Source organism: Ictidomys tridecemlineatus, chromosome 5, assembly GCF_052094955.1.
Source record: "Ictidomys tridecemlineatus isolate mIctTri1 chromosome 5, mIctTri1.hap1, whole genome shotgun sequence".
NCBI lineage: Eukaryota > Metazoa > Chordata > Mammalia > Rodentia > Sciuridae > Ictidomys > Ictidomys tridecemlineatus.
Window position 1 is genome coordinate 169366662 of NC_135481.1, and position 72089 is coordinate 169438750.

General features: G+C 37.8%; 1 protein-coding gene and 1 non-coding gene across 3 annotated transcripts; both read right to left on the bottom strand.

Annotated features, from left to right (window-relative positions):
* Window positions 1-3599: 3599 nt before the first annotated feature.
* Window positions 3600-3678, bottom strand: Trnaa-ugc (transfer RNA alanine (anticodon UGC)). The gene has a single exon. It is a non-coding gene; the product is annotated as a tRNA-Ala (tRNA).
* Window positions 3679-9662: 5984 nt separating this feature from the next.
* Window positions 9663-53804, bottom strand: Bmp2 (bone morphogenetic protein 2). Of its 2 annotated transcripts, XM_078051430.1 has the most exons (4): window positions 53294-53804; window positions 51698-52047; window positions 42977-43767; window positions 9663-10251 (listed from the first exon to the last, which is right to left on the bottom strand). In XM_078051430.1, the coding sequence occupies exons 2-4, from the start codon at window positions 52038-52040 to the stop codon at window positions 10246-10248; spliced, it is 1140 nt and encodes a 379-aa protein (XP_077907556.1). In that variant the 5' UTR covers window positions 52041-52047; window positions 53294-53804; the 3' UTR covers window positions 9663-10245. The 2 variants fall into 2 exon arrangements, with proteins under 2 accessions (XP_077907556.1, XP_005320546.1); XM_005320489.4 differs by lacking the exon at window positions 9663-10251 and having other exon boundaries at window positions 41671-43767.
* Window positions 53805-72089: the final 18285 nt, after the last annotated feature.

A 72089-nucleotide genomic window follows, 5' to 3' on the forward strand; every position in this document is an offset into this window, starting at 1 on the left:
TGAGAAATTCTTACCCGAAGAACCCAGGGACCTTTAAATCTTTAAAACTTGCCTTGAGCCAAAATAAGAGTACGCATTTTTACTATTCAGATTCAGAGCATTTTTACTATTCAGATTCAGAGTGTTAAAGTCACTAAGACAGGTGGTCACCAGCTGGGAAGCATGAGCTCAGCCAGGTGACCTCTGAAAGCCCCCTTTGGAGTAAGAATGTGTGACAATTGTAGTTATGGACCGGGAATGGTCTCCCCTGGCCCCTGCATGAGACTCAGTCCTGATCAGATACATGGCTCTGTGCCTTCCTTCCTTCTCCTCCCACAAGAATTTAGGTTGGGAAAGGATTACATGCAGTTCTCCCCCCACTGGGAGGGAATAACAGACTCTTTCAGGGGTGTCAGTCAACATTGGCTGATCTCTGACTGTTTGTGGATTCCTAGGGGTGGGGATATGAAGGTAATAAAAAATAAATAAAAGAAACCAGTACCTGAAGAGCCTTACAATTGCTTAGGAAAACATAGTACATGACCTAGCCTAACATCTTCAAAGGACAGGGCACTTGGGTTGATTTTTACTCAACAACTGCGACACTATTTCAACATTGACCAAGAAGTTCCAGACAAGGCTGACATGTGCATATATACACATATACATCCACACACTAATATTATATATGCCAATATGGTATTTTAAAAGTATTTTTACTTTTATAACATGTATTTTTAAATGTGGTTTGCCTGCTTGTTTGTTGCGCGGTTTAGCCTTAGAAAATATTTTTGTTACCTTTTACACAACTTTAATGAGATCTAACTTGCATACATAATTGGCCCTTTTGAAGTAGTTCAAGGAGTTCTAGTACATTTATAGAATTATCAAACAGTTACCATGATTTTGATCACTCTCCCCAAATTTCTTATGCCCAGTTGTAGTCAGTCTCTACCCGAGACTGACCTGCTTTTGTGACATTACAGATATTGATTTATTGGGCATTTCATATAAAACAAATTATATCATGTATATGTATATATTTATATAATATGCATACATACATATATATAATATTTATACACATATATATGATCAAAATGTGGCGGCACTCCAAGTGTTTATATGTATGTGTATGTATGTACACATATATAACTCTATAAAGTATATTAGTATGAATACTATGTATAGTATATATTATATAGAATATTATAATTATATCAACATAATTATAGGTATTGATACATATAATATAAAATATATATTTATAATGTCATTAATATAAGTAATATTTGTGTATATATTATGTGTTGTAATACATTATGAATAACATATTATATGATATCATAATATATGCATACATACACATACTTTTTTCGCCTCTGATTTCCTACATTTAGCCTGCTTTTTTAAGTTCATCGATGTATAACATGTATCAGTAGTTCATTTTATTGTTACATAATATTCCCTTGTGAAAGTACCCCATCATTTAAAAATCTATTCTACAGTTGATGTCCCTTGGATGGTTTCTCCTCAGGGTCTGTTTTGCATATAATGATGCTATAAACGTCTTTGGGAGTAGAAAGACCTAAAACTATATAACTCTCAGAAGAAAACACAGGGCAGAATTTCATGGCATTGAATTTGGCAGTGATTTCCTGGATATGGCACCAAATGCACAGACAACCAAAGGAAAAAATCAGACAAACTGGACATCATGAAAAATTTTAAGAATTGTTATCCAGAAATACTCATCAACAAAAAAAGAAGGAAACCACAGAGTAGGAGAAAAATGTTTGCATGTCATGTATCAGATAATATCCAAAATATATAGAGAAGTCCTAAAACTCAATAACAAAAGACAACCCAGTTAAAAAAAAAATAATAAGCCAAAGGGCTGGGTGCAGGGGTGCATGCCTATAATCCCAGCTTTTGGGAAGGCTGAGACAGGAGGATGGAAAGTTGAAAGCCAGTCTCAGCAATGGCAAGGCGCTGAGAAATTCAGTGAGACCCTCTCTCTAAATAAAATACAAAAATAGGACTGGGGATGTGGCTCAGTGATTGAGTGACCCTGAGTTCAATCCCAGGTATTAAAAAAAAAAAAAAATGGCCAAAGGACTTAAATAGATATTTCCCCAAAGGGGAAATGCAAATAGCCAATAAGCACAAGAAAACATGCTCAACATTACTAATAACTGGGGAAATGTAAATATAAATAAAATAATGCACCACCTATACCCATTAGGATGACTACTATCAACAAATAAGTAAACAGGAAATAACAAGTGCTGTAGAGAATATAGAGAAATAAAAAAACCTGTGCACTCCTGGTGATGATGTAAAATGCTACAACTGCCATGGAAAGTAGAATGGAGTTCCTTATTTAGAATACAATTACTATATGATATAGAAATTCTGCTCCTGGGCATACACAAAACAACAAGCAAACAAACAGAAATCAAAAAGCAGGACCACAAAGATATTTTTATACCCAACTTCATAGCAACATATTTCTTTTTTTTCTTTTGGTCCTGGGGGATCAAACCCAGGGCCTTGTGCATGCAAGGTAAGCACTCTACCAACTGAGCTATATGCCCAGTCCCATAGCAATATATTTCACAATGACTAAAATGTATCAGCATGGAGGAATGGGTAAGTGCATTTCCATATTCAAATTACCTTGTCTTTTTTTTTCATAAGAAACAATTTTATATTTCTAAACCATTAAATGTAATTACTCTTTAAAATTTTATTTATCATTATTATTATTGGTACATTATAATTATGTGTAATAACAAGGTTTGTTATGTATTTCTACATGCACACAATATAACAATATAATTGGGTCAGTTTTTTCCCCTTAGTACCTCCTCTCACCCTGGCCTCCTTCCCTGGGGTTCTCTTCTTTCTACTCTACTAGAATCCCTTCTATTTTTTATTCTTTTTCTTCATTTTTTTTTCTCTTTAGCTTTCACCTATGAGATTTTGATAGGGATTGTGTTAAATCTATAGATTAATTTGGAGAGACCCGCTTTTTAAATGAATCTTCTAATACATGATGCTTCTTACAATTCTTTCATCAATATTTTAATAATCTTAGTATATGAATTGTGAACGTCTTAATTTTTTTCCTAAGACAATTCTTTTCTAAGAGGAGACTCTTTTACTCTTTATAACTATTTTCCTAACTCATGTTCTGTTTGTTCACTAATAATTTACAGATACATGATTTACTTTGGTATAGTGACCTGGTATCCTACCACGTTATCCGTCTTGCTTCTTGGTCCTTGTTTGTTTGTTTGGGGATGCTGCACAACAGATCATTTACCTTTGAAGAAATACAGTTTTACTTCTTCCTTTTCAATCCGGTGTCTTTAATTTTATTTATTCATTTGTTCCTTCACTTGTCCATCTCACCTTACTGCCCTCACTATACCCTCTAGCACACTGGGGCATAGAAGGAAAGGCAGAACTTGCTTTGCTCCTAATATTAGGGAACAGCCTAATGTTTCCCAATTAAGTATGACTTTAACTACAGGCTTTGATTTTCTGTATGTATTCCTAGACACCCCAACTCATTTCATATTTGTATGGTCAGAGTTCTGGATTTTGCCAATATATATATACACTGGGGATCGAACCCAGGGCCTTGTGCATGCAAGGCAAACCCTCTACCAACTGAGCTATATCCTCAAATATATATTGCCAAATATATACTTATATTCCCAAATATTTTTTTCTGTCTATTGATACGATCATTTTTTATCCTTTATTCTATTTAGATGGCATATTATATTAGTTCCAAGTATTATATCAACCTTGTTTCCTAGGACAAATACCACTTGCTCATAACTTAAATTTTTTATGAGCTAGATATGGTTTGCCAATGTTTCAGAACATTCAATCTGTGTTTTCAAGGAATATTATTTTTTGTTTTGTTTTATTTTTGTTTTTGTTTTTTATAGATCTCTTTTCTTGTAATATGTTTGTTTGGCTTTAGTATCAGAGCAATATTGGCCTTACAGAATGAGTTGAAAAGTGTTCCCACCTCTATTTTCTGGAAGAATTTGTGAAGAATTAGACTTAATTTTTCCTTACATGTTTTGTAAACTTCACCAACGAAGGAGTCTGGGCCTGGGATTTTCTACGTAGAAAGAGTTTTAGTTACTAAATCAATCTCTACCTATAAAATTCTAATACTAATTGCTTTGTGAATTAGTTTTGGTAATTTCTGTCTTTCTAAGATTCGCTCATTTCATTTAACTTGTCCTATTTGTTGAGCTAATTTTTTTTTTCAACCAAGGATTGAACACAGGGCACTCAACTACTGAGCCACATCCCCAGCCCTTTTCACATTTTACTTTGAGACAGGGTCTCACTGGACCTCACTAAGTTGCTGAAGCCAGCTTTGAACTTGAGAAATGTCTGCTTTAGCCTCTGGATCTGCTGGGGTTACAGGTATTGACCACCATGCCTGCTACTAATGTTCTTGATAATATTTTCTTGTAAACCTTTTAATTTCTTCAAGGTAAGCTCTGGTATTCTCCCTTTCATTCCTGATTTAGGTAAGTTGTGTCTTTCCTTTTTTTTTTTTTTTTTTGGTTAGTCTAGTTAAATATTCATCAATTTTGTTAATTTTTCATTCACTTTATTTTCTAAGTTTCGTACAATATTTTTTGACCCAAGAATTATTTTTAAATATGTTAATTCCAAAATTATTTTCCAAATTTGCTTCTGTGTTGATTTCTAATTTATGTTGTGTAAGAAAAGATCATAATCATAATCGGTATGATTTAGTCCTCTTAAAGATACTAAGTCTTGTTTTATGGCCTAATAGATGTTCAACCCTGGAGGATGTTTCATGTGTTTTAGTCTCAGGTGAAGTATTCTGCAGATAGCTGTTAGTTCCAGTTGATTGATAGAGTTATTTAAATTTGCTGTAGTTTTGTTGATTTTCTGTCATAATAGAACAAACACCACATTACAAATGATTGAGGGTGGAGTGTCAACATTTCCAGTTATTATTGTTGAGCAGTTATTTTCTTCTTTAAAGTTCTTCCAGTTTTTTGTTCACTCATTTATAGATCTGTTGTTAGATGTGGGGGTACATTCATCAGTGTAATATCTTCCTGATGAATTGGCTCTTTTATATTACAAAATACCCTTCCCTGTTTCTATCAGCCTGGTTTTTTTGAAATCATCATATTTATTTTTTTCTGAGAAATATGAGACCTATCCAAATTCTCCTAAGTTCTTGTTTGTGTGGTATATCATTTCAATTATTTTGTCTTTTCAACTTCAAACTATTTTAGATTTGAATCAAAAGTGTGTCTCCTATTTGTAGCATATAGTTGAAACTTGAATTTTTATCCAGTCTGATAAGATGTGCCTTTTATTGGAATGTTTAATCTACTCATACTGTGAAATTATTGATATGATTTGATGTACATATGCCATTTTTTTTATTTCTGCCTCTTTTATTCCTTTCTCCTTCCTTTATTACTTTGTTCTGTAGTAAATGTTTAATTTCTTTCTTGCTTTCATATATATGTTGGTGTTTCCTAAGTGGTTTGTTCAGGATTTGCAAAACAGATCTTAACTCACTATAATCTACCTCAAATTAGTACTAAATTAGTTCTTACAGAATACAGAGACTTATTACAAGATAATCCTGTTTCTTCCTCCCTCCTTTATGTTCATATTTTCATATATATTACATATTTATATGCTATAAGCATAATAGTGCAGTTCTATAAGTATTGCTTTATGCAATCTTATGTTTTAAATAGTTACGAGGAGAAAAGAGAAAAAAATATACAAGTCTGTATTTACCTGCATATTTATCTTTTATAATGCTTCTTTTCTCTTCATGTGGATTCTAGTTACTATTTAGTAGAGTTTCTTTTCAGCCTGAAGGATTTCCTTCAGTATTTATTGTAAGACAGCTTGGATAGCAACAAATGTACTTATTTTCTGTTTATCTGGGAATGTCTTTATTTCACCTTCAATTTGAAGGATCATTTTTAATGGATTTAGAATTCTTAGTTGACAGCCATATAGTCTTTCAGGATTTTGAATATGTCAGACCTGTGCTTTCTGGTCCCCTTGGTTTTGAATGAGAAGTCAACTGTTAATCATGTTGTTGTTGTCATGAACATGATGAGTCACTTTTCTCTTGTTTTGTTTTTTTTCAGGATTTTTCTTTGTCTTTTGATGGTAGCAGTTTGACAATGATGTGTCTAGGTGTGGCTTTATTTGTATCTATGCTACTTGGAGTCACTGAGTTTATTGGATCTACAGTTTTTTCATCAAATTTGGAAATTATTTAGCCATTATTTCTTCATATTTTTACCTGAGATAGTTTCTCTCTCTTCTCCTGAGACTTCCAACATGCATTCATCAGTAGGATTGATAGTATCCAATTGATAAGATTTATAGTAATCAATAGGATTGATTGACTCTCCCAGAGAGGATCTCTGAGTCTCTTCTCACTTTTGTTTTTCTTTTTTATATTCTTCAGCTTGAGTGTTTCTGTTGATGTCTTCAAGAATACTGATTCTTCTGTGATTTCTGCTGTTAAGTGACTATAGAGATTCCTAACCCTAGCTATTTAACTTTTCTTTTTTTATTAGTTGTTCAAAACATTACAAAGCTCTTGACATATCATATTTCATACATTTGATTCAAGTGGGTTATGAACTCCCATTTTTACCCCGTATACAGATTGCAGAATCACATTGGATCGGTTACACATTCACATTTATACATACTGCCATACTAGTGTCTGTTGTATTTTGCTGTCTTTCCTATCCCCTACTATCCCCCCTTCTCTCTCCTCCCCTCCCATCTTCTCTCTCTATCCCATCTACTGTAATTCATTTCTCTCTCTTGTTGAAGTATTGACACTTAGTTATTTTAATGTTTACCTCCTTATTAACACTCTGCTTGATAAGTTGTTGTTTTTGTATTGTTCTCTAATTCCTTAAAAGTTTTATTTAATTGTTTGAACACTGTATTAGTAGCTATTTTGAAGGGTTTGCTGATTCCAACAACTGAATCCTTCAGTAGATATTCAGTTGGTATTGACATAACTTTTTTCCTGAACATAGGTCTGTCGTACTTTCTTTTTTCTTCATATGTCTCACTTGTTGTTGTTGTTGAAAACTGGATATTTTGGATAATATATTGTGGTATCTCAGGATTTCTGTTTTTTTGTGGAGACTATTGTTATTGCTGTTTTATTATTTGTTGAATAATTTCTCTGAACTAATTCTGTGAAATCTTTCTTCCCCACAGTATATACATTACCAAGTCTTTGCTCAGATTTTTATTGTTGTTGCTGCATTCATTTGTTGAGCCTGGCTTCATAGAGATTGCCCTAGAATAGTTTAGTGACCAATTTATGATTGGCCAGAGGTTGTATTCTAAAACCTTGAGCAAGTAATGCTTTTAATATTTGATAATGCATCTGTGTAGGGACTGAAAAATGCATTTAAAGTTCAGGTAATTTACAAAACTGACTTGGCTTTTACTTTTTAGTGTGTAAAACCTCTCAACCAGAGATCAGACAGGAGCACGTACGTAGGTTCTTTTCCTGAGGCATACATAGCCTTGCATGTACACACAGCCTTTCTGATGACCAGAGATATCCTGGATCTTATCGTGGCCCACGATGAATGCCTCCTTCCTTGGCTCTCTCCCAGTTAACTTTCTTCCCTTAACAGGATCACAGCTGTAGGCTGGTTGTCATGTTGGTCTTTCTTGTTTGTTTTCCACAGATCGTGTTGTTTTCAGTAACACTTAGGGATGAGATATTTCATCTCTGTTCCAAACCAAGTCATCTCCCTCCAGCAGGAAAGTTGCTGGTTGTCTCAACTTGTTATTTATTAGAACATCTTCACCAACACAATGGGTCATATGGATGGGGTGAACAGAAGCATCCTCGGGCTAAAACACACTATATTTCCACAATTCTTATCCAAGGTTCAGTAGGTTTTTTTTTTAAAAAAAAAAAAAAAGCTTTGGTGGGTTTAAGAGTTGACATTTCTTTTGGTGTAGAAGATTTACTATGCCCCTCACCTCTTCTATCTAGAAGTCCTGACTCCAAAATAAAATTGCATACCTTTGAAATTTCCGCAAAGGCACTTTTAGGAAAATATATCTAGATAATAACAACTTAGTCCAAAATAAAATAAAAATCAACAATGAATTTCAATTCAGTGGTATGCACAGGATATAATCAAATACGCACACACACCCCATATACAAACACATGATTTCTCTATGCATATGTGTGCATATATATATGTATATATATATCCAGATTTACATATATACCATGTACATTGTATACATATATGTATATACATATACATATAAATGTGTGTATATATATATATATGTGTGTGTGTGTGTACATGATATATAAATATGGTAATCAGATAACTGGGTTCTGATTCTGATACTGCTGCACTTGAAGTGCACACCACAGTGCACTAGGTGAACCTCACATCCCTCAGCTGTCAGAATAGCTACAATTAAATCCCCAATAGGATTTTTATGCAACTAATATCTGCACTTCAGATTAAAATTGCAACATAGCTGAGAGATGCTTAAAGGATCACAGTCGCATTAAAAGTGTAAACAAGTCTGCTACACGAAGACACCTAGTTCCACCACCTTGGCAAAACCTTCTGATGAAGGTGGACTTGGTTCAGCACACTCAGTGAGAATAGGAAAGTGTGCCTGGACCCAAGTACTCATAGCCCTTTTGATGTTCTCTCAACACCAAAACTCTCAAACACTGGCTTGCTTGAGAATGCAATTAACAACCAGATAATCAAGGTCTAAACACCACTGATGAATATTGTTTTTCTGTGTAAGGGCAAAGTTTCAAATCTCTCCTTGCCACTTCATAACTGTGAGCAAGAATCCTTAATGGCTCCACAAGATCCTGATCTGAAAAATACAACAAAATAATTTCTTCTTTGGACAGCAAAGAGAATTAAGACAGATTAAACATGTCAAGCACATAGCACAGAAGTGCTCCATTAGAAAATCTTTGCCACCTGTACCTCGGATAGAACATTAATCTCCAGGTGATACAAAGAACTCAAAAAACTTAACACCAAAAAAACAAATAACTCAATCAATAAATTGGCAAAGGAACTGAACAGGCTCTTCATAAAAGAAGAAATACAAATGGTCAAAATTATATGAAAACATGTTCAAAATCTCTACCAATTAGAGAAATGTAAATTAAACTACACTGAAATTTCATCTTACTTTAGTCAGAATGGCAATTATGAAGAATACAAGTAGCAGTAGATGTTGGTGAGGATGTGGGAAAATGGTACTCTCATACATTGCTGGTGGGACTGCAAATTGGTTGCAACCACTATGGAAAGCAGTATGGGGATACCTTAGAAAATTTGGAATGAAATCACCATTTGACCCAGTTATCCCACTCCTTGGCTTATACCCAAAGGACTGAAAATCAGCTTAGTACAGTGACACAGCCATATCAATGTTTATAGAAGTTCAACTCAGAATAGCCAACGTATGGAAACAATCTAGGTGTCTTTCAGTGGCTGAATGCATAAAGAAACTGTGGTATATATACACAATGGAAAATTACTCAGCCATAACAAACAATGGAAATTATGGAATTTGCAGATAAATGGATGGAACTGGAGAATATCATGCTGAGTGAAATAAGTCAATCCCCAAAAAACAAAGGCAAAATGTTCTGATATGTGGATGCTAACTCACAACAAGGGAGGGTGAGGAGGGAAAACATGGAAGTCCATTGGATTAGACAAAAGGGAACAAAGGGAAGGGTAGGTGGAGGGGAATGAGAAAGACACTAGAATTAATCGGACATTACTAGCCTCATATTTGAATACATGCCAGGGTAACTCCACATCATGTACAACCCCAAGAATATAGAATAAGTTATTTTCTATGTATGTATAATTTGTCAAAATACATCCTACTGTCATGTATAACTAAAAAGAACAAATTTTAAAAAGTGATTCATCGAAGGCATTATAATGGCAGTTATGATCATCATATATCTCCAGTGGGGGTCCTCCGTGATGGCACTGGAAAGAGACTGCTGAATGAAGTCGGGACTCCAAGTGAGATCTCTCTCTCCTCTTTATTAAGTTGATGCTAGGAGAAGTCATACAAGATAGCCAGTCTTTGAGTAAGGATGTCGCTCAGTGGTACAGTTGCCTAGCATACTCAGGCCCTGGGGTTCCATACTCAGCACTGAAAAAATAAAAGAAAAGGAATTTTAGTATCCATGTGACCTCATGACCACATCACGTGGAATTGGGGAAACCCAATAGGATGAGGTGGGAGGGGCCACTGAGCAGAAGGCCACAGAGGACCATTGTTTGGCTTGGGGTGGTGGAAGAAGCAAGGTGAGAATACATGGGGGTGAGGGTGACAAGATACTAGTTGGGATCAGAGATTGATTCTTCCTGAGTTGCCGCGCCTAGATCCAATTTAAATGATCCTAGGGTGTCTCCCTTCCCTTTCACAACAACCCAAAGCATCAGTGTTTCAATGACTCACCCCTTCCTCTTCTCTATCAGCCAAACACACAGGAATATTCCTCTTGTCTTGCCTTCCGACTGGGTCCCAAACTGAGAGATTTTCCAGAACTGTGTCTCATTTATCCTGCGTGCCAGGCAGCACCAGGCTGACATGTAGTCTTAGCTGCCACTTTCACCTGCCCTGGTGTATTTGGTTTTTTGCCATATGGGTCTTCCTACCCAGGATCCTACCCAACATCCTGTCTGTTAGGACTCTGTTGCTCCTGTAACTGACAGAGTCCAGGAACAGCATGAAATCAGATGCGGTTCAACCCGCATTCTGCTCTTGCCTGGCCCGTGCTCTCTGTAATCATCAGACTGCAGGGGTTTTAGGAATCCTCTAGGCAGCCCAGTAGACTAAGGGAGAAGGGATTACTCCTTCCTCTGACATTTTCTCTAGGAAAACGAACTTCCTTTACCAGAATCTCCTTGAGAACATACCTATTCCTGAGCCAACTCCTATAACCAGAGGGATGCCATAAACTGGCAAGCTGTATCCTGGGTTCTTAAAATGACCTCTGGCACACTTCTTAGAATTTTATGTTCCTGTGGATCTTCTGGGATTTTTGGTAAAACACAGATCCTAATAAAGGAGATGTGGGTTATAGTGTGTGTGTGTATGTGTGTGTGTGTGTGTGTGTGTGTGTGTGTGTATTGACTTTTTAAAGAATTCTGGAAAGTTGCTGCATATTCAGCTAGCATATAATCCATTACCTCTTTCTAGGTGCAGCTATCAAACATTTAGCCTTTTCAATATTATTTAAAATACCCACTTTATTCTGAAAGCTAAAAATCAATGTGAAGTGACATCTACACTTTGAAACTAGAAAAGTTATGAAATCGTCTTCCCTTGAGACTATTAGTATGAGATCAGCATAATAGTGCTTCTGAGTCATCAGTATTTAGATGTGAACCAGGTGCACACAGTTTTGCAATTAGAAGTATCATATACAAAGATCATTGAATATTTGAGCATAGAATTAGAAAGCATTACCCTTTGCAAACCTTTTTTTGCATGCTTTCTCATAAGGAGCAAGATTGAGAAGTATCTGCAAAGAAAATGAAAATGACATAAATACCATCCAAGGTGAAATGGAGATACAGAAGTGAATATTGGAGGAAGATGCTCTTGCTGATACAATATCCTCCAATTCATTAGAAAATACAAAGCAAGGGATTTAGAATTAAAGGACTTCCAAAATTCTAAGTTCTTTCCTGAAATATTTGTATATCTTTCTAAGTGCTTCTTACTGGTTTTGCTGCCGTCTGCTATAGTTCTGAATTCTGAGAAGGGCGGGAATAAATTTGGATAGGGACTTTGAGAACAAAGAAATGGTGGTGTAGGGAGTAGATGTAGAAGTTTCCATATGTTGATGTAGAATGACAGATCTAGAAAGAAACAGTTATTAAAAAAAAAAACATTCAAGGAATTAGGGGTATAGCTTAGTGGTAGAGTGTCTGACCAACTTGTGCAAGGCTTAGGGTTTGATCCCCACCATTACAAAAAACAAACAAAAACCAAGAACAACAACAAAAAGACTTGTGAACCTTGGAGCTTACCAACCCTCAAACCTTAATGAAGCAGGATTTCTGGAATTAAAAGGTACAGTCATCCTCCTCCCCAGTCAGTAGTCAATGCTAATGTGAATCTGCAAGGACCCATAATCTCACTTACAGAATGAGGAGTAGGACTCCTCACCTGTAGGAGAACCAGTCAGTTCCAATGAAAGGGCTAATCTCCTAACCCCATTTCCTCATGGAATACATTTCCTTATATAGAGGAAATGTATTTATTCCTACTGGCCTGACTTCTGGAGGTGACAGTTAGCCTCGTAGAAATGACAGCAAACCAGCAGCTGAGATTTCGTAGTTGTCCCTAAATGCCCTCCCACTAATATCATAGGACTGAAGATTCCTCTATGGACAGGTAATTTAGGTGTGACACACTTTTTTTTATGGCAGAAATATTTAAGACAAAGAAAAAGAAAGCAAGAGATAGATTTGTCCCTTCTCCAAGCAGAAGATAGCCTATGTCTCAGACAAAGGCAATGCCAGCAAACAAGGCTCTTGCTGTCCTTGGCAATGCAAGTCAGAAAAGAGCTGCTGTCACCACCTGGATCAACTTTGAAAGCATCAGCTGAGCCTATTCTGCAACTGAGAGAGGTAGCATCCCCCCCCCAAAAAAATATCACTGCAGTCTGCAGTGAGAATGGTTAAAAGGGCCTAGAGGTTGCTGCTTTCAAAGAGAAATTGTTCCTGTGTTGAGAGCTCTATGGGAAGAACAGTAAGCAAGACGAAAGACAGAAGGTCTTCAGTAGATGCCTAAACAGTAGGTACCTAGGGTGGAACTGGAAATGTGTGGGTAAATCCAGGATGGTTAGAACTCTAGATTCTTCCATGAAGCAAAGAGAACTTACCTTTGGAATGTGGACACCCGTACCTCATTCTGCTCCACCCTCCACCTTCTGCTGTCCTCCATATATTTTAAAGAGCTCATTCAGCTTTGCCCCTCCCCCCTGCCTATAACACTTGCCACACAATACCTAGATGAATCAAGATGGCCAAACAGAAGGAGCAAACTGATAAACCAGTTCACTTGTCACCACTGGGTCTTTCCCATCTTGCACCTGTTAAACTTGGCAAGTTTGAAAGAGTAGCATAAATAATTGCAACTAACATAGGGAAAGAGAGTCTGTGGATACACTATTAGGAATACACAGGAGTTAGGAAAATTTGCCTGGGGAAGTCAATTCCCTCTGCTGATCGTTGCCTTGGTAATATTGGGAACTGTTAAAGAACTCTAGAAAATGGGTTTTAAAGGATTGGCCTAACATCTTAACATTTAAAAAAAATACTCAACAAACTATATAGTTCACAGGACTAAAGATGTCCTGATGAAAGATGTATACCCTGCAAAATGATGAAACATTTTTCTCATCCTTCCCATTTCGTTCAATCTGTGAACGCGATTACTAAATCTGAACCCTGACACTCAGTTTCAGGAAACAGTGTAAATAATTAAAGTCATTCATGTAACAAATAAGGTATAATTAACAAGATCATATAATCAATTTGTGGAAATTAACATTTCCAAATTAATAATAAAATCCCCTGAAAATCCTAGTTTAGTGACTTTAGCTGATTTTTCTTTCTAAGTCTAAATGTTGTTCTTTCAGTCTTCTTTTTGGTAACTATTCCTCCTTCTCCTTGACTTCTCAGTTTTTTTTTTTTAATAAACATAGAAGAAAGAAAAGAAAAATAATAATCATTTAAAATTCCAAGGTTTTACTTGAAGCCAAGGCTGCATTTCTAGGTAACTTTGATCAGGTAAATTGCTCCTAAGTGTCTCAATTATTCCTTCCAGAAAACTTAAGTTATGTATTACTTTTTGATCTGAAGAGTTTAAATTCATTTAAAGACTGAATAAACCCATCAGCTTGGATTTCTTTTTCCAGGAAGATGCTAGTAGCCACATTTACCCCTCCTAGTCCTATTAAGCAGAACTAGAAACCTGGGGTAATAGAGATGGGTAGATCATAGATAGATAGATAGATAGATAGATAGATAGATAGATAGATAGATAGATAGATAGACAGGGTGAATATGTGAAAGGTTAAGAGAGGAAGGCAGTTTAGGTAGGGACCTGGGTACCTAAAGAACACAGATGGCAAACTCTCAGGTTTGCTTTATATATTCCAGACTAGATAATGAAGAATTGGTCACCAGGAAAAACCAATGATCACAGACAAAAAAGCAAGAACAAAAGCAAAACAACAACAACAAAAAAAAAAAAAAACAGAAAAGAACAAAGAAAATTTACTCTCTTCAGTCAAAGAACCAGGAAAAGGATAGTCTAGCAAGACACAGAGATTTTACATCACAGCCATTCTACTTAACCAAACATCCTAGAAAGAAATCACAGCCCCTAAATTACTTCTTCCAGCAAAGACAATGTAGGGAGTCCAGGCACCCACCCTTGGCATGTTGGAATAAGGTGCTCCAGCCCTACTCACTGTGCAATAAGGATACTCCCACTCATGGTGCCAGAGGAAGATGGCCTATGGAGATCCTGAAACTCCAACCCGCTGTGGCAGGGACAAGGAGTCCCTCTGCTCCTGAGCATCAGTGGAGGCAGAGTGGAAGAGCTGGATTTCCAGCCCCACCGGACAGTAAGAAGGTGCACCACCCTCTTCATCTGCCAGCGTGTTGTCAGAAAAGGACTGCTAAAGCCGAATTTAAATAAGACCTAGTCTTAAAATACCCAAACTTTCCAGCTTTCAATAGAAACTCACTTGTTACACCAGGGACCAGGAAGAACTCCAAATAAGAAAAGCAATCATACAGTGCTGCCTTGAAAAAATTCAGATGTTAAAATTACTCAACAAAGCAGTCATCGTACACGTAAAGAGACAGGAAGGCCCCAACACAATAATAGCGGGCGACTTCAATACCCCACTCTTTTAATAGATAGGCCATCCAGATCCAGCTCCCCCCAAAAAAGTCAACAACAACAACATCACTAGAGTCAAACTACACTACAGATCAAATGGCCTTCACGGATATCTTCGGAATATTCCATTCAACAGTAGCAGAATACAAATTCTTTTCAGCAACTCATGGAACTTTCTCCAAAACAAATCTTATTTTAGGTCATAAAGCAAGTCTTTCATTTTGCTTTTAAAATAGAAATAATTTTCTTGCATCTTATCAGATTATAATGGAGTGAAATTAGAACTCAACATCAAGAAAATCTACAGGAAATATACAAATGTGGAGGTTGCATGATATACTTTTGAATTATCATTGAAAAAATTGGTCACTGAAGAAATCAGGGGGGAAGCTTTTAAAAATTCCTAGAATCAAGGGAGAATGAAAGCACAACATACCACAATCTGTGGGATACAGCAAAAGCAGTTCTAAGAGAAAAACTTACAGCTATGAGTGTCACATTAGAAAGTCAAAGATCTTAAATAAGTAACCTAATGCCACATCTCAAGATCTCAGAAAAATAATGAAAGCCAAACCCAAAACAAGTAGAAAGAAAGATATAATAAGGATCAGAGCTAAAATTAATGAAATAGAGAACAAATAAATAACATAACAAAGAGTTAGTTCTATGAAAAGATAAACAAGATTGGTAAACTCCTAGCCAAGCTAACCAAAAGAAAGTGCAAAAACACCCAAGGTAATAAAATCAGAGGTGAAAGAAGAGAAATATTACAATGTATATCACAGAAATCCAGACAATAATTAGGGGCTATGTTGAAATCTTATATTTCAATAGGTTGGAAATTTTAGAATAAATAGATACATGTCTAGGTGAATGTTATGTATCAAATTTGAACCAAGGGTATATTCTTCAAAAATAAGCAGTTCAACAATAAGAAATGAGATTAGAGCATCAGTAGAAATTTCCCAATCAAAGAAAATCCCAGGACCTCACAGAAATCTGCTGAAATTTTACCAGATCTCTAAAGAAGAACTAATATCAATACTTCTCACATTAGTCCATGAAATAGACAGAGAAGGATCACTTTCAAACTCAACCTACAAAGTCAGTAACACACTGATACCCAAATCAGATAAGGACACATAAAGAAAACTACAGACCAATGACTGACATAGATGGAAAAATACTTAATAAGACACAAACCAAATTCTACAACACATTAAAGAGATTAGTCACCATGATCAAGTTAGTTTCATTCCAGGGATACAAGAATGATTGAACATATACCAATCACTAAACATAACATACCAAACAAGTAGAATTAAGGATGATAAAAATCACACAATCATCTCAATAGATGCAGGAAAACAAATCTTCTGAAAAAATTCAGCATCCCTTTATAATAAAAGCTCTAATAAAGAAGGTATAGAATGATCTTACCTCAATAGGCTATGTACAAAAAAAAATGTACTACCAACATCATATTGAATGGGGAAGAACTGAAAGCATTTTCTCCAAAATTTAGAATGAGACAAGGATGTCCACTCTCACCACTCCTATTCATTATGGTAATTAAAATTTTTATCAGAACAATTAGGCAATATTAAGAAATTAAAGGGATGCAAATAGGAAAGAAATAAGTCAAATTTTTCCTATTTGTTGATAAAAAGATCCTATACTTAGAAGACCCTAAAGACTCCACCAGAAGACTTCCGGATTTGATAAACCAATGCAAAAAAAAGTCACATGATAAAAAATCAGCATATAAAAAATCAATAACTACTCTATAACCACTATTACCAATAACAAACCAACTGAGAAAGAAATCAGGAAAATAATTTCATTCATGATAAATTAAAAAAAAAAAAACAAAAAGATAAAATCCCCAGTGGCACAGCCACTGTGGTGGCCAGGTGGGAAGCACCAGCCAGAGTGGTCTCTCCATGACCAAAGTGGAGGGATAAGGGAAATAAAGAAACCCACACTTTTAGGAGGCCTGAGGTGTGGCTGGGTACACTGTGTTTGGAAATCAAGGACATTGCCTGACTAAACTGAAAGGTGCACTGCACAATATCCTTGTGCAGGAAAGAAGCCACCATCTCTCCAGACAGCTTGTGGAGGACAAAGGAAAGAAACATTTTCCAGCTGCAGCATGGGGGCTAGCAGATAAGGGAGCTGATTCCCAGCAAACCGGAGTTTGGCCTGAAATACAGACCCAGCAAACGCACACTACATGACCTAGAATGTGCTCAAGTAACCAGGAGAAAGTCAAACGTGGAGAGAGGTACAGGGCACAACTGCTCATGGAAACACCTGGCTTTACCCCATCCCCTCCAATCTGGCTGTTTGCTCTACCTGCTGAGAGAGACATGTCTAGCTGGGATCTCAGAATCTCACAGGGGTGGGAGCAATTGAATTTGGAGACGGAACTCAAGACTAAGAAATGTGGGGGCTACAGGTGATGTAGGGGACTAAGAATTGGTTCCTCCACCACATGAATGGAACCCAGGAGAAATCCCTGAGGTACACATATCCAGCATGGATTGGCAATTACTGGGTGCTGGAGGTGTGCTAACTAAAAACCTCCAGACCAATTGGCATTCAGCAAAGAGCCTGGAGCCCACCCAAGTCTAAACCCTGCCTCCAGGAATTCTGCCTATAGAATTACTTCTCTTAATCCAGAAATCTGGAGATTGGACATCATGTTCCAGATGACTCTAACTAAAATTGCTGAGAAGCTGAGAATCTTTTGAACTCCAATGGGGGGAAAAATTAACTTTTCATCAAGATTCTCTCTCTCTCTCTCTCTCTCTCTCTCTCTCTCTCTCTCACACACACACACACACACACACACACACACACACACACACACCACACCACACTCTCTTTTTCTCTGTTTAATTGTGACCTTAATGGTACATAGACATTTATACTTATTCATATTTTATTCTCATTTCTAGCATTTTTGAAGCCGATTATTTTTCATGGATCAGTTTTTTGAGGACTAGGAAGTTTCATTTGTATATATTAGTTTTCTTTTATAGTCTTTTTTAAAAAATTTTACTTTATACACACACACACACACACACACACACACACACACACATATATATATATATATATTTTTTTTTTCTCTTAACTGTTTTCCTTGACTATTTCTCTCTTTTCTTCTTCTAATAGGCAATCTCTATTGTTCTCTTTTACTCTTCCTTTAATTTTTTACTTCTATCTTGTCTCCTCTTCCCTCATAATCCTCACATCCTATGTCACTTCTGTTCTCTCCTTGTCCACCATTTGAAATTATAAACCCTTTTGCAAATTTACTCTTTTATTGTAGGCAATAACTGATCATATAATTTCTGTTTATTGTGATAATTAACACTGTAGATGTTATAGTAGAAACTATTTGATTTAGTGCTGTATATGGTTTGCATTGGTTGTTGTTATTATTTGTCTCCCCCTAAACAGTGAGGTACTGGGAAGCTTCAGGAATACTATAAGTCCACAGGGAAGAAACTCTACTGCCTCCAATCCATACTGCTAGATGGGTAGATACACATACAACATGAAAAAAGTAAGGGATAGGGAGAGAAGATGGGAAGGGAGGGGATGGGAGGGGAGGGAAGGGGAGGGGAGGGGGTATAGTAGAGGTTAGGAAAGGCAGCAGAATACAACATACACTAGTATGGCAGTAGGTAAAAAAGTGGATGTGTAACCGATGTGAATCTGCATTATGTATACAGGGTAAAAATGGGAGCTCATAATCTGCTTGAATCAAATGTATGAAATATGATATGTCAAGAACTTTTTAATGTTTTGAACAACTAATAAAAAAAAAAGAAAGAGAAAAAAAAGAAAAAAGTAAGGGAACAAATCACCCTGAACAAACCAAGATACTTCTGTTGGGAGTCGCCCGGCTCCAAAGACTAACTTCCCCATCCCTCAATAAAAGCCGTCCAATGGTGAGCCCTGCTGGCTCACATGATCCTTACCCATCAATCAGAAAGCACCCCATGTCATCTGTCAAACTGTTCAACCATTAAACTGTCAAAATTGTCAAACCACCCCCAGCTCTATAAATATGCAGAGCTGTTCCTCAATAAACGGGCATTTTCTCCGATGACGAGCCTTGATCCTTCTTTCAACTTCAATAACAGAATCCACTAACAACACAGTGGAAGAAATATCAGAGAAGAAGTTTAGAATGGACATAATTAAACTGATCTGTGAAGTAAAGTCAGTATAAGGAGTGAAATCAGAAAGAAAATATAGGATGTGAAAAATTACTTCAATAAAGAGATATAGATTCTGAAAAAAAGGGAGAAATCCTCAAAATAAAAAATTAATAAACCAAATTAAAAATTAAATTGAAAGCATCACCAACAGACTTGATGACTTAGAAGATAAGAGTTTAAGGCAATGAAGACAAAATATATAATTTTGGAAACAAAGTTGACCATGGAGAAAAGATGTGAAGAGACCATTAACAGAATTTCCAATAAATATGGGATAAACTGAAAAGACCAAATTTAACATTTGTTGAGATAATTGAAGGCTCTGAGATACAAAGAAATGGAATGAACAATCTGTTCAATGAAATAATATCAGAAATTATTCCAAACCTAAATAATAAAATGGATAATTAAATATAGGAGGCTTAAAGGATCCCAAATATACAAAAATACAATAGACTCACACCAAGGGACATTATGATGAAAATGCCTAACATACATAATAAGGATAGAATTTTAAAGGCTGCCAGAGAAAAATGACAGATAACATTTAGAGAGACACTAATCTGATCTCAGCTAATCTTTCAACCCACACCTTCAAACTAGGAATTCTTGGAATAATGTATACTAAGCTCTGAAAGAAAGTGGATGCCAGCCAAGAATAATATACCCAGCAAAATTAAGCTTCAGAATTGATGATGAAATTAAAAAAAAAAACTTTCATGATAAACAAAAGTGAAAAGAATTAAGATCTAAAAAGCCTGCACTATAGAACATTCTCAACAAAATATTCCATGAGGATGAAATTTAAAAAAAGTGAAAACAAGAAAAGGTAGGAACCACACTAAAGGAATAGCAAATTAAAGGAGAAACTAATTCAAATTAAAAACTATAAATAAACCAAAATGACCAGGAATACAAACCATTTTTTCAATAATAAACTTAAAGATTAATGGCTTAAGCTCATCAATCAAAAGACATAGACTGGCAGATTGAATTAAAAAACAAGGGCTGGGGATGTGGCTCAAGCGGTAACGTGCTCGCCTGGCATGCACAGAGCACTGGGTTCGATCCTCAGCACCACATAAAAATAAAATAAAGATGTTGTGTCCACCGAAAACTAAAAAATAAATATTAAAAAATTCTCTCTCTCTCTAAAAAAACAAAAAAAAAACAACAAGACCCAACAATATGCTCTCTCTAAAGACTCACCTCATAGGCAAAAACATCCACAGACTGAAGGTGAAAGGATGAGAAAAAACATATCACTCACATAAATTGAGTAAACCAGCAGGTACTTCTATCAGAAAAGTGGACTTCAAGCCAAAGTTAATCAGGAGGGACAAAAAAAGACATCTCATACTGCTTAAGGGAGTAATACGTCAACATGATATAACAATCATAAATATTTATGCCACAAACAATGGAGCATCTACATACATCAAATAAAGCCTTCCCAATTTCAAGAAGCAAATGTATCACAACACAGTAATACGGCTGACTTTAGCACACCTCTCTCACAACTGGATAGATCCTCCAAAAAAAGTAAATAAAGAAGCTATAGAACTAAAAAATACAATTAATAATTTAGACTTTACAGACATATATATAGAATATTTCAACCATAAGTGACTACACTTTCTTCTCAGCAGCAAGTGGACCCTTCTATAAAATAAACCATATCTTAGGCTACAAAGCCACTCTTAGCAAATACAAAAAATAGAGATAATACATTGCATCCTATCAGATCGTAATGGAATGTAATTAGAAATCAACAATAAAATAAAAAATACAAGCTACTCTAATACCTGGAGACTTAATAATATGCTATAGAATTATGAATGGATAAGCAGAAGAAATGAAGGATGAAATAAAAAAATTAAAGGTAAATGAAAATAGTTATAAAACATCAAAATCTCTGTGCTAAGAGGAAAATTCATTGCATTGAGCTCATTCATTAAAAGAATAGAAAGTCAACAAATAAATAACCTAACATTACATCTCAAAGTCTTGGAAAAAGAAGAACAAATCAACACCAAAAGCAGTAGAAGACAGAAAATAATTAGAATCAGAGCTGAAATCAATGATTGAAACAAAAGAAACTATTAAAAAAAATCAACAGAACAAAAAGTTGTTTCTTTGAAAAGAATCAATAAAATTGATAAAGCCTTAGCCAAGCTAACAAGGAGAAAGGGAGAGAAAAGTCAAATTACTAAAATTCATGATGAAAAAGGAAATAACAAAACGGACACTACAGAAATATAGATAATAATCAGAACCGACTTTGAAAATTTATACTCTAAAAAAATAGAAAATTTTGAGAATATCCACAAATTTCTACAGACATATGACCTACCTCACTTCCATCAGAAGGACATAGAAAATTTAAACAGATAAATTTCAAGTAATGATATTGAAGACACTATCAAAAGCCTACCAAGAAAGAAAAGCCCAGGACCAGACAAATTCTCAGCTGAGTTTTACCAGGCCTTCAAAGATGAGCTAACACTGATCCTCCTCAAATTATTCCATGAAATAAAAAAGGAAGAAACCCTTTCAAACTCATTCTATGAAGCTAATATCACCCTGATACCAAAACCAAAGATACATCAAGGAAAAAAATGTCAACCCATATCTCTGAAAAACATAGATGCAAAAATAAAATACCGACATTCAAATACAAAAACATATTTTAAAAAATAGTGCACCACGATCAAGTGGGGTTTATTTCAGGGATACAAGTTTGGTTCAGCATATGGAAATCAATGAATGTAATTCATCACATAATAGACTTAAAGACAAGAATCACATGAGTATCTCTATAGATGTAGAAAAAAAATTGACAATATACAGCATTCATTCATGGTCAAAACATTAAAATCCTAGAACTAGTAGAAATATACCTCAACATTGTAAAAGGTACATATGCTAAACCCAAGGCCAACATCATTCTAAACGGAGAAAAATTGAAAGCATTCCTTCTAAAAACTGGAACAAGACAGGGATATCCTGTTTCACCACTCCTAGTCAACAGAGTCCTAGAAATTTTAGCCATATCAATTAGAAAAAAGAAAAGGATACAAATAGGAAAAGAAGAACTCAAACTATTTCTATCTGCTGATGACATGATTCTATATTTAGGAGACCCAAAAAACTCTACTAGGAATCTTCTAGAACTCATAAATGAATTCAGCAAAGTAGCAGGAGATAAAATTAATACCCATAGTCATTTCACTCAATCAACTGAAAGAGAAATCAGGAAACGTATCCCATTCACAATAACCTCAAAGAAAATAAAATATTTGAGGATCAATCTTCAAAAAGAGGTGAAAGACCTCTACATTGAAAACTGCAGAACACTAAAGAAAGATATTAAAGAAGAGCTTAGAAGATGAAAAGACCTCCTATGTTCTTGGATAGGCAGAAATAATATTGTCAAAAAGAACATACTACCAAAAGTGCTATACGGATTTAATGCAATTCCTATTAAGATTCCCAAAACATTCTTCATAGAAATAGAAAAAGAAAACAATCATGAAATTTATTTGGAAAAATAAGAAGCCTGGAATAGCCAAAGCAATTCTTAGCAATAAAAGTGAAGTAAGAAGCATCACCATACCAGACCTTAAACTATACTATAGAGCCATAGTAACAAAAATAGCATGGTATTAGCATCAAAACATACATGAAGATCCATGGTACAGAATAGAAGACACTTAGACAAACCCACATGAATACTGGACAAAGGTACCATATACATACATTGGAGAAAAGATGGCATCTTCAACAAGTGGTGCTCAGAAAACTGGAAATCCATATGTAATACAATGAAATTAGACACCTATCTTGTATCCTGCACAAAACTCAACTCAAAGTGGATCAAGGACCAAGGCATTAGACCAGAGACCCTGCTGGTCTTCTAGACAGAAAAGTAGGCCCAAATATCCATCATGTCAATTCAGGAAACAATTTTCTCAACAAGACTCCTAAAGCACAAGAAGTAAAATCAAGAATCAATAAATGAGATGGAATCAAAGTAAAAAGCTTCTTCACAGCAGAGAAAATAATCAGGAACATGGAGAGCCTATAGAAAGGGAGAAAATCATTGCCACTTGTCCCTCAGATTGTGCATTAATATCCAGGATATGTAAAGATCTCAAAAAACTTAACAGCAAAAAGTCAAAAAATGGGCAAAGGAGCTGAACAGGCATTGCACAGAAAAAGAAATACAAATGGTCAACACATATATGAAAAAAGGTTCATCATCTCTAGCAATTAGATAATTGCAAATTAAAACTACATTGAGATTCTATCTCACTCCAGTCAATTATCAAGAATCAAGTAACAATAAATGTGGGTGAGGATATAGGGAAAAAGTTTCATTGGCTGGTGGGACTGCAAATTGGGGCAACCATCTCGAAAGCAGTAATGAGTTCCTCAGAAAACTTAGAATGGAACTAGCATTTGAATCAGTTATCCCACTCCGTGGCATACACCCAAAGGACTTAAAATCAGCATACTATAATGATACGACAACATCGATGTTAACAGAAGCTCAATTCACAATAGCCAAGCTATGAAAGCAACCTGATGCCTTTCAATTGAAGAAGGTATAAAGAAATGGGACACATACACAATGGAATATTATTCAGCCATAAAGAAGAATGAAATCATGGCATTTGCTGGTAAATGGGTGGAACTGGAGTGTTTTAGTCAGCTTTCTCATTGTGACTAAAAGCTCTGACCAGAACAATTTTAGGGAACAAAAGTTTATTTGAAGGTTCATGGTTTCAGGGCTGGCTCCATTCCTCCGGGCCTGAAGTGAGGCAGAATATCATTAAGGAAGATTGTGGCAGAAAGAAGGAGCTCACATCATGATCAGAAAGCAGAGACAGTACCACTCTTTAGATACAAAATATATATACCCCCAAGCCATACCCCTAATTCTCACCTCTAGCTACACCCTGCCACTTCTGTTACCACTCAGTTAATTCCTATTAGAGGATTAATTTATTGATTGGGTTAAGACTCTCACAACCCAGTCATTTCTTCTCTGAACCTTCTTGCTTTGTCTCACATGAGAGCTTTTGGGGGACACCTCACATCCAAACCGTAACATGGAGTCTATCATGCTAAGTGAAATACGCCAATCCCAAAAAACCAAAGGCCAACTGTTCTCTTTGATATGTGGATGCTGACTCACAATAGGTGGGGTGTTCACCAGATTGGACAGGAGGGAATGGGGGTAAAGGAGGAGGGATGGAGGATGGGAATGGGAAAGACAGTAGAATTAATTGGACATAACCTTTCTATGTTTATATATGAATACATGACCAGTATAACTCCACATCATGTAGAACTGCAAGAATAGGAAGTTATACTCCATGTATGCATGATATGTAAAAAGGCATTCTACTGTCATGAATAACTAAAAAAATACAAAAGTATTGAAATATATATATATATATAATTTTAGAAATAAAAAATAAAATAATGATTCAAAAAACTCAATAATGTACTCAACAGTACAAAAAAGAGGACAAAGGGGAAAAAAATCAATGGCCTTGAATAGAAAAATATAAATTATCTATTTCAAACAGTAGAGAGAAAATAGACTGAAAAAAACAGTCTCAAGAATATTTCAAGAATATATGAAAACATAACAAAGTCTCTTGTTATTAGAGTCCTAAAAAGAAAGGGAAAGAATGTGATTTAAATCAACAATAAAAAAGGCAAAGTAATGTGAAAACATTTTAAGGACTTATAAACTAAAGAAACTAAACAAAAACAAACAAATGAAAACAAATTCCATTTCAAGACCCATCATGGTCAAACTTGTAAAAACTAAAGACAAAATCATGAAAGTAGTCACATAAAGTTTTCTCTTATCCTTGGATTTGGTAATTTCTATTGTTCTATTCAGGTCATTGATTTTTCCCCACTTTGTCCTTTTCCTTCTATCAAATTTCCATTTGTTTTTTTTCTTACATAAAGGGGGAAAAACCAATTCAAATGACAGTGTTTAGAATGACAGTGTCATGGAATCCAGAAGGAAGTGGCACAATACTTTTCAAGTGTTCAAAGAAAAAATAAAATGTGGCATTTATACACAATGGAGTATTACTCTGCATTAAGAAATGACAAAATCATAGAATTTGGAGGGAAATGGATGGCATTAGAGCAGATTATGCTAAGCGAAGCTAGCCAAGCCCTAAAAAACAAATGCCAAATGTCTTCTTTGATATAAGGAGAGTAATTAAGAACAGACTAGAGAAGAAGAGCACGAGAAGAAGACCATCATTAAACAGGGTTGAGAGGTGGGAGGGAAAGGGAGAGAGAAGGGAAATTGCATGGAAATGGAATGAGACCCTCAGGGTTATACAAAATTACATACAAGAGGAAGTGAGGGGAAAGGGAAAAATAATACAAGGGGGAGGATTGAATTACAGTAGTGGGGGTAGAGAGAGAAGAGGGGAGGGGAGGGGAGGGGAGGGGGGATAGTAGAGGATAGGAAAGGCAGCAGAATACAACAGACACTAGGATGGCAATATGTAAATCAATGGAAGTGTAACTGATGTGATTCTGCAAGCTGTTTACGGGGTAAAATGGGAGTTCATAACCCACTTGAATCAAAATGTGAAATATGATATATCAAGAACTATGTAATGGAGGGGTAAGACAAGATAATACAAACGGAAGAAATGATTTACAGTAGAAGGGGTAGAGAGAGAAAAGGGGAGGGGAGGGGAGGGGAGGGGGGATAGTAGAGAATAGGACTGACAGCAGAATACATCAGACACTAGAATGGCAATATGTCAATCAATGGAAGGGTAACTGATGTGATACAGCAATCTGTATACGGGGTAAAGTTGGGAGTTCATAACCCGCTTGAATCAAACTGTGAAATATGATGTATTAAGAATTGTGTAAGGTTTTGAACGACCAACAATAAAAAAAATTACATTTTAATCAGCTTCACTATTTACATACACAATGTATTCTCTGGAAGATATATAGTTGTATACCTCTATTCTTTATTACCAATAAAATACTATAAAATGGACTAACTCTAAAAAAAAATAATAATCAACTCAGAATTCTATACCTAGTTTTTAATAAAGAATATCTTGAACATCTTTCAAAATGTATCTGAAGCTAAGGTCATATGTAGTGGTGAAAGATTGCTTCCCACACTTGAAATTTGGAACAAGGCAAGGATGTACATTTTCATCACTAATATTCAAACTACTGGGATTTGTAGCCAATGCAATCAGGCAAGAAAAGGAAATAAAAGGCATATACATTGGAAATGAAGAAAGTGCTCTGCTGTCCATAACCCAGCTGTGGTAGGACAGTGAGATAGATTGCTGAACGAAGAAAGTATCCAGGGATAGCACATGAGACATAGATTTATTGAAAAATAGGGAAGGTCCAGTGGCAGCAGGCTGGGGAGATGGTACCACTGTCCTTCATTGTGCTTCTCCAAAAGAAGATATTATTCATGAAAATAGAATCAAGCTTCATAATGCCTTATCCTGTGGTGTGTGACTGAAAGAGTGGCACTTATCCTCTCCATAGTGTCCTCAATTCTGCACCAATTACCACATGGAGAGAAGTTTTATAGGTTAAACTACAGAAGGAGTGACATCACTAGCTTGGCTTGCTTTTTTTCATTGTATGACCAGCATCCCAAGGAACTTGGCATGCATGCAAGAAAGCAGCTTTCTACGGATAATGCTAACTTGCCCTAGTTCCCAGCATACATGAGAGACAGCCAATGTCCTTTATGATAATACTTATCTGGACATTCCAGCCAAGACTTGCTTTCCTTGTTCCTTTAACTTGGCTAAGTCCTTGGGAGTGGAGAAGGGGTACTTCAGGGATATAGTGTTTTACTGTCCTCCTTTTCTCCAAGGATGACACAATTGCTCTATTCACAGATGACATTCTGATTGATGTGGAAAACCCAAAAGAATCTACAAAATCCCTCCTTAAACTAAAAATCTAAAGTCAGCAAGATCTTGGGATACAAGATCAATATGGGAAAATTAACTATATTTTTATATTAGCAATTAACACACTGAAACAACTTTAAAACACAAGAACATAAAATTGTACCCCACTCAAAAGAGAGAAATAGTTGAGAACAACTCTAAGAAAATGGATGTAGGACTTCTATGCTGAATGCTACAAAATGTTGATGAAAGGAATCAAAGACAATAGAATGAAATGAAGAGCAAAATGTTCATGGATTAGAAGAGAGTAAAGATGTCAATTCTCCTTCAATTGACCTACAGGTGCAACAGAATTGCTATTAAGCAATTATAATTGCTTTTAAATACAGCAAAGATATTATTCTAAATTTTATATAGAAAGGCAAAGATCCAGAATAGCTAAAACTATCTGCCCAAAGGAGAAAGTAAAAGGAATTACTCTACGCACATTTAAGACATAGTAGCTATAGTAATCAAACTTTGTTGTAAACCCAGGCAGACAGATAGACTAATAAGACAAAACAGAGAACCCAGAAATAGCCTCACTTAAGTATAGGAAACTGATTTTCCACAATGGCAGAAAACAATTCAATGAACAACGGACATCTTTTCACATTGTGCTGAGTAATTAAATATTCCAGGGGTGGAGAATCAAAGAGAAAAATAAAAGAACAAAAAGAACCTTCATCCAAACTTCACAGCATACAGAATTTAACTCAAAATGGACCGTAGATTTCAATGTAAATTGATAAAACCTTTAGAAGAAAACATAGGAGAAAATCTTTAAGACTAAGAACTTGATGAAGTGTTTTTAAACATGATACCCATTAATTAAAGAAAATTGATGCATTTGATGTCATTCAAAACAAAAATTTTGTTCTGTAAAAGATCCTACTGACACAATGAAAAGACAAGCTACACAATGTGAGAATACATTTGCAGGCCACCAACATGAGAAAGGACTCATCTCCAAAATATATAAAGAATTCAAAACTCAATATTAAAAAGTGAACAGTCTAGTTAGAAAATGGGCAAACACCACGAAGAGACATTTCACCGAAGAAAACATAAGGACTGGCAGAGAAGCACATATGTTTGATGTGCCTAATAGCAAAACAGAAAACAAGAATTGTAAGAGATGTCACTATACAATGTTCCTCAGAGCTAAAATTTAAAACAAATAGTTGCAACCCCAAAGGCTGGAAAGGGTGCAGAGAAGCTAGATCCCTGGTACATCACTGGTCAGAGTGAAAAAATACTACGGTTACTCTAGAAAACTGTATGGCATTTTCTTTAACAAAACAGGAAAAAAATAATGATCTTACCACGTGATCAGGCAACCGCACTGTGGGAAATTTTTTCCAGAGAAATGAAAACTGACATTCACACCCAAACCTGAGAGTCCCTAGAAGCTTTATGACTCTGTTTATCCATATCAGTTTTATTCACAATAGCCAACAACTTTAATGGACTCAGATGTTACTTGGTGGGTAAAGGGCTAAACTGAAAGTGATACATCCTACCATGAAATACTGCTCAGCAATAAAAAGCAGTGAACTCCTGCTATGCACATCAACATGGATTGATCTGATTCCAGTGTGTGTTTGGGGTGGGGGAGAGAGGGGGGCAATATGAAAAGGTCACACAGTGTATGATTCCATTTATATAACATTTTCTAAATGATAAAATTATAGATCTGGAAAAGAGATTAGTGGTTGCAGAAGGTTAAGGCTGTTGGAGGGAATGTGGTGGGTGTGACTATAAAGAGGTAGCACAAAATAGATCTTTGTGGTAATGGAGCACCTTGATTGCACTGACGCTTCTGCAAGCCTGAGAATGTGATCCAGTGCTACAGGAAGACGAGACTTGAACCCATCAGATTCCATGGTTTGATAAAAATGTCTTATAATGATATCAGATATGACCACTGGTGGAAACCATATGGAATAAGTGCATGAATCCTAATTATTAAGAAGAGCAACCACCGACTTCAACATCCGTGTTCTTTTCACTAGTTTCACTGGAGGAAAAGTTAGTCCTCCCCGTGAGACTTCTGGATCCATCTCCTCCAAAATTCTATGAGACCTGCCTGTTTGAACTATCTCATTCTTTCCTGTGATCTTCAATTTTTCTCTTCTTCAGCAAACAATCATGAATTAATATCTTGTCTTCAACAAACATGCACACACACACAAATTGCTCTTGGCCCCAGAAAACCCTCAGTTTGCTGCCTCAATGGAATCAATACAGAGTTGTCCACAGTCACTGTCTCCATTTTCTCAACCTTGTTTTACTCTTCACCTGCACCCACCTGGCTCCTGCTCAAGGCCATATGGCTCACTTGAATCAAGATCACAAATCCAGTGGACCCTTATCTCTCCTGTCCTTGCTACAGACGTCAGCAGTATTTGATGGTGTGCCTCTGTTCAGCTGTATAAGGACTATCCCCTCCCTTTCATCCTAACGGATTCTCCAGGTGTCTTCCCTTCTTTCTTGCCTCTTCATTCTCCTTTCAGGCCCCTTTTAACTTCTATTTCCTCTGCGTGGCCTCTACATGCCAAAGTGCCTTGAAGTTTGGGCTGGTCATTTTCCTCCCCTCTACCTTATCACATGAAGTGATACTGACATGCCAATGAGTCTTGAACTTAGATTTGCAACCTCGGATTCTCCTCTGAGTTCATATACCCATTGCTTACTTGACAATCACTCTGTTTGGATATCTCCCAAATAAATTCAACCTGTCCAAACAGAACTCTTGATGTTTCTCTGGAAATGTTTTCCTTTGCCATACCTCTCCTTGTCCATAATCTGGGCCACTAATCACTAAGCAGCTCAAATCAGAACATCTTAAAAATCACATTTAGTTCTTCCTCCTCTTCCATGACATGTCTAACACATCAGCTAGTAATGCCAAACATACTTCCAAAGCAGATCTCGATCCCATTCACTTTTTTTCATCTTCCTTACCACAAATCTAGTACAAGCCACCATCTTTTATAAGTTGGAATACTGCTGGTAGCTTATGTGTTTATTATCTACAAAGTAACAATATTTTACAAACTTAGTGATTTAAAGTAATACAATTTCATTATCTCATGGTTTCCGTGGGATGAAAGTCCAGGTATAAGAGCTAGTACTTCTGCTTATTCAGGGTCATAAGTGTGTTAAGGAAGGCTATGAGCTTCACCCGAGGATCAAGGTCCTCTTCCAAACTTACTAATTGTTGGCAAAATTTGCCTCCTTGTTTCCCTAAGATTGAAGTCCCTGTTCTCTTGCCAGCTATTGGTCAGGGATCACTCTCAGCTTCCAGGGGCTGCCTGCATTACCTTACCACATGGCCCTCAGGCAGCTCACAACCTGTTTCTTTGCTTACTCTTCTAGGCCAGAAGGAGTACAGTCTCTGATTGTTCACCCTTTTTAAATATCTCACCTGTTTAGGTCATACTACTTAGAACAATTCCTCTTGGTTAGCAAAGTCGACTGATTATTTCCATCATATTTACAAGTCTACTGTACTCAAAGGGGAGGGATTATAGAAGGTGTTTACAGGATCAGGAATCTTGAGAGTCATTGCAGAATTATTCCTGCTATAGCCTCCAAATTATTCTTCTCTGCCGCCTCTAATCCAATTTCACAGAGCAGTCATGGTGGTAAAATATATGTATATGAAAATCTCATTTCCCCTTATTTCAGAGCCTTAAATAACTTTCAATCAGATTTAGAATAGCAGATTGATATGATATGATATGATATAGTCCCTCTTACCTTGCAAACTTATTTCATTCAATCACCAATGAAATTTTTTTATGAATTAATTAATTTAGTATTTATAACACATCAATATAAAACTAAGCTTACTTGACATGTGGCTTAGATGGGTACCCACTCCCTAACATAGTAAACTTCAGTGCTAAATACTTCTTCAACTATATAAAACCAACCTAAGATTCTTTTTATTTGTTCTCTGGAATTATAACATAGATAAAAATAGTTTAGTGAGTTATATTTCTCTTGCCTTTGTGTTAAAAAAAAGAAAAAGATGCATAAAAGCAAGTTTCCTTCAAGTTGTTGGTGTTATTCATTTAAGTGACCCTGAGGCACATGTTTGTCCTATATGGCATTTTCCCACAATAGGGAAGACTGGGTGGTAATCATTAGAGCATGGGTTTCTTTTCCTCTGAGGAGTGTCAAAGCTCAAAAAAGGCAAAAACAATCACGAGGGTAGAGATAGTCATTCAACTGTTCAGCCTTCCACAAAGGGACTTGCAAGGTGTTTCATCTACCTGCAAAATATATCCTATAGCTTGAGTTTGAATATCAGAAGGACCCCCAAATCAAAGTTTTTTTTTCTTTTTTCTTTTTTGTTTTAGTTTGTTTGTGGAGTTTGTTTGCTTTGCTGGAGTTAATCCTCAGACCAAAGGGGATAGGAAAAGTCAAGGCCTTAACATTATCTAGACACCTGTAAAAGTCCCCGTCTGCTATGCAGAAGTGGTAGAGCAAGCAAACAGCAGATAAAACCTAGGAGAACATCTCCTCCTTAAAAAGTCCCAGGAAGTAAAAAGAGCAAGTTTAGAATATGAAGAAGGGGCTGTGACAGGGGAAGGGCCCAAGAACATGGTCATTCAGGACCTGCTCCAAAGGCCCGACTACTGTAACAGCAATATTGCTTCTTTCTCTTACTTGTTCCTGTGTCCTTGGTTTCTGCCAGTCCTTTTGCATGAGAGGAGAGAGAGAAGCATTATAGATCACCAGGGACAAAGTGCTGACAAGCGAATGATCATGAAACTTAGCTGGAGATGTCATTATCCAGACTCCAACAGAACCAGAAATTTGTTTCTACTCTGAGCTCACTTGAGTTTTCAACTCAGTCCTTTACAGAATCAGTATTGCAGGGTTTTACCATTTCTACAAATGTGATAAAGCCGGCAGTGTTGTGATATATGTAACAAATGTTTAGATGGAATCTTTGAAAGGTGGTGCTTAATACCACAACCCCGGTTCCCTTGAAGCTTGGCTGGATTTAGTGAATTGCTCCTAATAAATAAATAAATAAGGTGGAAGTAACAACGTACCACCCCTGAGACTGAGTCACTGTGGCTCCCTCCTTGTCCTCTTATTCCTTCATTCTGGAGGGAGGACACATGAACAGCCCTATGAAATGGTCCATGGGGAACAGAAGAGTGTTCCTCTTGGCAACAGCCATGCCAGTGAGCAATCTTAAAAGTGGGTCCTCCAGTCCCAGCCAAACCTCAAAGTGACACTAACATGGTTGGCATTTGATAGCAGTGTCCTGAAAGACTGAGGGGACACCACAGAGCTTAGCTACTCCAGAATTCCCAATTCACAGAAAATATGTGTCATGGTAAATACTTGTTGTTTCAAACCACAGAGTTCAGAGTAACTTATTTCTCAGCAATAGATGTCTAAAACAGGGCCCAACCATTCATCCAATTTTCCCTTTATATTCCCATGAATCTACATTTGCTTCGAAAAATGACACATTCATACCCATTAATCTCATTTATTATAAAAATCCTATGAATTAGGAAGAGCTCAAAAGACATCTGTCTTAAAGCAAAGAGATTGATGCTCTGAGCAGTTAAACCACCTTCCAGACCACATGCATTTAGCCACCTGCAAAGGCAGAATGACCACATAAACCTCCAAAAATTGAAGCCAATTTTCTGTACACTATGCTGACAGCTCCCTAACTTTTCTCGGTGAGACACCATAGATGAACACCCTTGATATTTATGAGGATGCTATGGCTATTTACGACTCTCTACCCAAGTGTAGTTCTAGTACCTATCTTTTTCTCTGCTTCCTGAGAAGTCCATCTGTCTGAAAGTGAATTTGAGGGATGTGAATCCACTCTCACTTATTGCTCTAAACCAGTATTATCCAAGAGAATCATAATGCTAGCCAAATAGGTTATGTAAAATTTTCTAGAAGCACATTAAAAAAAGAGGTAGTAAAATAAATTTTGAAGATAGTTTTATTTAACCTAATATATTCAAAATTATTGCTTCATCATGTAATCAATGTAATAATTATTAATGTGATAGCTTTCTTTCTTTCTTTTTCTTATTTACCTTAATATCAGGTTGTGTACCAACATTACAACGTATTTAAATTTGGAATAACCACATTTCATGCATTTAATTGCCTCATGTGTCTAGTGGTTATTGTGTTGGCCAGTGCTGTTATAGTCATATCATGCACAAAATCTTATATTTTGTTTTAGCGTGAAATAGAGCCATGTTGCACAATAGCTTTTGGTATGTTGGTAAATATGAGAACTGGGGGAATGTTACCTTTAATTTGCTTTCCCCTCCTCAATATATTCTCCTTTGGGGGCACAAAACTGGAAAGAAGAAAGATGGTAGAGAGCGGGTCCTCTGCACAGAAATCTAGGCTGATCCCATCTCCTCCTTAGTGTGGTCATAAAAATAATGAGTACATAGATGTTCAAGGAAAATGCTTATACTACCTCTGAGCACTCTTTCAGCCACTTTATACTGTCACAAAAATACACTTGCTATGCTGATTCAGAAAAATTATGGCTTTTTCATTAAAGTAAATTTCCAAGCATCAGTTCATTGGTCTGCAGCTGTGCAAAAATTATGAACTTGGAGCTGTTGGGTGAATCCCATACTTCACTACGTCTTTGTTGTCTTCCCATAAGTAATCTATCATAAAAATAATAGAAACTCATAATTATATAGCAAATGCACTATTTACAACTTCATCTGAATTGGGAAGTTAGTGAGAATGTGCATGTGTGTGCGTGCACGTGGGTGTATTTTTAAGTTATCACTTATCCTCATGCCAGCCCAGTTCTTACTCACCCACTGATCAAAATTTTTGCAAGACCCTTAACAAAGCTGGACACCAAGATCTTGAACAGCATCTTAGCTCATGAGATTCATAACACAAATATGAGAAGGATGACCCTGATTTACTGAAGTTACAACAAAACCCAGAGAAGGTGAATGATAGCAGGGAAGTATTTACTGCTGTTCAGAGCAATTCAAGATAAGGGAAACATCTAAGATGAGGCTGGGTAGCTGATAGTAGGCCAACACTCTGGAGAAGATCAGCTTGTGCAGGGGTGCAGGTGGAAACTAGCAGGGGAAGGTGAGACAAATGCCTGTCTCGCATCTTTTTTTTCTTTAATGAAATATGAATGCATCTTCCATTTCAATAGAAAGATATTTATCCTACCTGGTGAATGTTTTAAGTTCCTAAAAAGTAAATAACTGTTTCAGCCTTTTAAATTCCATGTGAAATTATCAGTGAGTCATGAGAAAAAATGCTAACGTCAAAATTAAAATCAAGTGAATCACTGTCTCTGGCTGCAGAGCAGAAGCACTGGGCTCTGTGCACACATTCGCTCCACTGAAAGCCAACGGGCTGCCAGCTCCTTCCCCACCTCACCCCACCTCACCCCACCCACTGGAAGAGGCTTTCTTCCCAGCATCCCAGAGGTTGTGTTACAGGGATGGCAGGAAAGTAATTTCTCCCTTACCATGAGCATTTTCCACGAGGGAAGTCTGTGGAATTATTCCTTCCCCCAAACTCACTCTCATCACCATGGAAAAGGAAAAAAGCACAATAGAATCTTGTTCCTTGTCCAAACTGGCATCCTGGAGGAGTCCTTCTGCACAGCTTCAGTTACATTTAAAACACTGTTGGCTCTGTGATGATATAGGACCAAACTGCACTCCCTGGTATCCAAGAAGGTTGACTTTTCCAGCACTTCTTTCCCTAACACATTTCTTTATCTCCACATAATATTCTGACACCCACAGGAAGGGAGAAAGAAATAGAAAGAAACAGAACAGAATGTCAAATGGAAATATAAGGAAATTCTAACCATGTTTTTTTGAGGAGTGGGTAAGTGAAGAGGATGAGATTAAAGAGATCAATTTCTACACCTGAAATGAAAACTTACAACACTTTACTTTAACATCAGATAGGGACAGACTTGGGGGTGTCAAGCTCTTGGGGACCAGAGGTCAAAACCTTACAGATGCTCTAGGCAGAAGATTTCCAGAGCATTTTTGGGGGCAACAGCTGGCTTGCAGACAGGTTCTTTTTTGCACCACTGGGACTAAAGCATTAATCCCCTCTGAACTTTCTAGAAATGGTACATAATAAATAGATTTGTCCCCATCCTCTGCCTTAATTCATGCAAAGTTTCTTAATTAATCCTCCCAGGATTAATAGCATTGTTACAGTTTCAATATCCAATTTTTAATGGTCCTGGGGATGGAAACACTTGGCAACTTATTCTGCCATGCTAAAAGAATGCACCTAGTTGCATTTTAGAAATGTCTAGCAACACTCTCTCTGCTCTTTCCTGCCAAGTTCTTAAAAAAAGAAGCTTTTGAACTCCCAAGTACACTGAATGGTCAAATTGAGCAAAACACCAAGACAGCACCCTTCCAACATCCTGACTTCAACCTGGTTGCATCCTTATTAAAGGTATGCTCAGATAACAGTGGGTGCTCCCAGTTGATAGAAAGGACTTAGAGCCCACTAATGGATCTTCTAGTATGACAACAATTTTGTATAACACTGATGCAAAATGTGATACTTTTGTATCAATCAGGGATATATTTTTATTTAGGAAACTTTGCTGGTAAAAAGATTCTAGACTTCTTAGCCTTCAGTTCTCTTTCTTGTGAATTGTCCTTGTAGGACAATTCAAAAAGCAACTTTTGAACCCTATACAGGTAAAATGATATTCAGCATTACTAAAGAAGGCGTTGTTATACTACAGTGTTGTTTAAAATTACCATTCTACTATTGAAAGCTGCATTAATCTCACTCCAATATGTATATGTGTGTGTGTATTTTTAGCCAGAAAAATATCCACCAACTTCTCTAATTTTCCCCATTTTCTATTATTCAGCCAAGCTAAATAAGCAAACACAATTGAGTCCAATCTGATGATACTAGGAAATATTGACATTTTTCTCCATAATGGGCCTGCTATTCCTATTTCTATTTAATGTTCACCTATTGATTGTCATTGTTTACATCCTGCTTCATTTCAGGGCCTTGGCATTTAAGCACAGTTGTTTTCCTGCCTTGTATTATTGATAAATCATATGTGCTTTAGAGAACTATGAACTTACTGGTTTAGCTAAGTGATTGGGCAATTTCCAAGTCAGTAAGATGTATTCATAAGATAATATTTTGTCAAATTTCTGTGTACAAGCCAGATGGGCTTCAGAAGATTCTAATTTCCAGTCTGTGATGAACTAACTTCACAATTCTCTCTTGATCCCCATGCCAGGAAATCCTGCCTGTAAATGAATCAGGAAAGTGGTTCAAGTTTTCCATGGATTTGACTGAATTCCAGACAAGGGAACCCCACAACGAGGGGAGCCAGAGAAGTGGCAAGTCAGAGGTGAGCCAGGCAGAAGGGAAGACCTCAGTGAAGACCTATAAATGGTGCGCGCATGTGAGATGAACTTGTGAACACACGTCCAACTTGGCTGATCTATAAAGATCCTGTTTTTATAACACACCTCCTGAAGCATCTTACTGAAATGAGCCAATGACTTTGATTTAAAATTAGGCTTTTAAGAATTCTTAAAAACATTTTTTAACACTATCTACCAGAATAAGCAGCGTAGCTTTCTGGGGACAGTGGACTCCATACCCTAAATCTTGTATTTCTGAATGCTCTCTCCCAAAGCAATTTTCCCTTTACCTCTTTGCCTTGAAACAAAGCAGCTGAGAGCTACAGCTCAACTTTATTAGTAATTTAAAACACACCCTTGGAAACCAAGCTTTTTTCTTTTTCTTTCTTTTTCTTTTTTTTTTTTTTTTTTCATCCAGGTGGGAAGCTGTGTTCCAGCAAATGGGAACAACACTCAGGGAAAGTTCTCAAACAGATAATACTGTCAGAGCCAGACTTCAAAAAATTCTACCAGGCAGCCTTCTACCCAATAGAAGACAAGGGGAACCTGGTCAGAAAACTAAGCCTTCCATATAAAGTCAGAGATAAAATAGCACAGCCGCCAAGATTTGGCATCTTTAAAAATGCCTTTTCAATCTTTAACTTTTGTCTGCCTGGTCGTCTAGCAACCAAGTGCTGAAAAGAAACTCCACCCAAAACAAAGTGAAACAATACAGACACTTTACTTCATGAGTGCGCGTGTGTGTGTGCGCGTGTGTGGGGGTGTGGGTGTGTAAGATTCTCTGGGTTTAAAGATAGAAACTCGCTTTCGCACAATTAAAGCACACCAAAAAAGTCCTGATTGTCGATGGTAGGAAAGGAAGTCAGGAGTGAGTAAAAAAGCATTGAGAAAATGTGTAATGCGGGGATGAGGGTATAGTTTCCACACACCCAGCTAAAGCAAGGTTTACACTCTTAAGCAATAAAAACAAACCATTAAGCTAGGCCCAGCACTGTCAGGAAGTATAAAACAGTTCTTGAAACTTTGCAGTTACTATACAAAAGCTTTTCATAAACTCTGTTTCCTGATCTTCATTAAATGTTAACATCAAGTTGCCATGGGGCAATTAGCTTGCCTCCTGAAATCAATAAAAAATCAACAATTTGGAAATAGTTGTACAGTAAAATAGTTCAATAATTATTCTCTCATAGTGTTGCGGCCAAGCAGTTCCAGGGTAAATGCAGTCCAGATGAGATCCTGCTCCTTATGAGGGAAGCTTTAAGCAAATCGGTGGTTTGCTCAGAGACCTCCTCATCTGAATGGACTGAAACAATAATGCACTCCTGGCAATGCCTTGGAGTGGGGCCCAGGGCACAGGGCAGCACAAACTTTTAAGTGGTGTTAAAGTCAGTGTCTGGTATAGCACTGCTTAAGCGCCTCACAGGGACTCAATCAAAATTTAGAGACCTAAAGAAACTGATAAACCCAGTGGGAGAAAAAAAAATTCAGATGCCCTACATCTAAAATATGTAGGCATTTATACTCCAGACAGAAGCAAATCATTTGTTCCCTTGGACATGATTGATGTCTGTGTGTGTAAAAGTGCATGTATGTGTATGCACGTTGTGCACACACAATGAAGAGTGTACTTGAGATTATTCCAAAAAATTTTCAACAAATATCTAAATCCAAGTTGCTTTTAAGAAATGTTCAAAGCGAATCTACAAAGTCAATGGACGCCGCTACACAAATGGCCTTCATAGCAAATTTTGCTAGAAAATAGGTGAAAACACTGAGCAAAGACAGGAATTTATTTCTCTGCTGACCCCCATTTCAGAGGGAATCAATTCCTTTTGCTTTTCCAAGCCTGAACCCATTCACTTAAGCACCTTATTCAAAGCCAACTGCGGCATAGGAAATTCCAATATCCATTAAATCAAACCTCAAGTACCAACTTTGGTAGCTTTATACCACCCTCTAGGCTCCATGGAGTTGTACAGTGAACTGTGTTATAACAACAACCAAAAAAAGTCAAGTATCATTTTTAGTATAAACAAATGCTTCAAATGCATGACATCTATTTGCTGCCTTCAAAGGGAAGACATTTAACTCAGAGGCTTGGCACTAAGATCACACACTAGGATCAACTCCGTGGACTGACTTAAGTGTTAAACTTTTTTTAAAAGTACGTTTTTAAGGGCTTGCACCTGCTCCCCCATCCACATAGATGTACTGACACGTATTTGACTAAACTGACTGCATACATGCCCAAGCAAGCAAGCGGAGCAGATTTTACAAGATAAGCAACCAAGTGTTTTCATGTCTGAGGGTGGCTAGAACACAAAATTGCCAGTCATCTTGTGGGGGAAAAGAATGCCTTTGAAAAAAAAATATGTAGGCCATCATTTCAGATATGGTGAAATGTATTCAGATGCAGTTCTGTATACAGGTTTGTTTTTCTGTTTCTTTTCCTTTAAGCTCTGCTTCTTAGGGAAGGGCCTAAACTTGGTTCAACTATTGCATGTAAGACTGAGAAGACATTCATCAGAGTCTTGCTACTCAAATTGTGATCCTTCAATCTACAGTAAGGGCTTCACCTGTGAGCTCCTGAGGACTTACCCCAGACCCTCTGAAACAGAATCCATAATATAACATGATTCCAGGGAGTCTGTATATGCATTGAAGTTTCATTCTCCTGGAGGCATTACTAGTGATTGGAGTGCACATTAAAATCTAAGAAGTTTTATTTAGAACATTGCCACCCCCCTCCCAAGTAAGGAAGACGTTCACTTTGAAGTTTGTAGGGCAGGAAAAGAATCAGAAAATTCTGCCCTGGAGAATACCATAAGGCTGTAATTTATGTCAGCAGGGTTGAGGAAAGAGGAAAAGCAATTTACCTGAGTGGAGTAGACTGGCAAGTTATCCCCATCTCACCCTACCCGTCCCCGCAAAAAATAAAACAGGAAGGGCATAGTGCCAGAACATTCTTACTTCCTTGGATTGCCTATCCGTGTTCCAATTACTCTAGACTTTAATTATTCTTTGCTGCAAGGCTGTGTTTCTTTTGCTTTATAATAGATAAGGGAACTGTGGCATATAAACATTCCATGAATCAACATCTTAACGTTAATATCAGAGTGCAACAGAAATATGCTTTCCAAAGTGCTTTGATTCAATTTTGATCGGACAGATGAATTTTTTTCCCCCTTCAATAAACAATGGAGGGGAAAAACATGAGCCACTCAGGATATCTAATAATTACATAGCTTGCTACACAGACCAGATTTACAGAACTTCTCTCCACTCTTGGTTTCTTGAGGGACAATTTAGTGATTGGAGTAGAAATTATGAAAAAAAAAAATAGAAGCACAGATATATCTTTAAACCACTCACCCTCCCCCTTCCTCATTTTGGAAGTCAAAAAAAAAAAATGAACACAGCAACCTGGACGTGCCATATAGGTTAAAACCACGCCAGTGAGGCACACGCAGCCCAGACAAGCACAAAAACAGATGACACGATTTAATCAATTTTGAAAGACGATCCCTCAAAATTCAGAAACTACTACAGTTTTTTACTTTAAGCCAATTCTACAGTGATTCAAGGGATCTTCCAGAATTGTGACTGAAATTCAAGAAATTCAGTGGCATGGTATTAGTTCTGACTCCTTCTCTGAAAAGTCTGGAAGAGTGTAAAATGTATGTAAGAATATGATTTCTCAAGTGAGCTGCCAAGAGGGTCAGAGCCCTCAATTATTATAAAATCTCTGAAACTAAAGGAAAACTGAAAATTCCATCATCAACATGTGTGATGTCCATTACATATACCTTCATACATTTATACGTGTCTATTACAGTTTATATGGATAGTAAGTACGTATATATTGTAAGAGAACAGATTTGAGCTGCTGCCACTGAAAGCAATTTTAACCCAGAAAATTAGAACAAAGCAGAGAAATTCAAAGGATGGATGAAATTGCCATAGGATGAGATTCTTGTGCAGTACTCTCACATTCTCATCTAGAGAATCTGGAGTTGGAAAAACACAGGTTATTGTTTTTTAAGATGTTAAGACTGCAGTCTGTCTCTCATATTTATGGCAAGAAAGGTAAAGAATAACTGGAGGACAAAGAGGACCCTGTTTTCCATGGTGGAGTTAAATCTAATGATTGCCCACCTAAGCAAGAGCAATCAATGCAGATAAAAAGAAGCAAAAAGACGATAAAATAGTTGAAGCGTTCAGTTAAACATATCATCTACAGAACCTTATAGTCCCTAAAAAGGTAGCTATGTTTGTAGTCATCCAAAATTAATTCTTGGGAAGAATTTTAACAGTCGGTTGTACTACAAACACACTAGTTTTAAAGCCATTTGTAAAGTGGAGTAAGTAAAGGAGATTAGAACTAGTTTTCACTTATTGTGGCAGGATTAGAGGGGACATAACAGCCTGGAAATTGACTTAAAATATTGCCAGTAACATAGCAAGGATTCCTAGGTTCCCTGGTCTTAAAATCAGCAAGGGAGCCCTGCCTTGGGTCTGATTCCAAGCTGGGGCACAGAAGCTCTGCCCCTGGTAAGTGTTCATTCTGAGCAGCCTAATTTGACTTCATTCTGTTTGGGCTTCAGGCCAATTGGCAGATGTTCTTATAGAAGCTGATCTCAGACACTTTCCCTTTCTAATTTTTTTGGCACGGTTGCCCCTGTTGCATAGGATATCATCTTTGAAACTTTACCTTGGGTTCCCCAGGTTTTGATTGTTTTGTAGGCTTTGGTTTTTTTCTTAAATCATTCTGCCCCACAGAAGTTCACATAAAAAAAAATATGATATCATTGGCAATTCCTTGGGTGTAACTATGACTTATCCAATGACCTGCCTGCAACTTTCCAACCATTCCTTACCTTTCCCCATCCCCCCTCTGAAATAAAGTAACTTCAGAACAAAAATGCAAACACAAGGTAATCTTTGTGAATACTGTACAGATGAGACATTTTCTCTCACAGGTTGGACTTTATAGAACAAAATGCCAGAGGTTTGATATTTATTATCTGAAATAGGTTTAACACTTGGAGAAATGTGTTCAAACACATTACCTTGGTAAGAATAGCAAGCTGATCAGTCAGAGTACAGGGTGTGGGCAGAAAACATGATGTGCACAATTTAGCTGTGTGTTGGGCAAAGTTAGAAAATTAGGTACTTTGGGGCATAGAGAGCTTCCCGACAAGGTAGAGGGGAAATACAAATCTAATTCCAGATCTTAATGAGGGCCACAGGACATCAATTTTAAATATACATGACCACAATATCAATAATGAAGAAATCTTAACGTTTTATTTAATACTTTGGCCAGATCAGCCCCTAGAAGGGATCACTGTTTCAGGAAAGAAGAACAATGAACCATCATTCACTTTCCTGCATGTTCATCCTTTTGCTAATTACTTCTATTGGTCCTGCTTTACTTTTTCTGCAAATTAGGGGGTGGGGGGGATGGTTTCTGTATCAGATCAGCAATGTCTGATTCTTATCCAAATATTCCACCTAATAAGGACGAAAGTTCTCATGAACTGGACAACCACTCTGCAACATTCCTGAGAATTGAATAATATAATAATCTTGAAAGTCAGCAGAGTGGATTATCCACTTTTTTTTTTTTTTCTGGACTTGAACTTGTGAACTTAACAGTAGCGCTGCAAAAAAAAAAAAAAAAAAAAAAAAAGCAAATGTGCTAAGCACTTTGCCAGAGTAACCTTCCATGTAGACTTTTCATCTTAAATACACACAACCAAAAACAACTACAATTTTTGGAAAATTATGTACAAACCCGATACTTCTTTTGATTACATATAAATACAAATTAACTATTTTTCCTAAAAAGTGGTTATAATAGTAAATAAATACAAAATAAATCTGACCATTATACTTCATGTGCTGGGGTTGAACCCATATAAAATGTACAACTAAATACATTTTAAATCTTTAAGGAATAATTCTCTGATTAAAATATTTGTTTTCCCAACTTCTTTTCGTAGATATAAATATATTTTCAAAATAGCTGTGTTTTTTTTTTTTCCATTCCATTCCATAAATAAAGTCTTCATTGGGAAATATTAAAGTGTCAGCTGGTTTTGTTTTGGGGGGCTTTTGGGCTTTTTTTTTTCTTTTTTTCTAATATATATATATATGTGTGTGTGTGTGTGTGTGTGTGTGTGTGTGTGTGTGTGTATATTTAATTAATTAATTAATTAATTTTGCTGTGCTAACGACACCCACAACCCTCCACAACCATGTCCTGATAGTTCTTTAATACAACCTTTTCATTTTCGTCAAGGTACAGCATGGAGATAGCACTGAGTTCTGTTGGGACACAGCACGCCTTAGGGATCTTGGAGTTCACAGAGTTGACCAACGTCTGCACGATGGCGTGATTGGTGGAGTTCAGGTGATCGGCCAGGGGAAAAGGGCATTCCCCGTGGCAGTAAAAGGCATGATACCCTGGAGGGGCCACAATCCAGTCATTCCACCCCACGTCACTAAAGTCCACGTACAAAGGGTGTCTCTTACAGCTGGACTTGAGGCGCTTCCGCTGTTTGTGTTTCGCTTGACGCTTTTCTCTTCTATGGAGAGGGCGCCCTTTCCCATCATGGCCAAAAGTGACCAGTATCGGCCTTATTTGGCTCCAGCTGTGTTCATCCTGGTGCAAAGACCTGCTAATCCTCACGTGTCTCTTGGAGACTCCTTGCTTCTCCTCCAAGTGGGTCACCTCCACCACAAATCCATGGTTGGCGTGTCCCTGCGCAGTCCAACGCATCACAGCGGGAGTGACGTCGAAACTCTCCCACCTGCTGGCGTTCTGATTCACCAGTCTGGTGTCCAAAAGTCTGGTTACGGGGAATTTTGAGTTGACAGTTGCAGGTTTTATAATTTCATAAATATTAATTCGGTGATGGAAACTGCTATTGCTTCTCAAAGCTTCCTGTATCTGTTCCCGAAAAACCTGAAGTTCTGCTGATGTGATAAACTCCTCAGTGGGAATAGAGCTTATATTAAAGAAGAATCGCCGGATTGTTTTCCCGTTCATTTCTGGCAGTTCTTCCAAAGATTCTAATTGGATAAAGGTGGGAGGGGAGAAGAAGACAAAATATTCAATAAGAGGAGTAATGATAGTTTAGCTATCAGAAGTTTTAAACCTTGCAGGGTTTTATTTAGCCCATGTAAAAGTTTGCAACCAGAAAGTAAAACTTTCATGACTGGGGATGAAGCTCAGTGGCAGAGGGCTTGCCTAGCATATGTGAAGTCCTGGGTTCAATCCCCAGACTGCTAAAATGAAAAAAAAAAAAAAAAAAAAAAAAGTCACCTTTAAAATAAAAAAAAAAAAAGAATTATTCCTTCCTCTTCCCCTTTCTATAGGGTCACATCAACACTTATTCCATGAAATAAAATTTCATAATTAATTGTTATTTTTTGATTCAATACATGAACATGACTTCCAGGTGGCTAAAATAATAGGGAAATGGTGATGCATTTCTTTGAAATTCCAGACTTTAGGGGCAGAAAAAAAAATCAGCACTGTAGTTAGTAGGGATCTAATGAGTGAGGAGTTGAGGAAATTATTGCAGTTCCTTAAAAAAAAAAAGGGGGCTTTAATGTCAATCCCTTAAGCGGTATCCTAAAACATTACTCTGCAATTTAGATGATTTACAAATCTCAATATACAGATTTCAGCTTCCTAATTAAAGACTCTGAAACTCAACATCAACGATGACATTTTGCAAAGCACACCCTACCATTTTACTCAAAAGTCCAGAGACAAAGGCATTTACAGGGATATACTTCTTTGGAAACATATGGGTGGTACTAGGACACTGTAGTAATTAAGGCCAAACAATTTTAAGAGAAATAGCTTCCTGACTGTTTTTTCTCTCACCTCCTTATGAACTCAAGAAGCAAAATCTCATTTCACATGCTTTTGGGGGTAAAAGAAAAAAAAAACTTTTTCTCTTGTTTATATTTCCTTTTTGTTTAAATATATATGTGTATGTATAAATATAGACATATATATGTATATAATCTAATAAACAGGTTGAAGGATAGATACAAAACCAAATTAATTTATAAAAATTTATGAAAAATATCATTTTGAGGTTCACTGTATAAGAAAGGATCTCATCCTATTACAGAATCAACTTTCTATATCTATTATCATTATTCTACAAGAACCATCTAAATAGGCCACACATAAATCTGTCTGGTTTTGATTCCTGAATGTCAAATATAAGAAATACTGTTTTCCAAGCAAAATGTAAAATATAATATAGCACCTTGAATGCTTATAGTTTATAGATCATCAAAAGCACAATATTACTATTAAGTTGATAGCTAAGGCATTAGAATAAGTGATATTTGAGCTTATCTTCTACTTTTAACACACTCTTTCACTGTCAAAAAAAATTACCTGCTTCATTTAGGATTTAAAGAGCTAACAGAATCTATTTTCCCATAGATCCATGTCATTGTTATAAAAGAAAGTAAAACTTCTATCAATTCTATGGTTGTATTTGCTTAAAAATCAAAGAGCTGCAAGTTGCAAACACAATCAAGATACCTTAACATAGAAGAAGCATGTCAGATCTCTCAAAGATTCTACCCCACTAACCTTCACCATGTAAGTTTTGCAAGCTGAGCAGAAGCTGAGTTCAACAGGGACAATTTACACCAAGTTCTAGAGTATGCTTTAATATGGTGCTACTGAAACTTTTACCCTCACAGGTAACCAGTAAGATCCCTCAAATTTCCAAATTCAGTAGATTTGAAAAATGGACTGAGATCCTGCATTTCCAACAAGCTACTAGTTGAGAAGATCCTGTAAACTCATGAACCACACTTTGAGTGTCAAGGTTTTAAAGGATGTTTTTGACATTCAAGTGTAGATCACCAGAGGGATGTGTTTGAAAAGTAGCTTTTGATTAGTATGAGTGTGCAGAACAACCATTAGCAAGAGCCAAGAAATAAGAGTCGAAGTTAAGGGTAGGCCAGCCAGGGACTCAAACAGAAAGGTCTTCTAAAGTTCTTCTACAAGGACCTGGAAACCACCAGGCCAAGAAGAGAGTACTTGTTAGTCCAAAGCTCTTGGGAACACATTTCAGGATCCATCCCACTTTCTGAGCCCCACTGTAAGCTAATGGTACTTCAGGTTGGCCATAAAAATTAACAAAACCTTCCTACCAACAGAACTAGGGCTCTTTCAGTGGTCCCTAGCAAGTATAAAGAATTGTATTTAGCTTCTATTTTTAAAAGAGAAGCTCCATTTCATTCCAGAAGCCCTCCTGTGTTTTCGCTCAAGGCACTTTTTCATCAGGGAAGGTAAAAGTTAGCAGCATCCTCCAGAACCCAATAACACCAAAGCCAGAAATGCACCTGAGTTCTTGACTTCTCTGATTACCTGTACATCTAGGTACATTCTTTGTTCTTCAAGGAAAGGGAAGCAAAGGCAAATTATCCAGGGCATTCCATGAATAACTATTAATTTAAGTGCCCAGAGAAATCACAAGAGAAACAAAAACTCTGAATCCCAATCCTTAAATAAAAAGGAAAGAATTGACAATCTCTCTCTCTCTCTTTCCTCTCTCTCTCACAAACACACACACACACACACACACACACACACACACACACACACACACAACATGTGTATGCACATACACTCATGGCCAGAGGATGAAGAAACAATCTCCAAGCTAAGTATGAAATAGGTTAATGATGTAAGGAAGATAGGTTTTTATAAGAGGCATATGCCACAACAATAACCCTCAAAAACTAAAGATTGAATTATATTAAAATTGATTCAACAATTTCTCACGATTTAAAATCATTAGAGGCAAGAAGTCTTAACAAAGCAGAAATGTCTCCTGGCTTTGGCAAAGGGAAAAAAAAACTGCACTATAAGTAATAACAGGTAATATAAATATCTTTCTCCAACTTTCCAACTGTACCTCATCTATCTAATCCTCGAATGCCCTCTATCTCCCATTAATGCAGAGGTCTCTGTTCAAACTGAAGATTCAGGTCACAGACATAAATCAGAGAGGAGCTCCCCAGCCCTGGGAAGTCATTCCTCAAGGTTAGTGCACATACCACCTTTTCCTCCTCTAAGGGAGAAGGTTCAATCTTTTCTTGAGGATGGGAAATTCAAAACCTATTTGAAATAAAGTAAAAGAAAAAGAAACTTTCCATAAATTATCACAGGAAGCCTGGAGATTCAGAAAATAAAGAGTGGGTAATGTATACTTTTTTGGAGGCTTAAACAGTTGTTAATTCCCTTTAAATATCCCTTCTTGAATCAGCTGAACTTGCTTAAAGATTTGAGGCTCTGACCTAACTTCGACCTGAGTTTATGAGTCTCTAAGTTCTTTGTTTCCTTGTGTGTGTGTGTAGGGGGGGGTGTGGGGGGGTGCTGGAGATGGAACTCAGGGCCTTGTACATGCAAGGCAAGTGCTCCACCACTGAGCTATACCACCAGTCCACCTCTAAGTGGAGTTAAGACTAAAAATGTGGGGGAATTTTTAAAAAGCAACATAATGATGATATTCAACCTCTCCTCCAAAAGTCCTAATTTAATCATCTACATGCTGTCAATCATTCACAATTATTCCTCTATTTCCAAATAATCCAAAAGATTGGGGTAGGTCCACTCTGGCCTTTTCTTCCTTAGATAAAAGGATAATGAGACATTTAAAAAAGTCATCACAGGCCTGGGACTGTACAGTGCTTGCCTTGCAGGTGTGAGGTCCTGGGTTTGATCCCCAACACCACATAAAAATAAATAAATAAAGATTTTTTTTTTTTTTTAAAGTCATCATGATCATGTTAGCTAATGTGCTGAATGCTTTTTTGGTGCCAGGTCCGATACTCACAGCTTTATCTAAAAACATTATTCCCCCAACAAACTGACTAGAAGAACCATCCATTTTTCATATGAAATAGATGGGAGTTCAGAGAGATTATGTAACTTTCCTAATATCACTGAGCTATGAACTTGAGTCTCCTGTAGTGCCTAAGTTTCCAGCCACTAGATGACAGTACCTGACATGGGAAGGAACCTAAACCTCAAGAAAGAGTCAAAACCATTCAGAGGCACATCTGTAGTTAAAACAACAAAAACTGTAAAGCCTCTGGGAGATCTCTCAGTGGTGGAGCACTTGCTTAGCATGTGGGAGGCTCTGGGTTCCATCCCCAGCACCATAAAAAGAAAGAAAACAACAATGATAACTGTAGGGTGAGCTTTGTCCTAACTAAAGGATAGGAATATACTACCCAGGTATAATGGAGAAAGCAGATGAAACTGAGGAGGAAAGTAAAGTTAGGCACTTTTTCATCAGGGAAGGTAAAAGTTAGCAGCATCCTCCAGACCCCTGGCCTGGGATATGTAGAACTTATTTGGAACCACTGCTATTTTGTGGCTGCTTTTTTGCCCTAAAGTATGGTGAGTTTTTTTTTTAAAGTAAGTTATCATTATGTTTTGAGAATTTTGCAACACTCTTTGAATAGAAAAATACAAAAGACAACAAAAAAATATTCATTAAAACAACAAAATCTAGAGGTAGTCTGAAAAATTGGTAAGCTTGGAAATCACTCTGTAACATCATGGAAGAGGCTGTGTATAATACACAATATTTTCTAGAAGATAAAATAATCTATATATAGGTTAAGAGGAAAAACATGGTAACATATGAAAGGTTATAAAGAGTAAGGTTTTTGTTCATTGTTTTTCATTGAATCCAGGGCACTTTATCACTGAGACACATCCCCAGCCCTTTCTATTTTTTTTTTTTAATTTTTTTTTATTTTGAGACAGGCTGGCCTCGAACTTAGGACCCTCCTACCTCAGCCTCCCTAGTTGCTGAGATTACAGGTGTGTGCCATTGCACCTGGCAAGAATAAGTGTTTTGTGTGTGGGTGTTTGTGTTTAAGACAATAAGAAAATGGGAACTAAAGGAAGAAAAGCCTCACCTTGTTTTGGCTTCTGCCTTTAGAATGATGCAGAGCCCTGTTACTAACTTCTTAGAGAAATACCCGAATAACAAGTCTAAAAAGGACAAAGCAATTCAATGAGAAAGAATCAAGAGGGAATATAGGGACAGAAAATTCGAGTGCCAAGGAGCCATCATGGGTGACCAAAGCCTCGGTCTCAGTAACGGTTCTATTAATGGGGCCTTTTGTAATCACACTGTAATACCTGGGGGCACTCAGGAAGAACATCAGCTAAGTGTTGGTTTGGGGGAGGTACCTATAATTTCAAATTCACACAGGGAATTTGTGGCATTCATTCTCCTTCACAGGGCAATGATTCTTTCTTGACCTTTCACATTATATGGATATTTTCATGGTAATTACTTTTGAGGGAACAGGATTCATCTCTACTTGAAAGCATTAGTCATAGATGGAAAATAGGAAGATGGTACCCTTCAGAGTCTAGGAGAGCAAGCAAGTGGTTCTCCTACATTCTGATACGTCAAGAAAGCATGAAGACTTTTTGCAGGGCCAATGAAATCAATCCAGTTTAATGTGTTTCCAACAGTAGCAACATGTGAAAGACTCTATTTGAAGAAGTGATCTTTCTGTATTCAGTGGCAATCCTGCAAAGCCCACATGGCTGATGGACTTTTCAATGACTTTGAAAAGAGAATTTTAGCAAAGTTTGTACTCTCCTAAATAAAAGTCATTGTAGAAACGAGTTAGACAATGTTCAACAAGAGAAATGACAACTGATGATTTTATCTCAGATCACTATTCTGGTGATCATTTACACACTGATTGAATGATCATATCTTGGCATCTGTTATCTCATAATTTCACTTAATTATCTGATACCTTATTTAATAGGGTTATTTTGCTTCTTTACCAAATACATGTCTAATAATGCTGTACAAACTGTATTCTACTCTTGAGCTAGCCTTATTCACATGGTTTATTCAAAGTTTTTCAGAGGCAATGTGTGGCACAAGGATGCTTATAAAAATAAAATCTCACATTATACAACAGTGAATAGTCTTCAAAAAGTGTAATATCCAGCTTAATGATGATATACTAGTCACAATGAGAAAAGAACTGAATTTGTTGAAATTTAAGGAAAAAAAATCACACACTTTTCTATGTCATTTAATTGAATTAAGATGTAAAAATATTGCAAATTGATTTTAAACAAGTTGGTAACTTGAGTACTGTTTTATCCATAACATCACACTTTGACCAATACAAATTTGACTCAAGCATGCTATTTAAGTTACAATGACACTCAGATAATGTGTAGCCTGTTTTAAGTTTTGATCAAGCCACTTCTAGATGAAGAATGAGAAATATGGAGACCTTACTGATGAAATTTTCATTCAGTTGAATGTGTTAGACAGTAACTGACTTAAGTGATCTTCCTTTTAAGTTACAAGAGAGACAGTACCTTCCTGTCATCATAAATAAAGTGAGGAATGGTTTCCATGCTAAATTCCAGAAGAGGTGGCTAACACAGCTGAGTTTGTTACTTTTCTATCCAGAAAAAAAAAAAAAAAAACCTATTTCCAATCAAGATCAGCTGGGAACAATGAGCTGACTCTAAAATCATCTCAGGATTATGATGCTGGAATGTACACAATTTGAAAATGTCTCTCCCTATGAGTACAGACAACTGATGCTTTCAGTGGGCTGGTTCTGATGGAATAGAATGAGTCCTATTGCTTTTCAAATCTCTAATTTCTACTAGCAGGAGCGTGCCTTAGGAATGCATTTGAAAATGAATGATCAATTCAGCACCTACTTCATTGTTGATCACAATAAGGATCAATTTAGCATCTGCTGCCTTGAGGAAGTTATCTTTTGTCACATGACCCACCTGTGGTACTTCTTCCCATTATCAACCAGTGTTCTCCCAAGTCATCCTTCACACTTGATCAGAACCTTGGGCTGTGCCATTTCTAATTTGCTTATGTCAGAGCTCAGGTTGTCATTTGAAATCTACCACCTCAGTGGTGAAAAGCAAGAAAAAGAGAGATTTATTCCCCCAGTTTCCCTAATATTCTACAAACAGTGCTCTGACATACAACTTGGCACTTCCTGCTGTATTTAGAATGCATTAAGCCAAGGGGACATTTAAAACTGTAGGAAACAACTGACATGTAACATGCTTGTGACTAATTGCTTTAAGAACTTAGGTACAACAGATCTAAGTAGCTGCTCTAAGACACTTCAAATTCACTAAATGCCTTTCTGATGAAACAAACAGAAATATCCTACCTTAGAAAACCACGTTCAGTATCATAAAATTAAAAAAAAAAATCACATTTCAATGCACATGAAGGAATCAGGCAGCTGTTGCAAAAGCTTTTATCTGAAGGCTTGCCTTGTCTCTACCCAGAGCCTATCTAAGATTTAAGCGCAAGACAAGAAACTCATTGTGGAAATAATAAGATTGATTGTGGAACTGATCTCCCACGGGGATTAGATAAGGATTCGAAATCTTCCAAACCAGGCCCAGATCAACAGTAAATTAGAAAGACTTTGGAGCTCTGGGCTTTAATTTTTCAATACTATCTCTGAAAATTTTGCCCTTGGCTCTATTTTAGTCTGAAACCCCAGCTTAAGCAGAAGACACAGATTTATAGAGGAAGGGCTTCCAAACAGATTTAAAGAAATCCCAAACCTTCTCATTCTCCCCCTGTGGAATTCCTGCACGCTTCTCTGACTAGGGGCATGCCTTTCCCCCTCATCTTCCCCATCATTTGGTCTTCCTCCAGTTCCTGGGGGAGGAGTTACTCTTCTGGCTGCAGGCCAGGAAAAGGGTGCGGATGCGCCAGAGGGGAATCCCTGGTTCCCTTGCCGCCACACAAGCAGCCTGTTAAAATGAGATTCTGAAAGGACCATCCAGAAGTAAAAGTGGAACGGTCTGAGCAGCTGCCTCACGCACCTACCCAGGTGGGGGCTCCGCAAGGAGATTCCCCGCCCCTGTCCCGCCCCCACCTCCCTCAAAGCTTGATCCCCGCCTCACCTTCGTGGTGGAAGCTGCGCACGGTATTGGCGCGACTGGCAGCCCTCTCCAGCCTGTGGTCCGGGGCAGGAGCTCCTGGCTGGCCCGAGTGCCGTCGGTACAGGTCCAGCATGTAGGGTGGGACCACGGCGTCCCTGCTCGGGGTGGGTCTTTGCTTCAGGCCGAACATGCTGAGCAGTCGCAACTCAAATTCACTCAGGACGTCGTCCGAGGGCTGGGACGAGGGGCGGCCGGATGATGCCGCGAACTTCTTGCGGCCCAGCTCGGGAATGAGGCCGGCCGCACCGCCCAGGAGGACCTGGGGAAGCAGCAACGCTAGAAGACAGCGGGTCCCGGCCACCATGGTCGACCTGCGGACAGGGCCGACGTGAGTCACCGGAGTTCCCCGCCCAGTCCTCCCTCCTTCCCGCCCCCGCGGCCCAGGCTCCCGTTGGGCTATCTGACCTCCTCCTCCAGGTTGCCCGCCTGTAGTGCACCACTCGCACGACTACATAAGAGATGCCGGAAGAGGCCCGCATCTTTAGGAGAATGGAGGGCCCCAAGTTCCTAATGCTTTCCTCTTCCCACTCCATTCTCAATCCGTCTGATCTCTGGGGATTTTGCGTTCTTCCCCAGACAGCATCAATGACTGTCAACCCATTTTTTAACCCCCTGGACACCATCTCTGACAGCCAATGCCGCCTGGAGTCCATGAAAACACCATTTGACTTGACATCCTGCATCCTCTACAGACTCAAACACACAGTGTCCAGCGCTCGAAAAGTGCATGTGACTTCCTTAGAAGTGCTGCATAGAACTTCCTGCAACTTACCTACACACGCGCGCGCGCGCGTACACACACACACACACACACAGAGAGAGAGAGAGAGAGAGAGAGAGAGAGAGAGAGAGAGAGAGAGAGAGAGAGAGACTGTAACTTCTAGATCCTGTAAACTCAAGCCCACAACTTTTGAAGTTGTGGCACCAGACGCTAACCTCAGGGGTGAAGGACAAGCCATTCCATCCCCGCATCCCTCCAGTGTAGTAGAGAAACACAATTATCTTCCTGGAATCATGTCAATGGCTAGTATCTATTGATGCACGTGCCAGCTGTTAAAATACAAAGTGGCACTAAAGTAAGGCCCCTTCGCGTTTCTGGAAACAAACACGGAGAATCCCAACTTTCCGAAATGGGATATAACTTAGCTCTGAGTAGAGAGCCGATCTCCCTAAGCAACTTGAGGAAGGTGAAGGGGTTAGATCGCCGTGGTAGGGGGTACAGGTTGGCAACGAATGGGTGAAATTTAGGGTCCACCCTCTTGAAGGGATTTAACTATTTTTTTTTAATCATGTAAGCGCTAACCGCCTTAATAATATACCTAAAAGAGGGGAGGGAGGAGGGGCGGAAGACTGTGGGCCAGGAAGGCGAGTCAGTAGGTCGCCTGGGGCTGCTGGTTGGGGCGCCCCCTCAGGGGCTCCGCAGCACGCGGACTCGGAGGGGGTTCTGTTGACTTGGAGCGGGTCGCAGTCCCAGGGGGAGCTCAGCGGCGACCGGTGCCCGAGCACAGGTTCCCCCCACCCCCACCTTACTCCCGGCCAAGGGCCCGCGACCTCTACCTTTAGGAGACCGCAGTCCGTCTAAGAAGCACGCGGGGACACGTCCATTGAAAGAGTCTCCACATGGAAAAAGCTCTGTTAGAAGAACTTGGCGCTGGGACCGGGTGTCCGTTCCCTTTGCCTCCTCCTCCTCCTCCCGGGTGCCGGCCGCGCAGTCCCTCTTCTCAAGCTCCGAACAGCTTCTAGGGGGGTTGGGCCCGGCAGAGGGGTGGAGGGGCGGCGGGGCTCAGAGGCGACCAGGCTGGCTGTGCTGGCAAAGGCACCGGTGCGAAGTGGGGAGTACAAGTTATTCTCCCTGCAAGTTCAAGAAGTCTCCAGCCAAGTGCTGACACACAACAGCGAGCAGGGGGAGGAGTGCGGGGAAGGGAAGGGAAGGAAAGGGAGAAAGGAAAAGCTGGTGCTGTTGCCGTCCTTAGGAACCAGCGCCCACGGGACGCGTGGCCCCGCGCGGGGCCGGCTCCGGGACTCTGGGGGCGATGGTTGGGCGCTCCGCGCTAGCTCTGCCGCGGCCCATGGCTTGGGGCAGCCATCCTGGGCGACGCCGGGTCCGGGTAAGGGCACAGCGACGATCTCGGTGCCAGGCGAGTCGCCCCCCCGCATCACTCTGCCTTACTCCAGCGCACCCCCATGAGCGCTCGCCGGTGGAAACTGCCGCGACTCCGGCGCCCCGTCGTCCTTAGGCGCATTCTCCAGAGAGTACAACCGAGTCCCGGGCCGCTGAGGCGGGTGGCCTCCCTCTCCTAGCCTTCGGGCCAAGTGCCTTTTGTGGCTAGCCTGGGGTCCGATCACACCTCGACTATCACGTCCCAGGCGCCCGATCCCCGACAGGAGGTGCTGGGCATCGCGCCTCTGAGTCTCAGCTCCGGACACCCCAGCGCTCAGCGCGCCGGTCTGCGGCTCCGCGGGGCCCGGGCAGCAGAGGCCACAGCGCTGCGGCGCGCACGGCCGGGTGCTCCGACCCGCGCGGGGTCTGAGGAGTGCGGGTGTCTGCCTGCCTGCAGTGATCCCTGTGGCGCTCGCCCCGAGGGCTTTGGAGTCGCCAGCGGCGGATGTCCCGCGGCGGCTGCCAGTCCCTGGCCGGGTGTGGGAAGCGGAGCGGCGGGCGCAGCGCGAGCCGGGCGCAGCGCAGCGCAGCGCAGCGCGGCAGGGCGAGGACTCAGGCGGCGGCGGCGCCGTGGCGCGGCGCTCGCGGCTTTTAAAGGGGACGCCTCCCGGCCGCGGCCGAACACCTCCCCCTCGGCTGCGAAGCTCGCCGGGGATCCCCAGGCGGGCGGGAGTGGCGCGCAGGGGTGTGGACGGCGCGCTCGGGCAGCCACGGCGGGGTGGGGCTGGGGGCGGGGGCGCACGGCCGCCGAGAGGGGCGCTGCGCCTCCACAGGGCCCTGGCAGAGGAGGTCTGCTAAAGTGCTGGACCCTCGGGAAGACTCGGAGGTGGGATCCAGGACGAATGCAGGGTCAGGCCTCTATTTACCCACCGGGTCCGTTATTCAACTTTCAGTTTGAAGTTTTTCGGTGATCGATGATCTTTAAAAAAGAAGAACTCAAGTTACAAGGCTTCTTGGCATAAACGTGGGATAAGAGTTAAAGAAAAACAGGATGGAAACTGTTATTTAAACAACACAGAGATTTACGGATATGCGAACTTAGTTACGTATGTAAATACATGTGTGTGCATTTACATGCATATAAATATCGTTTCTGTATAACATGTATATTCATACACAAAGCATGTGTTTATATTCGAATAAATATATCTAGTATACAAAAATATACGCGTATGTTTCTGTGAATATATGTATGCAAATATAGGCGAACCAAGACCGCGTTTCCGTAAATAGTCTACGTATGTGGTATGGGTGTCTTCTGCTATGACACGTGTAACGTGCAGTGTGTGTTATGGCAGCGTTAAGGCAGGATGGGAGAGATTTTATTCCTTTTTATGGTAGCAATCATTTCATGCCTTGTGATATTTATCTCGCCTCAGCTCAAAGGCAGGCGATTAGCAGCTCAGAGAAAGGTAAAATAACGCACAGTGAGCCAAGCATACAAGATAATTCCAGTTTGGGACCTCAGAACCTTCTGCCCCACCCCATTCCACCAGGTCCCCAGGAGCTGTGACTTTTGGCCAAATCAGTTTTTTCCTTCAGCTGAAATACTTCCTAAAGTTGCTGCATCTTGAGTCTCTGTGGAATTCTTTTGGTCCCTCCCAGGGTTTCAAGAACCTCAATGCATAACAACACCAGGTTGCCCTGATGAACACCCCCCACCACCTTGCCCCAAGGTAGGGTGAGGGGGGGGGGGAGGATTTTTGAAAAAGGCAGGATTGGTAAAATCAGTTTCTGCATCAGACTTTCAAGCCTGAAAAGTGGAGGGAAAAAAGTCTGAAACGGGAGCTTAATAACAATAATAATAACCTATTATCCATGTCTTTATTTTTTCCATCGTGGAGCTAAAATAATTCTAGGTTCTGCTCACATAAATCGGATTAGCAACCCACAGAGAGGAATTAGGCACTCCTGTTTCTAAAGGTATAAAGGTCAAATAAGGTATTTTAGCGAAAGGCTGTCTATTAGGAAAATAAAGGAAAGGGGAAATATTCAGGAATATGCTACTTTACTCCTTTTTAAAAAACAGTGCTATGGAAGTTGTTGCTCTGAATCACTGAACACCAGGCAAGTCAGCAATAAAACCTATTCTTCTCATAGACACTTAAGTCAAAGCAGTTTTTATTGTGCTTCTGAAACTATTTCCTTCTCTATCAAGTTTAATTGAGAACTTAACAATTGTTTCTGTCATCAGTAAGATTTTACAAACAAAACAAAGGGAAACCTAGATGAGACTTAAATCAGTCTGTTGCTTTTAAGGAGGAAGAGAAAGCTGATAGCTGTTGGACACACCCCAAGAAAAGATGAAAAATAAATCTCTGGTGATGACATGGAGGATGTCTTAACAGCTTTAGGCCTTCATAACTGAGAAATGGGAACCTTGTGGGTTTTAGGATATCATCTTCAATAGTCAAGAGTCTGGGGGAAATTTTAAATTTCTAAATATTCTGTTCCATTTACCAACCACAGTATCTCTTCCATGTAGAGTATGCAGTTTCCCTGGGGTTGCTGAATGCTTTTCCCAAGCAGAACTTTCCTGAAGTTTGGCCCTATTTCTCTCTGAAGAGCAAAGACTCTCTGGTTGTTTATTAGAGATGGCTGCCCTCTTGTGGTGGAAATGAGTTTAAACGCTTGGGAGAAAAGTAGATTCTTTCATGAATTTGTCTCCAAAGACTGACGTGGGGTACAAAGTACAGGATAATGTACAGTACATTTTCTGGGCAACAGTAATAGTTAGAAATGAGAAACCTAAACGGAATTAATTAATTAATTTATTTTTTTGTTCTCTCTGCTAATGGCAAACAGCAACTGAGAATGCAGCGTTATTTGATACTTGGAGTTGGCAATGTTTGTTTGCTTTGATAACATCAGTTACTGCTAGCTATAGTTGACTTTACCCTTTTCAAAGATTCATTTACAGATTTTCAGTCCATAGGGTAAAATTAATACTTTCTGGGATTATGAAATTGGATATATCTGCCAGCAAATGTGGTGAGGGGTAAGGGTGGGGTAAGGAGTGTTTGGGCAAGGATCAAGGTAGTTGTAAATACAAATACCTCATCGGGGACAAACAAATTATGTAAAAATTCAAAGACTTTCAAATAAGGACTCTAGATTAAGGAAGTTAATACTGTTCCATTTCAGTCATTTCTTGCCAGTTTTTCAAGAGATACTGGAAATCCATATTTGATTGTGTGTGGACATGACCTGGGATGAGATTAAGTGAAGAGTCATACTTTGGCAACTTTTCCTTTAGCTGTTCAGCCCAGATAATGTTTAATTTTATTGCATCCTGCAGCTATTAGCATTCAGCCTTGTTCCTGCTAAGCCACTATTATGCAAATTAACATTAAAATAATGATCCTCATGTATTGTAAAGGTCACAGCAGGCATGACATGATCCATCTACCTTGTAATTGTCATTCCATTGAAACCTGTGGCAACTCCCCTGAGAAACTTCTTGGCTTTTAGCCTGTGTACTGTGTGACACCCAAGCCCAGTACTACTTATTTTGTCTGAATGAGATTCTTTTGCAGGAACCACAACCCACAGCAAAGAGTAGCATTTAGTCAATTAAACTTTTACTTATTTAATATTTGATTACACATGAAAAGAAGGATGAATGTGGTGGAGTGATTTATATGCAAAATTAGGCCCACTTGGCCAATTCACATTGCTTTAGATATCTACTAAGTATTGTTTAATATCCAAATAGCAATATAGCTATATTGACATATATTTGCATGATGATATCAAAGGGTCTTGATCTTGTGTTAATTAGATTGTGAAGAGACAACCACAGTGTCTTTTACAAAACCAGTCTGCAGATTTTTTATTGAGAAGCCATGAAGCCTATGGCTCTATGTCACTGAGATCCCAGTGAATGCAAAGATACACAAATTCTACACCTTACTTATTTAGAATTCAGTGGAAGAAATGTGACATGTTCACAAGTAAATATTTGTAAAATATAAAGCATATAAGCAAAGAATTTTAAGAAATAGGAGGAACAATTGTAGAAGGCTTAATGGAAAACAATTGCATTTCTAATGTATGGACTCAGTAAATTTATAGTAGGAAGAGCATTCTAGAGGAATATTCAAGTGAACAGAATTTTAGTAGGGTCAGAAGTTATCTTTATGAACAACATCAGTATTAACACCAACACATTTAATTACTTAATTATAGGTACTAGGTGCTTTCCACATGTAATTTCCTTTACTCCTCATGAAAATTTCACAGTGGATGATATTACCGATATTATTTTGCCAATACAAAACTGCTTAGAGAAGAGAGGTTAGGCCATAGCTAGCAAATAGCATATGCAGTAGTCTATTCTAGAATCATGTTTTTTACTACCTACCTGCCACCACCACAATGCTAATAGTCTCTAGTGTATACAGTGGTAGCAACCTAAAGCTGAGACATCAGGTTAAAAAAAATGTAGAATGGTGATTTGAGGAGTCTAAAGAGGTAGTTCAGATTTAGAGGGGAGTTTGGAAAGCAAAAAAGTAGCATCAGAAGGTAAGTCTATGTTCCTACTATTCCTAGTTTTTCTAGTATTTTGAACATGAAGAGGTGTTGCATTTTGTCAAATGTTTTTTTCTGCATCAATTGAAATAATCATATGATTCTTGTCTTTAAGTCTATTGACGTGATAAATTACATTTATTGATATCCATATGTAGAAAATCCCAATGACATTCTTCATAGAACTAGAAAAAGCAATCATGAAATTCATTTGCAAAAATAAGAGACCCAGAATAGCCAAAGCAATCCTTAGCAAGAAGAATGAAACAGGAGGTATCACAATACCAGAACTTAAACTATACTACAGAGCAATAGTAACAAAAATGGCATGGTATTTGTGCCAAAATAGAAATGTAGACCAATGAAACAAAATAGAAGACACAGAGACAAATCCACATAAGTACAGTTATCTCATACTAGACAAAGGCTCCAAAAACATATATTGGAGAAAAGATAGCTTATTCAACAAATGGTGCTGGCAAAACTGGAAATCCATGTGTATAGCAAAATGAAATTGAACCTGTGTCTCTCACCCTGCACAAAAATCAGCTTAAAGTAGATCAAAGACTTAGGCACTAGAACAGAGACCTTGTGCCTAATAGAAGAAAAAGTAGGCCCAAATGTTCATCATGTCAGCTTAGGACCTGACTTCTTTGACAAGACTCCTAAAGGTAAGAAGTAAAGTTAAGAATCAATAAATGGGATGGAAACAAACTAAAAATTTTTTCTCAGCAGAGGAAACAATAACATGAAGAGAGAGCCTACAGAATTGGAGAAAATCTTTGCCATACGAACTTCAGATAGAGCACTAATTTCCAGGATATATAAAGAACTCAGAAAATTTAACACAAAAAAAACCCCCAAATAACCCAATCAAATAAATGGGCTAAGGAACTGAATAGACACTTCACAGAAGAAGAAATACAGTCAATCAACAACATATGAAAAATATTCATGATCTCTAGCACTTAGAGAAATGCAAATCACAACTACTCTAAGATTTCATTTCACTCCAGTCACAATGGCAGCTATCAAGAATGCAAGCAATAATAAGTGTTGGTGAGGATGTAGGGGAAAAGCTATTCTCCTACATTGCTGGTGGGACTGCAAGTTGGTGCAACCACTATGGAAAGCAGTATGGGGATTCCTCAGAAAACTTGGAATGGAACCACCATTTGACCCAGGTATCCCACTCCTCGGGACATACCCAAAGGACTTAAAATCATCATACTACTGTGACACAGCCACATCAATGCTCATAGCAGCTCAGTTGACAACAGCTAAGCTATGGAATCAACCTAGATGCCCTTCAACAGATGAATGGACAAAGAAAATATGGTACATATACACAATGGACTATTACTGAGAAGAATGAAATCATGGCATTGGTAGGTAAACAGATGGAACTAGAGAATATCATTATAAGTGAAAAAAGCCAATCCCTAAAACCAAAAGTGAATGTTTTCTCTTAGAAAGGGCTGCTGATCCATAATGAGGGGTGGAGGGTAAGGAAGAATGAAGGAACTTTGGATTGTGCAGAGGGAGGGGGCAGAGAGGAGGGTTGGGGTTGTGGGGATGGGAAGGACAGTGGAAGGAGACAGACATTATTACCCTATATACCTGTAGGATTACACTTACTGGTGTGGACTCTGCACTTTGTATAGCCAGAGGAATGAGAAGTTATGCTCCACTGGTGTACCATGTGTCAAAATGCATCCTACTGTCATGTAAAACTAAGTAGAACAAATTAGAAAATAAAATAAAAACAAACAAAAATAGAAGAAGATTAAGTGTACTCTTCAGGAAAAGGCCCAGCAGGAAAGCAATGGCACATTCTAAAGGAGCAATTGAAAGGAGTTTAACAAAGGAACATTGTGAAAAGGGTGTGGGCAGAAGAGCAATGCATACCTGAACTCAAATTAGACTACAGAGACATCGTGACCAAAACAGCATGGTATATCATAAACACAGACATGTAGGCCAATGGAATGGAATAGAGGATACAGAGACAAGCCTGCACCTCGACAGTCATCTGATTCTCAATAAACATGCCCAAAACGAATATTGGAGAAGAGACAGCCTCTTTAACAAATGCCGCTGGGAAAACTGAACATTCATATGTAGAAAAATAAAACTAGATCCCTACTTCTCTCCCTTTACAAAAGTCAACTAAAATGGGTAAAAGACCTAGATGTAAGACCAGAAACTTCAACTGTTACAAGAAAGAATAGGGAAAAACTTTGACATATAGGCACACCCAGAGATTTCCTGAATTGGGCCCCTGTAGCTCAAGAAATAAGAGCATGAATTAGTAGGGGATGGCATCAAATTACTTCTGCACAGCAAAGGAAACAATTAGCAGAGTGAAGAGACAGCCCACAGAATGGGAGAATATATCTTCCAGCTGTTCTTACAATAGAAGATTAATATCCAGAATATATAAAGAACAGAAAAAAACTCAACACTAAAAAAGCAAATAGTCCAATCAATAAATGGGCAAATGAAGTGGACATTTTCCAAAAGAAGTACAAATGCCCACCAATTATATTTAAAAAAAAAGGAAGAGTTCAACATACTCAGCCATCAGGGAAATGGAAAACTAAATTACATTGAGATTCCATCTCACTCCAGTTAGAATGGCAGTCATCAAAAACAACAACAAATGTATGCAAACATAGGGAAAAAAGGTAACTATTATATACTCTTGGTAGGAATGTAAATTAGTACAGCTGCTATGCAAACCGGTATGGGGGTTCCTCAAAAAGCTAAACATGTGTGAACCATATCATCCAGCTACACCACTCCTGAGATGTAGACACGAGAGAATTAAAGTCAGCATACTCTAGAAATACTTGCTGCCCATGGTTATTGAGGCAAAATTCATATTAGCCAAGTTATGGAATCAGCCTGGGTGCCTATCAACAGAGTAATAGAGAAAGATAATGGGAGATAGTTAGGTAGATAGATAGACAGAAACACAATAGAGTTTTAGTCAACTATAAAGAAGAACAGAATTATGTCATTTGTAGGGAAATGAATGAAACCAAAGACCATAATTTTGAGCTAAATTGATCAGATTTAGAAATATATGTTTTCTCTCATAGGAGAAAGAGGTTGGCATGAAGGTAAAAGAGAATCTTTGAGGGTAGAGAAAGAGGATGGGGGTGGAGAGAAGTAAAATGTGGTCAGGGGCAGGCACTGGGGAGTTGAGTTGACCAAAGTACTGTTTATGTATACAGGAATATTCCACAATGAAACCTACCATCTCATATAATTAATATGCACCAAAAATAAGGAAGGAAGGAAGGAAGGAAGGAAGGAAGGAAGGAAGGAAGGAAGGAAGGAAGGAAGGAAGGAAGGAAGGGTAGGTGGGTGGTCAGAGTTGAGGGAAAATGGTAAGGGATAGTGAAGTAGCCTGGTCCTACATTAAGAAGGCCCTCAGGCTTTGCCATCCATAGGGCTACAAGTGCACAGGAGGGCATGATTACTAGAGCCCTCCCAATGCTGCAGCAGTAGAAGAATGATTGACGGAAGTGGGAAGCTGACTGGGAGAATAAATCCGTCAATCTTTCTTTTCTCCTACTCCTAAGCATCTGTGGTATCTCCTATTTGCCTAATTTGAGCAGAAGTGGACAAGGACTTTGGTTATTTATTGCTGGTTAACAAGTTAGCACAAACATAGTGGTAAACTGTCCATTTATTATTTCATAGTTTCTGTAGGCCAGGAATCCAGGTATGGCTTACGTGGTTCTTGCCGGGTCTCTTAAGGCTGCCATCAGTACTGGCTAGGGCTACAGTCTCATTTCAGGCTCTCCCAAGCTCGTGTTGTCAGCAGAATTCACTTTCTTGCAGCTGTAGAACTCGCTGTTGATCACTTCATCGGAGTCAGCAGGAGACCATCATACTACATATTCTTTTAACATATTCATCTGATTATATCAGGCCCACTCAAGACAATCATTTTGACTAACTAAAATTCAGTTGGTTAGGACCTTAATTACACCTGCAAAAATCTTCCATCATATAGTATAATCCAATAATGGAAGTAATATCACATGATATTAACAAAATGTACCTCTTACTCAAGGGCAGGGGATGATTCAAAGTCTGTACATCAAAGGCTGGGAATCCCGTATGTGCTTCCCATTGCATTCAACCTCTTAGGCACAAAGCAAAGAGAATATCCTACACAATAAGATTTGAAAGGTAAGCAAGAGCTAGGTTCTTGAGACTCCTGGGTACTAATCTAAGGAGTCCAGACTCTGTCCTATACAAATGGATCACTGTGAAATGATTTTTACCAGAGGAATGACATGGTTGGAGATGCATGTTAGGAAAACAAATCCCATGGTTGGTGGCGGTGGTGAAGAGGAAGCCTAGAGAGAAAGTAAGCAAAGGGATCAATCCGTAGCTGTGAATTATAGGCACAAGTGGTCATGGGGGACTAACGTCCACATGAAAATGAGCTGATGTGAGGGCCGTAGCAGAGGTCAGTCAACTGGGTAGAGTTGTCGATGAGTTACCGCTTTACAGCTTTGGGGAAGGAAAGTTGACAGGGCTTCTAGGATTTAGAAGCTGGGTGAGGAAAAAAAAAATGTGTGGTGTCCTTATCAGACAGCAGTCTGAAAAGAAACCAAACGGGAGACTCGGGCTGGGAAGGATCTATGAGCTTTTGGTTAAATGTCGTAGAAATCTAAACTATGTTATTAGACACTTGGCTGGAGTTCAGGAGAAGATTTAGGAAGTTGAGTTGCACATTTCTGAGATTTAACCATTTGGAGGAGTAAAAATTTGCTGAGGAAGGGCATAGAAGATGTCACCAAAGACTGTTTAGAGAAGCAAACAAGAGACAATGGTGATTTGTCTTCAAATGCATAAGAAGGGAGTTTTTAGAAGAAGTTTTCAGACTGATATGAAGCCTTAAATGTTGGTGAGGATAGGAAAATTTCACAGATTGAGTTAATGGCTTCTAGATCACAGATACAAAAGAAGAAAAGATTGTATGAGATAGAGGTGGGAGTCAGAGGTAAGGAGGCTGAGAAAATGAGCAGGGGAGTAATTTGGAACATGGTTAATTTTGCTGTTAAAGACAGAGAGAGAGAGACAACTAAAAATGCTGAGGAAAGCTTAGGTCAAACATGATTGATACTTATGAGAACCAGTTGATTTAAGAGAAAACAAAAATTTAGCCAAATTTGGGATTATATTGTACACCTATAATCCCAGCAATTTGGGAGTCTGAGGAAGGAGAATCTCAAGTTTCAGGCCAGCTGGGCAATTTACTGAGCCCCTATCTCAAAATAAAATAAATAAATACACAAATAAAAAGGGCTGGGGATGTAGCTCAGTGGCAGAGCACCCCACCCCTGGGTTCAATCCCCAGTACCAAAAATAAAATAAAAGTGCAACTTTTCAATTGAACATTAAATTTGATCCAGCCCAACTTTGAATAACCCTTGTGATCATCTGGTATATATCCTCCATTTCTTCAATGTTATTGTCACAAATCTTTATCTTTTTTTTTAGTTTTATTGATTTTATTTTTTTAAATACACAACAGCAGAATATATTAAAATTCTTATTACATAAACAGAGTACCATTTTTCATATCTTTGTATGTAGAGTATGTTAAATATTTATCCTTACATGTCTCTTTGAATGCAGCCCTTATGGTAGAAGCCCAGATAGATAGAGGCTAGATATGTGTTCCATAAACTTTTCTTATATAAATTAACCACTTCTGTCACAGTAATTAAGTCTCAGTAAAATGTCATGAATGCTGTTTTAGTTTGGTTTGATTTACCAGGTACATTTAAATATTCCATCTTTTTCATTTTTATAAACATTTATTTGAAAAATTAAGGACTACCAGGGGATTGAGTACATGTAAAATATGTTCTTTCCTTGATTGTAAGATGCTTGGAGTTAACAGACATTACTTAAAGGAAAAAAATAATTGTCTACTGAATTTATAAAATATCTCTAAGTTCTTAAAAGATTTTAAGTACAGAGTTTAGAAAATATCTAATCCTATTATAGAAAAATCACCAGTTTATAAATGGAAATTCAGTAATTGATAGCACTATTGTAATTTTTCTTTCTTTGAGAGTGATGTTTCCTTATTTACATTTATCTCCCATAAATGATAAGGAATTTGAAAGTAGAGGAGATGATATAAATCATGAAAGAAAATAAGAACAAGAAGTTATAAATAGGTGAAACATATCTCCAAAAAGTTCATGAAATAGTTGATGTTATCTGTAACAAGGGTCATTGTTGGTTGTGATATTCTATTCCTTAAAAGTAAAAACATCTCTCAGGAGAAGAATATATTTGTAAGTTCTAACTAATTCCTAGGAATCCTTCCTCTAATTGAAACCTCATTTACATGTTTCTGCAATTTTCACAACTTATTGGACTATGAAGCCTACTAGTAGACTTGCATAGTCACCTCTAAATAGTCAATCATGTACATTTATCCAAAGATCCTCGGAGACTGACTGCAAATTCGTTTTATCTTAGTTACATGTTAATCCATTCAGAGAATTTTGCAAAAGACTAGAAAAGGTTTGTGACTTTAGAATTGTGACTTAAAAAAAATATACTCAGATCAAACAATAGCAATCCAAGAGAATCACTTTGACCAACAATTCTTCATGGAAATACGCCCTGGATGTATTTCACAAATTGCCTTAGTGAGACCCAGAAGATTCTTTTTCCTGCCCTGATTAACATAGAACTTACTTGTTGAGCAAATAGTATGAAGTGTATGTGACCTGAGAGACCATGAGAAAGATCACAGTCATCCTGTCATGTTAACTCTACAATGACCATGCAACTCAGTGTCAATGTCTGCCCCAACCTTCTCAACCCTGACCACCCCAGGACATACCTGATTGCCCAGGAAGGGCTGCTCCCATTTAGTGCTGTTTTCTCTACCCACCAAGCATTGCTGGCCGTGTGTACTACAGAATTAACATCTTGAAGAAGCATCCCTTGGCCAATAACCAATGTGGGTTTGGGGACCAATACTCTACCAGCCCACTGCCTCTAGGTGGTATAACTTTGAGGTGGTGTCCTCAACCGACCCCTAAAACTTCCATCAGGTATAGTGATAACCGTGTTAATAATGCATCCTTCATAAGCTGCGCTCCCTTTCCTTCCTCTTTTCTCCACTCCCCTCTTTACTTCACTTCTCTATGATGGACTTATGCTTAAGTCCTTGTCATTCTTCCTTTGGAGAAACCCCAAGTAACCACTGAATATTCTATTGACCTGAGATAGCACCTCCAGAAAATGCTTTGAATTTAAAGTTGAATTGCTGTTTGCCAAGAATGAAATAAAAGTGTTGGCTTGGGAAACCTATTTCCTGCCCTTGGTTCATTTATTCATTCAATGACTTTTACTTTTCCAGGCACTGCTAAGTTTCTGGAGTGACAAAGATGAATATGGCGATTTATACAAATCAATGAAATAGAAGTTTATACAAGGTACAGAAATTGAACCAAGAATAGAGTTACCACCTTCACTTGAAGGTCAGAGAAGGTTTCCTGGGAGGACGTAACACTTGCGTTGGATCATGAAAACTGAGCAGGTGTTGGGCAGATAGACAAGGGAGGGAGGGAATTCCAGGCAGGAGGAACAGCAGGGGGAAAGGCAGAAAAGCGTGAAACATCAAGATGCATTAAAGAAATGATTGGCAATTAAGTGTGACTGGACGGAAGAGGAGAGAGGGGTGCCAGCATTTTGCTGGGCAAAGGAATTTGGTCTTTTCCCCATAGGATCTACTTTGCTTTTGAGAAAAAAAAAAATCTCCTTAGTAGAAGTGGGCATGATGGCTTGGAGTAGAGCCAAATTATAGGCAGAAGGACAAATTAAAAGGTTGTTGTAATTAGTTAAGCAAGAGATGGGGAGTCCTTGTGCTCAGTAGAAGCATGGGGTGAAGAAGGCTATAAGAAATTGAAAAGGTAAGGATTGATAGGACTTAATGGCCCACAAGGAATGGAAAAGGAGTTGGAATGACATAGTGCAGAAAATGTAGGAGGAGGAATTTTCTCTTTGTGTGAATGCTTAGTGATAGAGAGAGAGAAAAAAAATCACAAAGAAAAGCCGATCTGGGTTTCAAAATCCAAGATTTCAATTCCCACAATAGTCAATGAATAGGTCCTTAAGGTTATTTCTTTCAAGTCATTCATGCCAGCAAGTATATATCAAATAGGTAATTAAGTCCTCTTACCAAGGAAAACTAATATTTTAGATGATTAGGTAGCCATTTTGTGCTTAAACAATTCATTAACAAAAGGCCAATTTGCATGTAAAAAGTGCTAGCAGACTGGCAATAATTGGTCTAACCCAGAGTAGAAATAATTATAAAGCCACTAAGGAAAACAGTTTTAATTTAATTAAATAATCTGAAAATCAATGTTAGCAATAGATCTGCTGTTCTAACCATTGATTCTTGCTAACTTGGTACTGATTCAGCAAATTACTGGTTCAGCATATTTTTTGAAAAACTACTATATAGAAAAAAAAAACATAGAAATTCACAGTGAACTGTGAATTTTATTGTTGCTAAGTGATTTTATACTTATAAGACCCCCAAAAAAACTCTACCAAAAAAGCTTATTGAACTCATAAACAAATTCAGTAAAGTAGCAGAATATAAAATTAACACCCATAAATCAATTGCCTTCCTAGACAGCAATGACAAATCAGCTGAAAGAGAAATCAGGAAAACTATCCCATTCACAATAGACTCAAAAGAAAAAAAAAAAAGAATAAAAACAATACTGGGGGATCAATCTAAGAAAAGAAATGAAAGACCTCTACAATAAAAACTACAGAATACTACAGAAAGAAATTGAAGAAGACCTTAGAAAATGGAAAGACCTGCCATGTTCTTGGATAAGCAGAATTAATATTGTCAAAATGGCCATACTACCAAAAGTACTATACGGATTTAACACAATTCCCATTAAGTTTCCAATAATGTTCTTCACAAAAATAGAAAAAGCTGTCATTAAATTCATTTGGAAAAATAAGAGGCTCAGAATAGCCAAAACAATCTTTAGTGAGCAAAGTAATACAGGAGACACCACAACACCAGACCTTAAATTATACTACAGAGCGATAGTAACAAAAACAGCATGGTACTGGCACAAAGATAGAATTGAAAACCAATGAAACAGAATAGAAGACACAGAGAAATACCTTCATAAATACAGTTATCTTGTACTTGACAAAGGCACCATAATCCACATTGAAGAAAAGATAGCCTCTCAACAACTGGTGTTGGGAAAACTCAAAATCCATATGTAGTAAATTGAAATTGAACCCCTATCTTTCACCCTGAACAAAACTCAACTCAAAATGGATCAAAGACCTTGACATTAGAACAGAGACTCTGCACCTACTAGAATAATAAGTAGGCCTAACTCTCCATCATATCAAGCTCAGGAACAGACTTACTCAATAAGACTTCTAAAGCACAAGAAGTAAAATCAATAATCAATAAATGGGATGGAATCAAACTAAAAATATTTTTCACAGCAAAGGAAAAAAACAAGAACATGAACACAGAACCTACAGAATGGGAGAAAATATTTACCCCCTGCAACTCAGCTAGAGCATTAATCTCCAGGATATAAAAAGTACACAAAAAACTCAACACCAAAAACCAAAATAATCCAATCAATAAATGTGCAAAGGAATTGAACAGGCACTTCATAGTGCCTGTGAATAACTATATGAAAAAAATGTTCAACATCTCAGGAAATTGGAGAAATGCAAATTAAAACTATACTGAGATTCCATCTCACTTCAGTCAGAATGGCAATTATCAAGAATACAAGTAACAATCATTTAGTGTGATATTCTACAGTTTCATCCATTTACCAGCCAATGCCATAATTGTTGGTGGGACTGCAAAATGGTGCAATCAATATGGAAAGCAGTATGGAAATTCTTCAGAAAACTTGGAATGGAACCACCATTTGACCCAGGTATTCCACTCCTTAGCATTTACCCAAAGGACTTAAAATCAGCATATTAGAGTGACACAGCCACATCGATTTTTATAGCCACTCAACTAATAATAGCTAAACTATGGAAACAACCTAGAAGATGAATATATAAATAATATTCCATGTATACACAATGGAATATTATTCAGCTATAAAGAAAAATGAAATTATGGCATTGGCTCGTAAGTGGGTAGAACTGTAGAATATCACACTAAGTGAAATAAGCTTTTCTATTTTCTTTTTTCTCATAAGAATGTTTTAATTAACAAACCTATCTATAATTTTGCAAGTATATGCAGAAGATATATTTGGAACAATAGATTTTCTGGTTTATGTATATATAAAAATTTATATATATAGTGTATATATATATATAGTGCATATTTGTTAGAGTCTGTAAACAAGTCTGGATGGCGCCTGGCATTTTGCCAGAGGGAGTGTTTTGTGAAGTAATGCCAGCAAGCCATTAAGTGTGGAGATTCCTTATTGGTTGACTGCTGTATCTATTTTATGTTAATTAAGATAAGCTGTGTGGAATGTATAAATACCCCTCCTGTCCTACAATAAACGGCTCCCACTCCTGCTGTATCAATGTACACAAGTTGCTCGTCACCCCCGGTTATTTTGCTGCAGCCGGACTGTGGCACATATTTATAGTGTATATATATATATATATATATATATATATATATATATATCATATATTTTTAAGTGCTGGGGTCAAACCTAGGTCCTCATGCATGCTGGGAAAGTGCTCTGTCAATGAGCTTCTTCCCCAGCCATGTATGTGTATTTTTAAGCAATTGTGAAGGACTATAACTTTATAGCTAAAGTGCACTTAAAAAAAAAAAATCTTGTATTGATTTCCTCTATCATCAACAGAATCCTCATCAACTTTGGGTAGCATCCAATGTAGGTAAAATGGTAAGATAAATGGTGTCTTATTTTAATTTGCATTTCTTTTTATTGTGAGTGATGTTAAAAAAAACTCATCTCATATTTACGATTCATTATATTTCAGTTTTTTATCAGGTCCTCTGCCCATCTTTCAGGGTTTCTTGACTTCCTTATTAACTTAAAAAGCAAATAAACAAAACAAACAAACATCATAATGCTATTATCACATCTATAGTTTTAATCAATTTTACAGACTTTTTACATGTTAAAGAAAGATGCTCTTTCTCAGATTATTTCACAAATATTTCCCATTTATTGATGTCTTATGTCTTTATGATATATTATGCATTTTTCTGTACAGAAATTTTAAGCTTCCATGTAATTAGATGTATTACTCTTTAATTTTGTGATTTCTGTGCTTTGTCTTCGTAAAATATTTTCATACTCCAAGATTGTGAGTTATCCAATAATTTTTTATAATATTTAAATGAATTCATTATTTATCTTTAAATTTTTGACTTCTCTGAAATTATTTTTTCCAGTTTTCTATAAATTTTATTGATATCTATCACTATTGGTTTGAAATTACCTCTTTAACATATAATTCCTACACACCCAAAGGACTAATACCCAAAGGACTTAAAATCAGCATATTTGGGAGTCTTTCATTATTATTTTCTTGTCTAATTGTATTACCTAGTTTCCTCCTACTAGAATCTTAAGTATAAGAGAGTGGGAATATCATATGCCTGGTTTATAGTCATATCCACATCACTCATAAAAGTGTTTGATGCAATAGTAGTGATTTCTACTATTTATGCTATCACAAAAATACTATATGATAGCACAAATAGTAGGAATCACTATTTCATGACTTATCTATTTTAGATACGGTCTATTGATTCTCTGTGCAAAAATGGGAAAAATCAATACCTGACATATCTTATAACCTTATAATCCCTCAAAGTTCCAGGTCTGCCCCTCACCTCCTGAAATCCTGTTGCTCTATTATTATTTTTATACTTTAAGCCTTAGAATATGAACCTTCTGTAGTACCATTTTCAAATTAATTTTAGTTCTACACGTACATGGGTTCTGTGCATACCCAGGGCTTCCTTTGATGGAGGAGATGTTATTAAGAAGAACTCATGGAAGACACATTAAGAAGAGCTCATGGTGTGACTCTACTTTGTGTACAACCACAGACATGAAAAATTGTTCTCTATATGTGTACTATGAATTGAAAATAATTCTGCTGCCATATATAACAAATCAAAATAAATAAATAAATAAAAGCTCCTAGGTTTCACAAGATTCATTTTTTTCTTATAAATTAACATCTACAAAATGCTTTCACTATGTTAGGCAGTATGCTAAGTGCTATATAAAATATTAAGTAATTTAATCATAAAAGGTTATAGCACTTAATTTTTGCAGGTAATTCATTTCATATAAATGTTTATGCTCTCTTGGTTTGATTTGAGATCTGTACATCAACCTTGCCTTTACCCACTCACCACCAACCCAAATACCTTGAAGATTATATAATGCTCTAGTGCATCTGGCAAAACAAACTGCTCTAGAAAAGCCTAAAATCCACTTGTTTTTTTTCTATCTGTATTCCTAAGAAAATGATCTTGATCTTTGAAGTTATAATTTAAGTAGACTATATCTGTGTTTGAGATCAATTACTGATCTGTCCTAGAACATATTGCATATTTCATAGATTTTATGAAAATCCAAAGGTAGATGTTTATTCACAGTCTTTCCTATTGGGGAGGTGGTGGGGAGACATCAGAGCCTCTAATTTTTCTCTAATTTCCTGATTCATTTCTCTGAGTAACATGTCCCTTCCTTTATTTGATCCCTAGTGGTATATTTATTTTCTGCTCATTTTTTTCTTATTCATTTACTATCTTTTAAGCTTGTTAGTGTATCTTGCTCTTCCATTTTCCTTCAGACTCTGCATATCCACCACTTATTTATCAGGTAATATTTCACATGCTTTTAACTGTATTCTTTTTTTTTAAGAGAATTTTTAAATATTTATTTTCTAGTTTTTTCGGCGGACACAACATCTTTGTTTGTATGTGGTGCTGAGGATCGAACCTGGGGCGCACGCATGCTTGAGCCACCTCCCCAGCCCTTAACTGTATTCTTTAAAAGCAGATGACACAGTGCAAGAAGAGCCTTATAATTTCCAAGAGCTCATCAACAACAGAAGCCTTCCTCAGAGCAACCAGGTGAGTGTGTTTGAAGTAGGACTTATCTTTCTCCAGTTATGGCGGCAAGAAAAACTATGTTAATGAGTTATTAAGAATCACAGAGGTAAACAATAGCATAAATGACAGCCACATTTATTGAACACTTACTGTGCCAATTATTTTGAGCATAAATTAATTAATTTGATTCTTTCAACAATTCTACAGATAACTTCTATTATCCCCATGTCATAGAGGGAAGACAAAAGACACAAGGTAATTAAGTAACATAAAGCAACTCAGTTCCAAATAGTGGAAGTGGAATCAAATCCTGGTGGTCTAATTCAGGAAAAGGTTGTCCTAAAACTTTACGTTGTTTGAGCTATGGTTCAAGTCATATTAAGCTTTCTTATATTGCACATAAGGACTTTAAAGTTTGAATACCTTGGGAGCAATGGAAAAACTTTCTAATTAAGTCAACTTCGTCAACTCCATCCATTCATTCAGACATTCCATGTGCAACCTTTCTGATGATCAGGCTT

Excerpts from the sequence above, each read along its gene's own strand:
- Bmp2 (XM_005320489.4), bottom strand. The coding sequence starts at position 52,040 with ATGGTGGCCGGGACCCGCTGTCTTCTAGCGTTGCTGCTTCCCCAGGTC. Across the intron at positions 43,768-51,697 it reads GCGCAGCTTCCACCACGAAG|AATCTTTGGAAGAACTGCCA; the intron begins GTGAGGCGGGGA and ends TTATCCAATTAG.